This window comes from Emys orbicularis, chromosome 10 (genome assembly GCF_028017835.1).
Source record: "Emys orbicularis isolate rEmyOrb1 chromosome 10, rEmyOrb1.hap1, whole genome shotgun sequence".
Lineage (NCBI taxonomy): Eukaryota > Metazoa > Chordata > Testudines > Emydidae > Emys > Emys orbicularis.
In genome coordinates, this window is record NC_088692.1 from 30,113,785 (window position 1) to 30,185,873 (window position 72,089).

The following is a 72,089-nucleotide window of genomic DNA, read 5'->3' on the forward strand; positions in this document are numbered from 1 at the left end:
TATCCTCCCGGTTTGTTGCCTCCTTCCAAGACTGACCGGGGATAGTGATGCAAAGGTGTGGCAAAGAGATATAAAAGCAGCTCTCAGCATTCAGCGACACTCCCCTATTTGGTACAGGCAGGACACAAGATAGCTGAAGGGCAGGGACTCCTTCTACCACACAGTGGAATGAGAAATGAACGATCAGAGTCTAGCCATGAAGGGTTTTTCCTAGTTAAGGTTTACGGATGACTTAAGTTTCCTCTCCCCTTTTCCTAACAACCTAAGAATAAAGCAGCTTCACAGGACATTCTTTGCAAAGAGCAAGTTTTCTGTTTAGTAAGCTAGCCTATTCTCTGCCCTATGAATTTGTATTTATTTATTTATTTGTTTTTTACCTAATCTAAAGGATGCCTGACTATTACAACTGGTGATACTGTTTGTGCCAGTGTAGAAAAGCAGGACTGTTTACCATTGCTTCATGTGCAGAAACAGGTAACAGAGAAGAGGTCAGAGAATAAAGTCGTGTGTGTGACTGGCTAGAATCAAGAAAATGACTCAGGATCTCCAGTATGAACTCACAAAAATGACCGTGTTGGGAGGACATGAAAAAAGCACAGTGCACAGAAGCAGAGCAATAAAACTATTACAGAGCCAGCCAACAAAGCGTTTCATACACAAATATTTCAGCCAAGTGACTTTGCCCTAGTCAGTTTATTCAAGTACTCTCTGCTAAGTGGGTCTCACAGAGTTGTTAGCATCCAGACTTTGTATAAATATTCATCTAGTTGGAATAGAATTTATCGGATAGAAGCACAAAAAAGATGTAATTCTTTCTACTGCCTACCTGGATTTCAGTGTTTAAATAGTTTGAGTTTATGGATTGTCCATTTACTCCAATATCTTGCCTTCAATCTCATTATCCAAGCAATTTATATACATAATAAAATGCTGTAGTCTTGACACTGATTCCTTGCAAAGTTTTACATTTGCATTAATTTTACTTCCTAGGTTTTAATTGAACAGAGTATATTTTGTCACAAGGGAAATAAAATTTTAGTTCTTCTATCCAAGAGCCATGTGGCTTTATTAGAAATTACATTAGTTTCTCATTAAGCAACAATAATAATGTATAGGTGGGATCAATAAAATTACATTGCCCTAAGGTGTAGATTAGTTTGGTTCAATTATAGTCTTACATGGGTCAACGACGCCAAGATTCAGTACTAACAAAAAAGTGCTGGGAAATGCATAAGAAATGTCTTTTATTTTCAACTAAAAGTAATATAGATTCTGCTTATAATGAAATAAAGGCAAATGCTGTGGCACAGTACTGGAAACTGCATTTAGATCTGCTCAACTTGTTTTTAATGAAAAAATCTGCTTCCTTTACAGGAAAGTTAAATAGCTGTGGATAGGGAGATGTGCACTGATTCATCAAATATTTAGATTTCTTTAAACATTACAGTTACCCATCTACCCGTGAAATAAATAACTACAGAATAGTCAAACTATTTTAATTTCCCTAAAAGTTGCAGTATTTTCAGACCAAAATAAAAATGTTATTGAAATGCCTTTTTTTTTTTTGGTTAATTGCACATTGGTAAAAATCAGATGAGGGACTAAAACTCTCATCACTGCAAGTGTTATTACAGCAGCATATGAATGGCCCCTGCATGAGATCAGGGACCCATTGTGGTAGGTGATGTACTACACACACACACACACACACACACAAAAAGAGAGATTACCATCTAAACAGACAAAACAAACACGTGGGAAGAAGGTAGTAGTATTATTCCCACTAACTGACACACAGAGATTTTAATGACTTTCCCAAGTGCTCTCAGTCTGTATGGAATAGTCAGAAACTGAACATAGTTCTCTTGAATCCCAGTCCAGTGACTTAACCACAAACCAATATTGTCTTCTACACGTCTACCCCAATATAACACGACCCGATAGAACACGAATTCGGCTATAACACAGTAAAGCAGTGCTCGGGGGGGAGGGGGGGGGAGTCGGGGCTGCGCACTCCAGAAGATCAAACCAAGTTCGATATAACGCGGTTTCACCTATAACGCAGTAAGGTTTTTTTGCTCCCGAGGACAGCGTTATATCGAGGTAGAGGTGTACTTTAAGCATTTCCAAGTGCAAAAATAAAGACACTTATTAGTTTCCAAAGGCTTAACATTTGCCCCCCTAGTAAAGTTTTCTACTTGAGTTAATGGAGCTCTCATTTTTCTTCTTTTTATATTTATCCCTAAGCTTTAACTCTTTTTATTTCAGTGTAAGTACTATTTTCTGTGTCAGTGATCCACTCTAGATCTCTGCATCACAAAAAACTCAGTGAATGCATATACCTTCTTCACTATGGCATTTCAAGATCTACCAGGGTCTCTTAAATGAGTCACTAATCACAGAAATGTAGGGCTGGAAGGGACCTTAAGAAGTCATAGACTCTAGCAGCCCCGTATGCTCAGGCAGGACCAAGCTCATACCTGACAGGTATTTGTCCAACCTGTTCTTAAAAACCTCCAATGAGATTCCACAGCCCCCCTTGGCAACCTATCCCAGAGCTTAACTATCCTTATTGTTAGAAAGAATTTTCCTAATATCTAACCTAGATCTGACTTTCTGCAGAATAAGCCCATTACTTCTTGTCCTACTTTCAGTGGACATGGAGCACAATTGATAACCATCCTCTTTATAACAGTCCTTATATATTTGAAGACTCCGCTTATTTGTTGCTCTCCTCTAGACTGACTCTCTCTCTCTTTAGAATCTGTCATTCTAAACTGAAGGACAGAATGGACAGAGACTTGGCACCCACTATTATTGATCAGTATGATGGGTTGTTCACCAAGTATGGAGGAAGCTACTTTTGGAAGCGGTTGAACTTCCACCTTTCTCAGGGCAAGGAATTATGGCGAAAGACGACCTGAGTTTTTCCACAGCGCGGTTCAGATATGTGTTACTTTTTGTCTTCCTTTGACATTGTTTCTTTAGTCAAAAATTATCCAGATTTTTATCATCAGCTGCTTCCTGAGTTAAATGTTTGCCCCTGCTTTATCATCATATAACATGCAATATCTGACATTATATCACTCTTATAAGCCTACATTTTGTAATGAGAGTGCACAAGTACAATATTCCTATCATATTAGCCAGTTATCAATTTCATTTCAACAAAATATTCAAGCCTGATATAGTACCAAATGGGAAAGTCCATCTTTAAAGAGAAGGACTAGGCTTACCCGCATCTCCACCAATCTTTAAAGTAGGGCTGGTTGATCCTGAAGGAAAACAAACATGTGGGGAATTAATAAGAACAGAGAATTTGACCTAGTGGATCAATTCATCTGTCTAACAGTTCACCTGTCCAGTACTGCCTGCAGCTTCTGTGCAAGCTCCCAGCCAATTATGCAATGCTGCACATGGAAGAAAAGTTCCTTTCTCACTTCTACAATGCATGCTCCGAAGCATGAGATTGAACAGTAAACGCACATATAGAAATACTTTCTTTTTTAAATCAGCATAGAGTGTACATATCACCTTTACTGCCACAATAACAAACCCAGTTGATCACTATCTTTGTATTGGATGTATTCCAAACTGCATGGAGAAGCTGTTACTGTATTTGTAACACTAGTAGCATTAATACTGTACAAGTACCTGAGCATTTGCAACAGGGGAATTGTTAAAGGGGCTTGAGGTGGCGTAGTATGGATGCAGATTGACCCTGTGCTTCATATTTGAGCCTAGGTACAATCCAAATTATTTTTTTCTTTGCAAGATTTGAGATTCTACCCTCAGGCCTTATTCAGACCTCACCCCAAATTGGATGAGCTTATCCATGGTGTCAGAAGAATCAGTTCGAGCTGCAGTGCTCAGTACTTCTGAAGCAGCAGCAATAATTGATTTTTTTACTTGGGCTCCTATACATACACACACACGTTAATACATGTAAACTTCTATAAGAGACCTGTAATAGGCAGACAATGTTTGCCAGAAACCCCCACTTATTTGCAGATTATCATCTTGCTGGGGAAGAGGAAGTGGGTTTTGCTGACTCACTGAGGAACTCTGCAGAAGTTTCAGGGATAATACTGGTTTTTCCCTACTCAGTGTTAGAAGGAAGAGACTTTCTAGGATTCTTTACCACTATCACATAACAAACACCTCAACTTCCTCTCTAAGCACCTCTAGATAGTTGCCTTTTTAAAAATCCTATCCAACCATCCCCAAACACTGGGGTAGTTAGCATCTGAATCAGTAGCTGAAAGTTGGGGCTTGAGCACACCTTTATACAAAATAAGCATAAAGGCTTTCATGAGAATGACACACATGTTCACAAGGAGTTAAGGAGATGCCTGCTTGAGCACCTCAAAACAGTTTGGTTATTAGCAAAAAAGGGAGAGGAAGCTTAAGTCATCATGATCATTTAGGGTCTGTATTCTAATTCCTTTGCTCAAGTTGGGTAGTAACTTTACTATTTGAGTAGTCCCTTTGCTTTCAATGGTATATAATACTAGTGAATATGAACAAAAGCATCAGAATCTGTCTCTTAAGAAGAAAAACTAAGATTAACTTGCTTTAAATAGAGCTGCCTGGGAAAATGGAAGTTAATTTGTGCAGGATATTTTGAAGTGTTTATTAATGACAAAGAGATTCCAACTTGCCCTCATTTAAAAGAAGAATTACCTATCAATATAGAACAGTTGGCAGCTAACAAAATACACAGTTGAACTACATAGAAGTTACATCTGTGAGTGAATGAATGAATGAATGAATGAGACAGGAAAAGATTTTGTATTGTGGCTAAGGGTAGCAGCAGCAAACCCCCATACCACAGTACTTCTCCCACAAACAGAAGATACTTGTCTTGTACAGGAAGAAGCCTTCATTTAGGAAAGAGCCCAGATTATTTATTTTAAAAGAACCAGTACAAGGTCAGATCTCTTCACAAAGGTCCTCAAACCCTCAGGCTCCCTGCTCACAACACACTTCACTACACAAACAAACAAAAGTTCATACATTTGGTGAACTCCTTCAGGCACTGGAGAGCAACACTCCCCACAGCAGAACTACAGTTGTAACACTAGAAACAAGTAGAATGAAGCACCTCCCCCCTTATACAGGCAATAGCACCGGCCTTAGTTGTAAGCCATTTAGCTGCTCTCAGTTCTTTTTCCTCATTAGCAGGTTGTGTAGTTCTAATTATCCACTTAACAAGACTCACCTGCCAGACAAACCCACTTATTTCCTGCTTCTGCTGACTAAATGGGCATAGTGAAGCAAGGAAAAGTTGAGAGCCCAAGAGAAATCCTCTTCTGAAGGCCCAGTAACCCTCTCACCATGAGGGATAATCCACTAAAATGAATAGGAGTTATCTGAGCATTACAGGAGAAAATTAATCCACTAAACGCTGTCAATGCGTTGCCTGCTCTCAGAAGGGAAACATTGACAAGCAATGTTTATCTATTATATTAACTCCTTGTTGCTGTATTTTATACACTCACATCTATGCTTAGAGGCAAGGCTCAGTAATTAATTCTAAATTTGATGGGGTTTTATTTTCTCTTTGTTGCTGGGATACAGGGAAAATTTCACTTTTTTTTTTTTTTAAAGCCCCAGGTTTCATTATCAGTGCTCTATTATGCACATTAACTGAATATATTTTTGCACCTATTCCAAGAGTTTGCTTCAGTATCCCTAGGTATATTTAGAGTGCCCAGTTGGACTGTTATTTCCTCAGGAATGAAATGCCTTCCTAAATATGGATAGAGTATAAATAGAAAAGATTAAAAGCACACAGATACACACATAAACTACCAACCTAAAGACACAAAAAGGTTGCAAATTAATATAATGAAAACTAGCCACCAGAAAATTGTGAAGAAAGTGTTTCCTTAAAAAAAAAAAAAGTGGATGGTTGGTTTTCAAAAAACATAAGAGCCACCCATAGTACTTCCGCAACAGGCACGCATGCAGATTCTCACACACGATGCAAGAACTGGATTTAGTACAATATTAAGCCTAGTAAACCCAAACAATGCAGGAAAGGATGTGTGAATTTTACCTCTGCAGAGTGTGGGAATCATTCTGATGCATGCCATGCAGAGCTTTTTGTGCACCCTGATGCATAAGAAGATGTGCACGTGCAAAAGTATGTATGCCCAGGTGACTGAAAATGAAGCCCTTAAAGCAGGTGATCATATTTTGAAGAATGTCCATTGCAGGGAAAGCCTAAAATAATGCAGAGGAAAGGAAATGCGGGGACCCAGTGTGATTATGTGGGAATTCCTGGACAAGACTCTCCAGAAAGAATGCTGATCACCCAGGCTGCAAAATGGGGGGTGGATGGAGACAGTGATGTGGTGCTCTGAACTGGGTTAACAAAGTTCAAATGAGTCCTTAACAAATACCACCTAGAAAACTTTGTGTTGTTGTACTGTCTGATCTTAGACCTTCAGATCTGCTATGACAAGAGGGAACAGTCACTGAGACAGTTGGAGGGGATTTCCTAGCAAACAAAATACAATGAAAAAAGTGAAAATTCTTTTCTGTAGCATTACTGACCGAGGATTTTCAACAGCTGCAGTCATCACTTATTAGCCACTCCACAGACACTAAGAGAGACACATACTGCACGCAGATGCACACACTTGGTCTTTGAATCCTTTCAGCGTTGACACAAAGGCCTGGTCTACACTATGACTTTAATTCGGATTTAGCAGCGTTAAATCGAATTAACCCTGCACCCGTCCACACAACGGAGCCATTTATTTCGAAATAAATGGCTCTTAAAATCGATTTCTGTACTCCACCCCGACGAGCGGAGTAGCGCCAAAATCGATTTTGTCATTTCGAATTAGGGTTAGTGTGGCCGCAATTCGATGGTATTGGCCTCCGGGAGCTGTCCCAGAGTGCACCATTGTGACCGCTCTGGACAGCAATCTGAACTCGCATGCACTGGCCAGGTAGACAGGAAAAGCCCCAGGAAAATTTGAATTTCATTTCCTGTTTGCCCAGCGTGGAGAGCACAGGTGACCACAGATAGCTCAGCTCATCAGCACAGGTAACCATGCAGGCTGATAATCGAAAAAGAGCACCAGCATGGACCGTACGGGAGGTACTGGATCTGATCGATATGGGGAGAGGATTCAGTGCTAGCAGAACTTCGTTCGAAAAGACGAAATGCCAAAACTTTTGAAAAAATCTCCAAGGGCATGATGGAGAGAAGCCACAATAGGGACTCAGATCAGTGCCGCATGAAAGTCAAGGAGCTCAGACAAGCCTATCAAAAAACAAAGGAGGCAAACGGTCGCTCCGGGTCAGAGCCGCGGACATGCCGCTTCTATGCCGAGCTGCATGCAATTCTAGGGGGGGCCGCCACCACTACCCCACCTGTGACCGTGGATTCCGGGTCGGGGATAGTCTCATCAGCTACACCTGAGGATTCTGCGGATGGGGAAGAGGAGGAGGAGGACGAGCTTGCAGACAGCACACAGCACTCCGTTCTCCCCAACAGCCAGGATCTTTTTCTCAGCCTGACTGAAGTACCCTCCCAACCCTCCCAAGCCAGTATCCAAGACCATGACCCCATGGAAGGGACCTCAGGTGAGTTTACCTTTTAAAATATAAAACTTGTTTTAAAAGCAAGCGTTTTTTAATGATTACTTTGCCCTGAGGACTTGGGATGCATTCGCGGCCAGTACAGCTACTGGAAAAGTCTGTTAACGTGTCTGGGGATGGAGCGGAAATCCTCCAGGGACATCTCCATGAAGCTCTCCTGGAGGTACTCCAAAAGCCTTGCCACAAGGTTTCTGGGCAGTGCAGCCTTATTCCGTCCTCCATGGGAGGACACTTGACCATGCCATGCTTGCAGTAAGTAATCTGGTATCATTGCCTGACAAAGCCTGGCAGCGTATGGTCCCGGTGTTTGCTGGCATTCAAGCAACATCCGTTCTTTATCTTGCTGTGTAATCCTCAGGAGAGTGATATCGCTCATGGTAACCTGGTTGAAATACGGGAACTTAATTAAGGGGACAGAGGTGGCCGTTCCTACTGGGCTGTTTGCCTGTGGCTGAAAAGAAATCCTTCCCTGCAGTTAGCCAAGCACGGGGGGGGGGGGGGAATTGGCCCTGAGCTTTTCGCGTTTGGCTAGCAGGAATCTTCCCTGTTACCAGCCACGCGGTCGGGGGAGGGGTACATTGATCATCCCAGAGAATTCATGGCGGGGGGGGGCGGGGGGGTTAGTTTGGTTTCTGCAGGGATCTTCCCTGATACCTGACACGCGGTGGGGGGAGGGATAAAGCGATCATCCCAGAGAATTGGATGGGGGGGGGGGTTAGTTTGTTTTCTGCTGCTGAAGGTTAACAGGAAAACCGCAGCAGTCAACAGGCTTTGCTTGGTATGTGAGAAAGGAGGGCGCAGAAGCCGAAAGACAATGGCTTACCATGGCTGCCTGCAAGCTGAATTCTGTTGCCCGGACCTGCGTCTGTGATCTCTAACACCAAAGCCACAGGCACTCAATATTAAGATGGAAAATGCGACCTTGTACTGAAATCACATGTGCTATGTAATGTGAATAGTGTTTTTCACCATGAAAGAGTATAAGCATTGTTCTGTAAAATGTATCATTTTAAAAACTTCTCTCCTTTTTTTCAACCCTCCCTCCAGCAGCTGCAAATTTTTCAAGCCTCCCTCCTCCATCCCGAAGGCTATCTCAGATAAGGCGGCATAGAAAGAGGACGCGAGACGACATGTTCACGGAAATAATGGAATGCACCCGCAATGAAAGAGCTCATTTGAATGAGTGGAAGGACACTGTATCTAAATTTAGGAAAGATGCCAGTGAATGTGAGGTCATGAGGGACGCTCGAGATGAGAGGTGGCAGGCTGCAACGCTGGGGCTGCTGCGTGAGCAAACGGACATGCTCCGGCGTCTGGTGGAGCTTCAGGAACGGCAGCAGGATGACAGAGTGCCGCTGCAGCCGCTGTATAACCTCCCTCCCCCCTCACCATGTTCCATATCCTCCTCACCCAGACGTGTAAGAACGCGGGGGGGGAGGCTCCGTGCACTCTCCCACTCCACCCCAGTGGACAGCCCAACCAAAAGGCTGTCATTATATTGAATTTGTTCAGTGGCCTTTTACTTCCCTCCTATCCTCCTCCCAAACCTCACCCAGATTACCTTGTTGGTTCTCTCCCTATGTTTATAATCACTTAATAAAGAATACATGATTTTTAAATGATAGTGACTTTATTTCCTTTGAAAGAAAGCTGGGGGAACGGGGAGGGTGGGTTCCTTACAGAGAATGAATGAGTCAATAAAGGGGGCGGGTTTTCATGAAGGGAGAAACAAACAGAAATTTCACACTGTAGCCTGGCCAGTCATGAAACTGGTTTTCAAAACTTCTCTGATGCACAGCGCTTCCTGGTGTGCTCTTCTAATTGCCCTGGTGTCTGGCTGCGCGTAATCAGCAGCCAGGCGATTTGCCTCAGCCTCCCACCCTGCCATAAAGGTCTCCCCCTTACTTTCACAGAGATTGTGGAGCACACAGCAAGCAGAAATAACAATGGGGAGATTTCTTTGGCTGAGGTTAGAGCGAGTCAGTAGCGATCGCCAGCGACCTTTTAAACAGCCAAATGCACATTCTACCACCATTCTTCACTTGCTCAGCCTGTAGTTAAACAGCTCCTGACTCCTGTCCAGGCTGCCTGTGTATGGCTTCATGAGCCATGGCATTAAGGGGTAGGCTGGGTCTCCAAGAATAACTATTGGCATTTCAACATCCCCAACGGTTATTTTCTGGTCCGGGAAGTAAGTCCCTTGCTGCAGCCCTTTAAACAGAGTAGTGTTCCTGAAGACGCGAGCATCATGAACCCTTCCCGGCCAGCCCGCGTTGATGTTGGTGAAACGTCCCTTGTGATCCACAAGTGCTTGCAGCACCATTGAAAAGTACCCCTTGCGGTTTATGTACTGGATACCCTGGTGCTCCGGTGCCAAGATAGGGATGTGGGTTCCATCTATCGCCCCACCACAGTTAGGGAATCCCATTGCAGCAAAGCCATCCACTATGACCTGCACATCTCCCAGAGTCACTAGCTTTTGTAGCAGCACCTCAGTGATTACTTTGGCTACTTGCATCACAGCAGCCCCCACAGTAGATTTGCCCACTCCAAATTGATTCCCGACTGACCGGTAGCTGTCTGGCGTTGCAAGCTTCCACAGGGCTATTGCCACTCGCTTCTCAACTGTGAGGGCTGCTCTCATCTTGGTATTCTGGCGCTTCAGGGCAGGGGAAAGCAAGTCACAAAGTTCCAAGAAAGTGCCCTTACGCATGCGAAAGTTTCGCAGCCACTGGGAATCGTCCCACACCTGCAACACTATGCGGTCCCACCAGTCTGTGCTTGTTTCCCGGGCCCAGAATCGGCGTTCCACGGCTATAACCTGCCCCATTAACAGCATGATCTCCAAAGCACCGGGTCCCGCGGTTCGATAGAATTCCATGTCCATATCTTCATCACTCTCGTCGCCGCGCTGCTGTAGCCTGCTCCTCGCCGCCTGGTTTTCCAGGTTCTTGTTCAGCATAAACTGTACGATAAGGCGCGAGGTATTTACAATGTTCATGACTGCTGTCTTGAGCTGAGCGGGCTCCATGCTTGCCGTGGTATGGCGTCTGCACTGTTCACCCAGGAAAAAGGCGCGAAACGGTTGTCTGCCGTTGCTTCCTGGAGAGGGGGGAGGATATACCCAGAACCACCCGCGACAATGTTTTTGGCCCCATCAGGCATTGGGATCTCAACCCAGAATTCCAATGGGCGGAGGAGACTGCGGGAACTATGGGATAGCTATGGGATAGCTACCCACAGTGCAACGCTCCAGAAATCGACGCTAGCCCCGGTACATGGATGCACACCGCCGAATTAATGTGCTTAGTGTGGTTGCATACATTCGACTTTATACAATCTGTTTTACAAATTCGAATTATATAAATTCGGATTAATCCCGTAGTGTAGACATACCCAAAGTCATAATTAGGTAATCTTAAGGTAGGAGAGGGAGATGAATGAAATATAATGCCATGCTGTAGAACCGCATTAAGACTCCAATTGCCACTTCACTGCTGTTCAAAGGAAGAGGAAAAGCTAATATGAACACTCCTGCACAACAATGACATTTTTAGGGGCATCTTAATTTCTGACCCTACCTTGAAGGAAATTAAATGATTCAGTTTTAAAATTTATTAATGTTTAAAGACAGCAAGTTGATTTTTTTTCATTGTGTTTTAGCTTGACTTTAGGTTGCATTGGAATGTTTTGCCATGTCATAGTCAGGGGCAAATCAAATTAAATTTGAGATAATGCAAACCCTCAGGCATCTCAGCTGGGGGATCGTCTCAAATTCTGAGAGCTGCTGAAAAAGAAAAAATAGCTTAATGCACTGGTCTGGGACTTAAAAGTTCTGGGTTCCATTCCCAGCTAATAGTTCATCAGGGATGCTGCTGAAATAGTAATATTAGAATCTGGACCATTTAGCTCAAAACATTCTTGATGCTCAGATACTATGTTGATGAGGGCCATACAAATAAGACAAAAATCATTAAAGATTAAAACCTAGATTGTTTATTTATTTAGAACTAGCTGAGGCACCAAAAACAGGCCAAGTGTGAAAGCTTGAGAAAAAGAGTTAGTTTTCCTTGATGATCAACACCCCCACCCTAAAGTTAAACCTGGGGGATAACTGACTGAAGGGAAAAGAGGCAGTTGCAATTATGGAGATGTCAAAAAGAAAAGCCCTTACATTTCAAGTCCTGTCTTGAAGAAGTGAAATGCTCCATCCAGCCTGCAAGAGATTTTTGGGAAAGAGAGACTCACTTATACAATGTCCTCTAAGACAGTGATTCTCAACCAGGAGTATGTGTACCCCTGAGGATACACAGAAGTCTTCCAGGGGGTACATCAACTCATCTATATATTTGCCTAGTTTTAAAACAGACTACATAAAAAGCACTAGCGAAGTCAGTACAAATTAAAATTTCATACAATGATTTGTTTATACTGCTTTGTACACCATGCACTGAAATGCAAGTACAATATTTATATCTCCATTGATTTATTTTATAATTATATGGAAAAAATGAGAAAAAGCAATTTTGCAGTGATAGTGTGCTGCAACACTTTTGTATTTTTATGTCTGATTTTATAAGCATGTAGGTTTTAAGTAAGGTGTAACTTGCGGGTAGTCAAGATAAATGAGACTCCTGAAATGGGTACAGTTGTCTGGAAAGATTGAGAGCCACTTCTGTAAGGCTATGGCTACACTGGCACTTTACAGCGCTGCAACTTTCTCGCTCAGGGGTGTGAAAAAACACCCCCCTGAGCACAGCAAGTTACAGCGCTGTAAAGCGCCAGTGTAAACAGTTCCCCTGTACGCTAATCCCCTTGGGGAGGTGGAGTACCTGCAGCACGACCACACTCGCACTTCAAAGCGCTGCCGTGGGAGCGCTCCCGCAGGAGCACTTTGGAGTTTCGAGTGTAGCCATGCCCTAAGAGAAGCGGCACTAAACTGCAAGCTCAGAGACCTTGAGTTCTAGGGCCTGCTCTTCTAGTGACTGTTGTTCATATTTCTGCCCATATCGTGTCTCACAGCTAGATAAGTGAATTCAAAGCTTGCACAAAGTCACTTTGTATGGAGCTGGGAATAATTTTTTATGGTTCGAAATATGAAATAAATTATTAACAGTGATGGTAATTAATCATTAGAACATTTTACCAATGGTTGTGATGGATTTTCCATCATAACACTGGCAATTTTTAAATCAACATAGGGTGTTTTCTTCCTCAAAGATATGATCTAGTTCGAACAAGAATTATTCTGAGTAAGTTCTACAGCCTGTGCTACACAGGAAATCAGATGAGATGGTCCCTTCAGGCGTTGGAATCTGTTCATCTATATACCATAATGTACAGTAAAGATTTATATTTAATTCTGGTTACTATATAATATATTGTAGCATTTGACAAATAATTAATAGGGATATAAATGAACTCTATCATATGGCAGAAGCACATAGAGGCCCAGATAAAGCTGAGCTGTCAGTTTTATCTGATTTTTTTTAAATCAGTGAATGCTTCATTTCTCAACTTTCAGGTTGTACTAACAGTAGGGTTTTTTTGCAGGGAATATATTATGTCATTTATCATGTTTATGCAAAGTGGTGCTGTTCCTGATGAAATGAATGAGTGCAGCCAGCTATGTTTGCTAACAGTGATACCCTGAAGCTTGGGAGTAAATTCTGCCACCCCGATTCTCACTTGTTAGTGGTCTCTGCAGGTGATTCTGTATCTGATGCTCATCCATGTTTGCAAAAAAATGCAAACTAAGCATTGATTGTAAAGTTCCCACTTGCTAAAATGGAGAGAAATTTTGGCTTTAAAGGTACAGTCCTGCATTGTGGGAATCAGAATTGCAGCCGTGTTAGTCTGTATTCGCAAAAAGAACAGGAGTACTTTTGGCACCTTAGAGACTAACACATTTATTTGAGCATAAGCTTTCGTGGGCTACAGCCCACTTCATCTTCCTACTGTATTTTCCACTGCATGCATCCGATGAAGTGGGCTGTAGCCTATGAAAGCTTATGCTCAAATAAATTTGTTAGTCTCTAAGGTGCCACAAGTACTCCTGTTCTCATTGTGGGAATGTAATACGTTGCAAAAAAAGTGATCATTCTAGGATGTATTAGCAGGAGTGTTGTAAGCAAGACACAAGAAGTAATTCTTCCACTCTACTCAGCCCCAATAAAGCCGCAACTGGAGTATTGTGTACAGTTCTGGGTGCTACACTTTGTGAAAGATGTGGACAAATTGGAGAAAGTCCAGAAGAGAGCATTAAAAATTGATTAAAGGTCTGAAAAATATGACCTATGAGAAAAGATTGAAAAAAAATGGGTTTGTTTAGTCTGGAGAAGAGGCAATAGAGGGGGATCACAATAACAGTCTTCATGTATGTAAAAGGTTGCTATAAAGAGGAGGGCGATAAATTGTTCTCTGGGACTAACAGTGTCGGCAGGAAACTATGTAGCCTGGAAAAACCCCAGTAGGAAGGAGAGAAATGTGGGTCTCTGCCCAAGAGTTGTGATGGCTAAGGAGCTGAGATCCAAGAGTTGGTGCCCGTGGTGGACCCAGGAGGGGGAATATCCAGTAGGTAAAGCTGCCCTGAACTGTGACAGATGCAATACAAACCAACATTCTTTGATATTATGTTCTGGTAGAGACACTCCAAAATGGGAACTATTAAGGTTTCTGAGTTTGCTGATACCTTCTTAAACATTTCAGTACCCAACTAGATACCAAAGAAAACAGTCAATGATTCATTTCACACAGAAGCCTCACTGCCTCATTTTTTGTTCATGGTTTATCCAGTGCAGACCAGACAACAGATAGCAGTATAAATTATCCAGCCAGCAACTAGGGTTGCCAATTCTGGTTGGCTATATTCCTGGAGGTTTCATCACATAACATAACCTTTAATTAAAAGATTCATCTTTAATTCCTGGAGACTCCGGGACAATTCTGGAGGGTTGGTAAGTGCTACTGCAACATTGACTTTTGGCAGGAATCAGTTTGTGGGCTTTTCTGCCATTCTGCATACCAGTTTCCCCCTCCTCATTTACTCCTTGTGAGTCCTCCTGATGTATTATTCAGGTACACATTTAATATTTTGACTTCTCACAAGCTATTGGGCTGCAACATTTTCTTAACAGGTCCTATGCATGTTGGGTGGGGAGGGGGATGTGCTGGAACTAAGGGTGCGGGGGGTGCTGCAGCACTCCCTGGCTTGAAGTGGTTTCCATTAAATACAGGATTTACAATTTGGTTCAATGGCTCTCAGCACCCACACTATAAAAGTTGTTCCAGCGCCCCTGGGGGCAAGGCTGGGAGTGGAGCCAGTGGTGAGCTGGAGCTGGTTCGCACCAGTTCACACGAACCGGTTGTTAAATTTAGAAGCCGGTTTAGAACCAGTTGTTAAAGGGGTGAGCAAACTCCAGCCCGCGGGACCATCCTATCCGGCCCACCTGAGCTCCCGCCTGGGAAGGACCCGCCGCCGACGTGCCGCCAAAGACCTGGAGCGAGTGAAGGACTCGCCGCCGAAGTGCCGTCGAAGAATTGGTAGGGAACCGGTTCCTAAGATTTTGCCAGCTCATCACTGAGTGGAGCCACACCTGGCCATAGGCCCAACTGCTGGCCCCCACTGCAGTCCAGCTGTGGCTTTGCTCCTGCCCCTAGCAGTGGCCCCAGCCCCAGACCACCCCCAGCTGCAGCCCCAGCCTCCGCCCCCTTATCCTGTCCACATTCCCCTCCCCTTCCCCCAAGCTGCAGCCCCGCTCCTAGCCTCAGCTCAGGGGGGCGCAACCCTCAAAAGTTTGGGGACCTCTGGCTTAAACCAAGATGGCAATGGAGATTAAAGCTGTTCAAGCTTTTAGCTATCTAACCAAGTCATCTTTTGTGTATTTGAGCTTCAAAGCTCCTTACCATATCCCCAAGCAAAAATCCATTCAGCTGACCAACTCTTCAAATATTAGTGTTCATTAGAGAGAATATTTACCATAACATTTGTCTCCATAGTTTATTTCTAAGGATACCGACTGAAGAGTTGTCCCAACAGGCTTGGAAGGTTGTGTGGGATAGGGAAGAACTGAGCTTTCACAACTCTCTCTACATTCCCATCTGACTGTTCCAGAAAGTTCCCTCCAGTTTTCACTGATTGCCTCCAAGGGAAGAAAACTTTGGTTTAACATCTAACCAGAAGGATGAACCATTAAGCAATTTATTACCTGTAACCTCACAGCAAGTTGCCACTTGTAGAGACATGTGCCTGGTTGATTTTCTGTGCCCTGTGGATCTCTGGTTTTACAATAATGTGGATAACTACTAAGGAAAACTCTTTTGTGGGCCACTTCCCTTTGCAACCTCACCCTAATCTGAGTCCACAAAATCATCACTTAGAGTTACCTGAATATTTTAATCAAAATATTTGTGACAACAAATGGCTTTTCAATCTTGTGTTTCGATCAATTTTTTTCATTTCTTTTTACGAAAAATTGTGAAGATTTGGGGAGTTGGTTTTTCTTCTTTCTCTCCTCTTTCTTTTGTTCTTTCCCTTTCCCCTTCCCCTTCCTTCCTTGTGGGGAAAAAAGGGAGAGAAAGGGTGAAAAAAGGGAAGCCCCAATATTTTTTATTTATTCAAAGCAATTAAAGTCCCAGTGTTATTAATCTCTCCTCATATGGCAGCTTTTCCATACCCCTAATCATTTTTGTTGCCCTTTTCTGAACCTTTTCCAATTCCAATATATCTTTTTTGAGATGGGGCGACCACATCTGCACACAGTATTCAAGGATGTGTGTCATGCCAGACACAGATTAGTTAGTTGCTGAAATTTGGTTCAGATTCTCCACTGAATATTTAGAAAAAAGGATTTTGAAAAAAGGTGGCACCCTGAGGTACAGACCCCACAAAACAGAAGATTGCAACAGAATTTAAACTATGATCTCACTACTGCAAGGCCATAATTAGTATTCATGTCCCTGTGGAACAATTCCAATGGAAAAAAAGTAAAGTTAGCATGCAGCAGGGGGTGCATGAGCCAAAAAAGCAACCAAAAATTAAAGTTGCAGAAGTAAGATCAATAAAAAAATCCAGCACCACACAGATGGAATTACAAATGGGAAATGGATATGTTCAAGAAGTTAACCAGAAATGTGGAAGCTGTCAGTAAAGACAAGACTATGTCTGCTTATGTTTCAGGTCCCCATGTCCAATAGTGTTTTCCTCATAATACAGAGGCCAGGTTAGGCAAATTATCTTTTCAGGCCTTACTGTCTGTACATATGCCATGAATACTAGTGGAGTGCAGGATATTGTCTCTGAGTGTGAGCTGGTGGAATGACTCAGGAGACAAAAAAAACCCAGTTTTGGTCTTTTCATCAGGGATAATATTTATATCAAGGAATCAATATGTATTTGGAGAAAAGGAAACACACCTATTCCAGTTGGGGTTGAACCCAGTTCTATGATGCTGAATGTGGAGTCTGACCTTCCCAAAGCATTCTCTTCCTTTCATCTTCCATACAACCAACTTAACACTCTAAATACTCATGCTAGAGGAGGAGGAAGCTGAGCCGAGTTTAACCCCTTTTTCATCAGGACCAGGTAGTGTCCCTGTCACTCACATTAATGAATTAGTTAGTTTTATGATAGCAGCTTTTGATTACATTCAGAAACAGCCCTTAGGTAATGATCCTCTACACAGACGGCAATGTATTCCGGTGACTAAAAATGAGTCTCTCAGCTTTGCATGTGAGCATAACGATCCCCTTTGTCCCACCATGTGAGATGTGACACTGGCACCACCAGCAACTGAAAATGTGGGGACAGCAGCTATTTCAACTTAAGGTCTATCATCATCCACAAAAGCATCAAGCAGATTTAGTGAGCAGACTACTGAGGACACTAAATTACAACAGCAGAGTCAATTCCTGTACATTATGCACTGATCAAAGCAGGAGTGATAAATACCATGTGAAGTGTGTGGGCGTTTACAACTTGGATAGGCACTTTTAATAAATCTAAAGACAGAAAATTAATATTAAGGGCTAGGTTCTGCCCGACCTGTGATATATGGATGTGTAGCCACAAGACAGGGATCCAAGAGCTTCCCTACCATCCTGTCGCATGGTCTGTATAAAGGCTGAGTAGAATTGCAGTCTTGCACTTAGGGACAGGCAGAGACTGCTCTTTCATTACTCCCCCAGGGGCATATGGGACTCCAAAGGGCACAGGGATATGGTTCTGCCTTCCCTCTGTAATGGCCATTGGATGGCCCTAGCATGTAAAGAGGAACAGGATGCATTCTGTAAAGCATGCTGGGAGATCCAGGAGACATCGTGCATCCCCAAAGCAGAAGCTTTTCCGTGGCACCCTCAGTGTCAGTATGGTTCTACAGTCTCCCAACGCATGCTGTACATAAATGACCTACACAAAACCCATTTGGTCAAAACAAAGGGACTCCTTTGCCTTTATTTAATGTCTAACAGCCAAGTAGGAAGTCTGTCATGTCTTATCCACTGCAGAGGCACATTTGTGGTAAGCATATTTTGGGATGTTTAGGGGGAGAATTTAGTGGTCTTGTGGAGTGCCAAGCTTTAAATCTCAGTAAGCTCTTCATGCTCCTGAGGTTAATAAACTGAGTAAACAGTACACAGTCTACTGAAGCAGGAGGTATGGTCTTTAAGAGAACACCTGGGAAAAGGAGGTTCCCTGGTAAGGAAGTACCCACCCTCAGAAAATCACTGTAAAAGTGTCTTAAGTTGGGCTCCCAAAAATGAAGGCACCCAAAATCACTAGTCAGTTTGGAAAATCTAAACCAGAGTCTCTGTTGCTAAGGTCCTGATTCTGTGAGCTTACACCACAAGTAGTTCCATTAAAGTCAATGAGTCTCAGTGCAGGTAAGAATGGCAGAGTCAAGCCCTAAATATCCCACATGCCACTTCACATATGAAAAGTCATTGGCTACGATACCCCCATCCTTTACAGTTGTAAAGTGCTGTGTACTGGTGACAGACAGACTTGTGTGCACAGATGACAGCATTTCAATGATGCATGTATATAATTTTAGTGTGTTTTGCAATCCAAGTGGCTATATGTTTAAATTACTGGGCCAGATCTTCAGCTGGTGGAGATCAGAGTTGCTCCATTGAAGTCAATTGCACTCCACTGCCAAAGATTCAGCACCATGGTTTATAATTTTTTGGTAGCAACTCTTGTACCAATCCTGAAAAGTCAAGGAAGCATATAAAAGAATGAAGGTATGTCTGTGAAAAGCTAAAATTTGAGTAATAGCATTCCAAGATTCTCTTTTCTTCCTTTGTAATACGTTGCTCCACAGCTTATATGGCCTATTGAACAGAGTCATTGACTTGTGACTGAAATGTGAAACCCCGCCAAAAAAAGGGGAGGGAGGGAAGGACAGGATGCCCTATAAATAGTTATAACTTGGAATCCAGCTATCCAGCAGTTCTGGCTCCAGCAGTTCATCATTGTTCTTGGAACTGAGTAGCTCATCTAATATATGTATGTGTACTGGGGAGACAGAAGAAGAGGCCTAACTTGCCCTTTCATCTGCTTTTTACTTACTGACAGTACTTAATCAATTAGCTAATTCACCTTACAAGGAGAAGTCAACACTTCTTGTCACTGCTTTGTAAAATTCATGTCCTCCTGCCATTTCTCAATTTAAATCAAAAACAGGAATTTATCAATAAACTGCTCAGAGGTATGGCCGGCAACATTTTTTTAAATCAAAGGGATCAAAGTGTTTCCAAGGATGGCAGATCGATAGTGAGAAGTAGATAGGACTTTAATGGCTTTGGCTACTTGACACACAATGCATTAGGGCTTCTGATGTGACATATGATTTATGGAGCAGGTGACAAAACATGACACTGTTTCCTCTGTCAATGTGTAAACATGCTAGTAGTTGTGAAATAGGATACTATCAAGAGCTGGAAAATAATCAGCACTCCAGGAATTAAAACATAAATAGATGCACAATTCACACTGTTCCTAGCAGCCCTGTTTTAAAAGGATATATGGGACTCTATGGATTGATATTTTATAGTATAAATACACACAAAATAAACATGGTTTATAACTGCCTCTTATACAAATACACACAAAACTATGTTTTGTTGTATTGCATTCTACTATATTATAATCTACTCTATTCTACACACACACATTAAATACAATATTTTTAAGTCACAGGAGTTTCAAGACTATGCCTTAAATTTCACAATGTGATCGTATTGATTGTAATAATAAATACTCCTCTTGTTACAGACATACACATTTATATGAGGTAACGCTGCAGTGATATAGGACCAGATCCTCATCTGGTATAAGTAAGCATAGTGTGGACAACACCAGGAAAAAAAATACACTGCTCTTTTGCCCTGAAAACTTGATCAGCTATATAGAACATCAAAGTTTTTACTTCATCAAAAAATGCCCTTAACATAACCTACTCTGGCTAAGAGTAGAAAAATATGTATGGCATGAAGCACACTGGACATAGAGGCCATTGCCACAGCAGGGAACATACATGCATGAACATAAAAAATATGCCTCTGACATTTCCAAGTGACCTAGAATCCAAGAGTCTGATTTCAGTTCTATTGAAGTCAGTAGAAAGACTCCCATTGACTTCCATGAGCTTTGGATCGGGCCCCAAGTGACCAAATTCTGCCTCATGGCCTGGCTGCTCAGTGTTCGATTTCTGTCCAGTACCAATGTGCCATAGCAGTCTGTCTATGTCCCCAGACTGACTCATTTTTAATTTAAGAAATCAAAGTTAGTGTCTCTGGTCACACTTTATATTAAGGACTCATTTATAAATGATTAATAAATGAGTAGTAGATTTTATAAGCATATCACAGACATGATTAGGAAGTAGTGTTATAGATGGTTATAAGCATGTAGGAGGCATGGTTATAAGCAACCTATTGACTTGGACTGTATAACGATCTCTCAGAATTGGTTAACCAATTATTACAACATCTACTTATCATTTATTAACCTTTTATGAACTATTTATGAATGGAACCTTAATATAGCGTGTGACTATGTTACTACTTATTGCGGAAATAAGAGCCCATCTGGACTTCATGGGCCAAATTCTGATCTTGGTTACATTAACCAAGATCAGAGCTGCCAGGCAACTCTCCAACACTACATTCTACAGGCCACTATCCTCCGATCCCACTGAGGAGTACCAAAAGAAACTACACCATCTGCTCAAGAAACTCCCTACTATAGCACAGGAAAAAATCTACATGGACACACCCCTAGAGCCCCGACCAGGGGTATTCTATCTGTTACCCAAGATCCATAAACCTGGAAACCCTGGATGCCCCATCATCTCAGGCATTGGCATTCTTACAGCAGGATTATCTGGCTATTTGGACTCTCTCCCCAGACTCTATACTAGCAGCACTCCTAGTTATCTTCGAGACACTACCGGCTTCCTGAGGAAACTACAGTGCATTGGTGATCTTCCTGAAAACACCATCCTGGACACCATGGATGTAGAAGCTCTTTACACCAATATTCCACATGAGGATGGACTACAAGCTGTCAAGAACAGTATCCCTGAGGAGGCCAGAGCACACCTGGTGGCTGAGCTTTGTCCTCACCCACAACCATTTCTTATTTGGGGACAACTTATACCTTCAAGTCAACAGCACTGCTATGGGTACCCGCATGGCCCCACAGTATGCCAACATTTTTATGGCTGACTTAGAACAACGCTTCCTCAGCTCTCGTCCCCTAGCGCCCCTACTCTATTTGTGCTACATTGATGACATCTTCATCATATGGACCCACAGGAAAGAGGCCCTTGAAGAATTCCACATGGATTTCAACAATTTCCACCCCACCATCAACCTCAGCCTGGACCAGTCCATACAAGAGATCCACTTCCTGGACACTACAGTGCAAATAAGTGATGGTCACATAAATACCACCCTATATCGGAAACCTACTGACCGGTATACTTACCTACATGCCTCCAGCTTCCATCCAGGACACATCACGTGATCCATTGTCTACAGCCAACCCCTAAGATACAACCGAATTTGCTCCAATCCCTCAGACAGAGACAAACACCTACAAGATCTTTATCAAGCATTCTTAAAACTACAATACCCACCTGGGGAAGTGAAGAAACAGAATGAGAGAGTGAGACAGATACCCAGAAGACACCTACTACAGGACAGGCCCAACAAGGAAAATAACAGAACACCACTGGCCATCACGTACAGCCCCCAGCTAAAACCTCTCCAGCACATCAACAATCTACAACCTATCCTGGAAAACGATCCCTCACTCTCACAGACCTTTGGAGGCAGACCAGTCCTCACTTACAGACAGCCCCACAACCTGAAGCAGATATACACCAGCAACCACACACCACACCACAGGAACCAAGCCCTGTAACAAACCTCGTTGCCTACTCTGTCCCCATATCTACTCTAGCGACACCATCAGAGGACCCAACCACATCAGCCACACCATCAGGGACTCATTCACCTGCACATCTACTAATGTGATATATGCCATCATGTGCCAGCAATGCCCCTCTGCCATGTACATTGGCCAAACCGGACAGTCTCTACGTAAAAGAATAAATGGACACAAATCAGACATCAGGAATAGTAACCTACAAAAGCCAGTAGGAGAACACTTCAATCTCCCTGGACATTCTATAACAGATTTAAAAGTAGCCATATTTGAACAAAAAAAACTTCAAAAACAGACTTCAAAGAGAAACTGCAGAACTAAAATTCATTTGCAAATTTAACACCATTAATTTGGGCTTGAAGAGGGACTGGGAGTGGCTGGCTCATTACAAAAACAACTTTCCCTCTCCTGGCATTGACACCTCCTCATCAATTATTGGGAGCGGACTACATCCACCCTGATTGAATTGGCCCTGTCAACACTGGTTCTCCACTTGTTAGGTAACTCCCTTCTCTTCATGTGTCAGTATAATAATGCTTGCATCTGTAATTTTCACTCCATGCATCTGAAGAAGTGGGTTTTTTACTTATGAAAGCTTATGTCCAAATAAATCTCTTAGTCTTTAAGGTGCCATCGGACTCCTCGTTATTTTTGTGGTTACATTAATGTAATTCCAGGATAACTCAACTCATTTAAATGGAGGGTAACTGAGATCATGTTTGGCCCCATGTGTATAAATCAAGAAGCCTCAGAGGATAAGGTTTCACTTAATATCAACACTTTACCTTATTGACTCTTACCAAGCTACTGGACTCCACCCCTAATCTTTTTGAGCCCTATTAAATCCTGTAGAAGCTTTCAGGCTTACCAAATCACTTGCATACAGTAATAATTATATCCCTTATTACAGTAATGCATACTTTTCTATACAATGCACAGTTAACCTGGGAAACTTATGGACACAGATATAATTGAGGCCCGGGGGTAAATCCTGACCCCATTGACTTCAATGACACCTGGATTCCACCCCAACAGTTTAGAAGGATAAAAATAAAAGAAGACATATGTGCATAATGAAAACATCCATACTTGAATTCTAAGAATTTCAACAACAACAAGACACCAAGTGTTTTGCAAGGGTTATAAATACCCCCATGGACATAAACCTACTTCTAACTTTCCCAGCAGGCAGCTTATTCCATAACTGCTGAATACAAAATCAGCTGGTTTTGAGGAAGGTGCAAAAATGTGTAAAGTGTTAGAGATAGGATACTGGACCAGTTAACTTCTGGTCTGATCCAGTGTAGCAATTCCTATCTTCCATTTAGACATCAGTCTGACACAGCATCTCTCTTTTTTTAAATATGAAAATAGATCATACACTTCGGAAGAAAATTTGACCTTGATCTGTGTATAACCTTACCAAGATATCACTAAATTCAGTGGAGTGAGAAACTGGCAAGATTAACTTACAAAACACTTAAGAAGTTATAGCTGGGTGAAAAAAAGAAATGGGGTAATCAATAGGCACAAGAGTTACACAATTGCTTTTCTACAAAGTGTCTTCCTTGCACCTATATCTCACTTACATGGCATTTATGGGCACTAAGGGGGAGAGGGACGCTGTATCAGAAAAAAAGGCCTTATTATAAGTAAGAGCCCAAGTCGTGTGACTTATTCTTTGAGGAAGGATAGCTGTATGGTTAAGGTGCTGGACTGGCCTCAGGAAATAACAGTTCACTACTCAGCTTTGTCTCAGGCTGCCTCTGCAACCTTAAGCAAGGCATGAAATCTCTCTGGATAAACTTTTCATAATTCCCTGAGTCCCCTCAGCCTTCAGGGGAACAAGGTGCTTTTGAAATTGTTACCTTATGTGCCTCAGTCCTTGGCAGTGGTGTAGCTAGGCATGGAAATTTGGGTGGGCCCTGACTTTTGGGTGGACGGGCAATGACAGACTGTGCTAGCTCAGCATCTCCCCCAATGCCACGCCCTCTTCCTAGCCCTGGTGCCCCCAAACACAGGGCTTCACCTGCCGAGCTGGGCACGTGCATTCCTCACCTTGGGCGGTTGCTGCCAGCAGCTCCTTTTCCGCTGGGCTCAGCTCACCTTTCCTGGGGGTCCATAGCACTTCTTCCTCACTCCGCACACGCAGGGGCCAGACACGGCGCTGCACATTGTTGAACCCATGAGGGACTCGGCGAAGCACCCCCGGCACATGCCCGCTACTCCCTCCCCTCCGAGCAGCTGCTGGTGGGGGCCCAACCATTCCTCCTCCAGCGGCGGGGGGAAGGGAGGGAGACGCGGCAGCCACCCCTAATGGGGTTGATGTCCCAGCACAAACAGCCCTGTAGAGGAGCGGACTCACCCCTGCGGCGCCTCCTGCTGGTGACTTCCGGGAATTAGCTCGTTCCAGCTCTCAGAGCGCCCTCTGCAGGCCAGTGATCCGCCTGTCCTCTGGCCCCCGTGTCCCTCCCTGGACCCCGGTGCCCTTTTACCTGGAGTGCTGCCCCCTGGCAGTAACCCCTCAGTCTTAGGGTCTCCCTCCTCGGGGAACCCCCACCCACTATTCCCACCTTGCCTCAGTATAAGGCTACTGCCAGTCATTGACTAGCCCCTGCACCCTGGGGCAGACTGCAGTATCAGCCTACTCATCACTGGCAAGGTTGGGTTTGGACCTGCTGCCTTTGCCTACCCCTGGGCTGCCCTCTGCAACCCCTAGTACACCTTGGCCTTCTGCTAGGCCGCAGCCTGGGGCTTTCCCGGCTGGAGCTCCCCCGCTCCTCAGCCTGTCCCCAGCCCTGCTCCACTCAGGTATCCTGTCTCTAGCTCCCTGCAGCCAGGCCCTTCTCTCTCTGCATGCAAAGAGAGACGGAGTCCTTGCTCCTGGCTCCCAGCCATTATAGGGCCAGCTGGGCCTGATTGGGGCGTGGCCCAGCTGCAGCTACTTCCCCAATCAGCCTAGGTCTTTCTTTCACAGCCTGCCAGCCCTCTCCCAGGTCTGGTTCCAACCCTATCAGGGCTGGAGCGAGTCACCACCCCGCTACAAGCCCACACTACATTCTGCGTGGGGGAGGGCCCAGGCCCCTGCTCCATGCCTGGGGTGGTGGTTCCCATCACCTCCTTTCCAATCCTTCCCATCCCCCCACGCATTAGCAGCCCAATAGTATGGTCGGGCGGAGGGGGGTGGGGCAGCAGAACAGCTGGGATGCTAATATGTCTCTGCGGCACTGTCCTTTGCCACTTCATTGTGTGTGGCTCAGAAAATGGTAAGGCAGAGCTGCCGGCGCATAGCTTTCTGAAGGGCGAGCGCATAGCTCCCCTGCTACACTATTTCTGATGGCCCTAACAAAGCAACTGTGGCATAGTCACCAATGAAAAAGTCAATGTTGGTCTACGTGAATGTTTCTCAGAAGCTTTCTTCCCAAACAGGCTTTCATAGAATCCCACTATACAATATTTAAATTCTGATCAAGTAAACAGATGTGTTAATGCATGACAGACACTTTAACTGCATTGTTTCTTTAACATCTCTCTCCATTTTCTACAAATGGGATAGTAATTTACAATAACTACAACCAGAACATGAACCCTGAAGCTTTTATGCTGTATATTAAATTTTATTCTCCAAAGAACATCAAAAGTGGGTCAAGATGGTACTTCACTAATCATATTTTCCCAGAGGACTTAGCAGTGCTCCAGACAATTGCTACTGTACAAAAACATATACAAAGTAAGAGAAGACTCTGTTAATGTTTCACCCTTTCTTTTTCACATTGATCGATGAAACAATCTTAATTTTTTGAAATTCAGATTAACTCAATCCACCATTAGATCTCAAGTAAGCATCCTAGTAATGTGACCACAAGAAGTGGACATGTGCAATAAGTTGTGGGGGCAAACAATTTAATTAGTTTTAAGAGAGAGATGGACAAATGTATCAGTCTGATTGTATGACAGGGTTGCTTGTGATGGTAGAGGGCAGGGATCAGCAGTACATGTGCTCACTTACGGTTTATGTTTTATGTTCCCAAAAGCTCATGGTTCAGTGCTTCAGCCAGCCACCTGCAGAGGTCAGGAAAGGATTTTTTTATATCCCTCCCATTGTTTTCAGATTTTCTTTATCTTCTTCTTCTGAAGCATCAGCATTGGTCATGGTTAGAGATAGGACTTTGGATGGAGAGGGCCAGAGCATTGTGATGGCACAGAGCATTCTCTCGCAGGTGCTTGGCTGGCTGGTTCTTGTTCACATGCTCAGTGCCCAGATGAGATTGGCAGTGAACTTGGGGGGTTTCCACCTTCCTCTGCAGCGTGTAGGTGTGGGTCACTTGCCAGGATTATCTGGGTCTCTCTCAATTAATCATTTCATTAGTGCACCTAGGTCCCTCCTAGTCTCTTCTTCTGGCAAACAAATGTCTAGTCTCCTGTGGGCTTTGGTTCTTGGGTCTAGTGTAGCTGTGTTTGTGTCCTGTGATATACAGGAAGCCAGACTACATGATCTGGTGGTCCCTTCTAGCCTTAAACCGCATGACTCTAATAAACTACAGGAAATAATTGAGGAAAATAGCTCTTTGGGCTACAAAGTAAATAACTCTAATTTTCTCTTTTCTAACAAAAACAAATTTTGAAAAGAAATTGTTTTGAACAGAACTCACTGTTGCCAGGAGATAAGATAAATGCCTAGCAGTGGAAGTTTCATAATGCTGGTACCAAGAGTGTACTTAAATTATAGCTCTTCTTTATTTCTGAAAATTAACATCAAACCTACAAAATGCAGCATTTAGAAGTTCTTTATTGCTGCTCATAAACCTCTAGAGGAAGGGCAGTTACAAGTAAATGTCTCTAATTTCAAATGCAAATCTTTCAAAAGGGTACTGAGATAAACTCTCTTGTCAAGGATGCTCATGGTAGTAAGGTTTGCTCAGCTTTGGGGTGCTGGTAAGTTTATAATAAGTAATAATTAGGATTTTGATTTTTATGGAGGTACTGAAGTCTGACAGATTGTCAAAAGGAACATTTCTACGTCTGTGTTTAACAATTGAACTAAGGAGTTGCTGGTAGAGTTTCCCAGAAGAGCTACAGGTTACTTTGTATACATAATGAAACCTTTTGCTGGTGAAGTTATTTGTATTTCACAGAAAAAAAAACCCTCACTATGGCCCTCACTCAGGAAAGCATTCAAGCACGTTTAACTTTGAGCATCTGCTTAAGTCCCATTGACTTCAGTGGGAGTTAGATATGCAAGTGCTTTTCTAGAACAGGGATGCTTTCCTATAGATGAGGGTCACTAGAAGCAGAATTGCAATTTTCACTTTTCAGTGAATGGAAAGAATTTGAAAGACACAGTCTACTAAACTATACATGGTGTTTCACTGTATTCATTATAAGCAGGTTTCATAGTATACAGTGGGAAAAGCATATGCAAGGTCTAGGATTTGAATGACAACAGAAGAACAATCCAAGAAATTGGACAACTAATCACAGCCAAGAACTTTTGTTTCCAAGGCAATGTAACAGCCAGGATTAAGTCAGTCAAGACAAAAATGTGGTTACCAATACGAATATCATGCAGCCTGACTCCTTCCCTTGCATAAAGGAAGTGCCTCACTTCTATGCTTTTATTTGGCATTTCCAGGAAGGATCCTCACAACAGCCACTGAATTTTGAAGCACTTGTTCTGAAAACCAGATGTCATGAGCAGAGATAAGCTCCTTCACTAACCTGGGCTAGGGAAAGAGATTTTTAAATGTTTCCAGATGCCCAACTCCTGGCAGTGTCTTGTCTTTCCCTGTCTGGGAGGAACTGCTGGGGTACTGTTTAATGCAAACTCTTCAAATTTATATATAGTCTAATACTTCCCTGACAACTTTTTGAGAGACCCTTTCCCCAAGCAAAGCTTCGAAACTGAAGACACATAGGGCTAGATTCTCAGGTGGTGTAAATTAGCATAGCTCTAGGCATACAGCTATTGACTACAAAATTTACACCACCTAGGATCTGATCCACATAAACTAGTGTACAGTGGCTTGATTTTTCAAAGACAGGGACCAAAATTCTGACTTTTAGTTTATACGTAGATTATTACCTTTGGCATTAGTGGAGTTACTGCAGATTTACACCACTGTAAAAGAGAGCAGAATATGGACCTCAGTGCTTTTTTAGTACCATTTAACAGCATGCCACCACTCAACTGTAAGTCAGTTAGAAAATATGTTAGACTACATAGTTAGACTTCAGGCTGGAAAGCAATAAAAGTAAGTGGAAATTCATCCTTGTGCAGAGAACCAGCACAAGGTCTATGCACCACTAATATCCTTCCTAATATGGCTCAATATATTTTTGCTGCTCCCTGATTGATTGAAACATTTTAAACAGGAAAATAACAAATAGTGAAAATAACACATTTTCCAGTACAAATTGCTAAATAAGTGTGTAATAATAAATAATTAATATTAACCCACACATTCATTTAGCTCAGACCTTTGGGATCCTCAGATTTTTTCCACAAGTATCCAGTGGCAATTTGAATAATAAAGTAACCTGATCCCATGACTTCTAGCAAACTAAACTCAGTGCTTTCATCCACATTGGTATTGGAGCTAGTCTGTTTTATCTTTTTTTGAGAATTTGGCCAGCTTAATTTAGCATGGATCTCTATGGAATGGGAGGGAATGTCTTAGACAAGCTTCTCTCTTAAGTCCAAGAACCATCTATATTCTCTTAGCTCCTTCTCACATGCAAAGCAGAGGGGCATATGCAAAATACTGTTTTTCATTAAAAGTACATTCCCTGTAATTTATTAGAAGGTTATTCAGTGTACCCTGCACATTTTTAGATGTATTGAATACTGTGTAAAAGTGCCAGCCTGGTGATTATTGAGGTTGTTGCTTCTATGGCTATTGAAGAGTAGTACAACTGCTGATTGCTCCTGTTTATTATTACAATTATTATTATCAACTACACATAGATATCTTAGTTTTTACATCTTTTGAAAACCAATGTTTCATTTCTTCATTTTGGAGTGGGGACTCTTCACATTGATGGATCTTGATAATTTCCAATCCCCTAATCTCATTACCTGTTCTGTTAGTGGAATATCTTTTTTTTTTTTTTTTTTTTTTTGGAGATTGGATGACCAGAACTGCATGCAGTATTTAAGGTGTGGGCATTACATAGCAGTTATATCGTGGCATTATGATATTTTCTGTTTCATATCTATCCTAAGATTGTTAAGCTTTTTTGACTGCCACTGCACACTGAGCAGGTGTTTTCAAAGAACTATCCACAATGACTCTAAGAGCTTTCTAGAGTGGTGACAGCTAATTTAGATCCCATCATTTTGTATATATAGTTGGGATATTTTCCAATGTGCATTACTTTGCATTTATCAACACTGAATTTCATCTGCCATTTTGTTGCCTAGTTACCCAGTTTTGTGAGATCCTTTTGTATCTCTTCACAATCAGCTTTGGACTTAACTATCTTGAGTAATTTTGTGCTCTCTGCAAATTTTGCCACCTCATTGTCCACCCCCTTTTCCAGATCATTTATGAATATGTTGAACAGCACTGGTCGCAGTACAGATCCCTGGAGGGCCCTGCTATTTACCTCTCTCCACTGTGAAAACTGACCATTTATTCCTACCATTTTCCCTATCTTTTAACCAGCTACTGATCCATGAGAGGATCTTCCCTCTTACCCCAAGACAGCTTACTTTGCTTAAGAGACTTTGGTGAAGGATCCTGTCAAAGGCTTTCTGAAAGTCCAAGTACACTATATCAATTGGATTACCATTGTCCACATGCTGCATATAGTGTTCATCTATTTGTTTGGTAATTCTGTTCTTTACTATAGTTTCAAACAATTTGTCTAGTACTAAAGTTATGTTTACCTGCCTGTAATTGCCAGGATTGCCTCTGGAGCTTTTGTTAAAAATTGGCATTACGTTAGCTGTACTCCAATCATCTGGTACAGAGGCTGATTTAAGCAATAGGTTACATACCACAGTTAGTAGTTCTGCAATTTCATATGTGAATTCCTTCAGAACTCTTGGGTGAATACCATCTGGTGCTAGTGACTTATTATTGTTTAACTTATCTATTTGTTCCAAAACCTTTCTATTGACACTTCGATCTGGGACAGCACCTCAGATTTGTCACCTAGAAAGAATGGCTCAGGTGTGGGAATCTCCTTCCAATCCTCTGCAATGAAGACTGATGCAAAGAATTCATTTAGCTTCTCCACCGTGGCTTTGTCTTCCTTGAGTGCTCCTTTAGTACCTCAGTCATCCAGTGGCCCCACTGATTGTTTGGCAGGCTTCTGACTTCTAGTGTACTTTTTAAAATTGCTGTTCATTTTTGTGTGTTTAGCTAGTTGCTCTTCAAATTCTTTCTTGGCCTGCCTAATTATACTTTTACACTTGACTTACCTGAGTTTATGCTCCTTTATATTTTCATCAGTAGGATTTGATTTCCAATGTTTAACTGATGTCTTTTTGCTTCTAGTTGCTTCTTACTCTGTTGTTTAGCCATGATGGAATTTTTTGGTCCTCTTAATATTTTTTATTTTGGTTTTACATTTAGTTTGAGCCTGTATTATGGTGTTTAAAACTACTTTCCATGCAACTTGCATGCATTTCACTCTTGTGACTGTTCCTTTTAATTTCCATTTCACTAGCTTCCTCATTTTTGTCTAGTTCCCCTTTTTGAAGTTAAATGCTACTGGGGTGGATTTCTTTGATATCTTCCCCCCCTACAGGGATGTTAAAATTTCTAGACACCATTAATGACTGCTTCTTGGAACAGCTAGTCCAGGAACCTATAATGGGAGAGGCAATTCTTGATTTAGTCCCAAGTGGAGCACAGAATCTGGTACAAAAGGTGACTGTACCTGAACTATTCAGTAATAGCAACCATAATGTAATTAAATATATCTCTGCATCACATCCTATGGTAACATGTATGGGGATAGTTAAAATCCCCTATTATTATTGGGTTTTCTGTATTTGTAGCCTCTCTAATCATCCTAAGCATTTCAAGTCAATGGGAGTGGGGGTCCTGAATCCCTTAGTCTCCCTTAGGGATGCCAGGCTCAATGTGCACTGATTCTGTTGACTAATCTAATTTCGCAGACAAAAAAGGGGAGGAATGGGAAAAAAGATGAAATGGACAAGCACAGAAAGAACCCACAGAAAGAGTTGGAACCTGGCTGTCATTCCCAAACCTGTCCTGATAACTAAAAATCACACAAAATGTTTAAAAAATGAAATGCCTAATGAGCTATAAAAACTTCTATTTCCTCACACTGATGGTCACAAAGACCCTCTTATGCAATAACTTATGCATACGCTTAACTTTAAACATGTGGGTAGTCCCATTGACTTCACGCCTGAAAACACTTTGCCTATGAATAAATGTTTGCAGGACTGAGTCTACGAATGAAATTCATCCCTGTGCAGAGGACTGGGGCAAGGTTTATGACTTAAATCCCATTTTGAGGGGGTAAAGTGGGACTGAAGTAGTGTACCTTGTGCAAATATGCGTATCTGACCCTAAGGGCCCACTGTCTTGTTCCCACTGAAGTCAATGGGAATTTTGCGATTTCCTTCGATGAGAACAGGATTGGGCCTTAAATAAAGTTTTAATTATCACCATAAAATTAACCAAAACAATGTGATTCTTACCACAATTATTACTTCTAATGGAATATAGACTGTGGGAGAAAATTAAAGATAATATTGCATTGCAGTTCTATACACATGCAACCTGAATTTTACAAGAGTTTGGGGAACAAGTAAACTTTTAATAAAATGTAGATTTCATTATTCCAGGGAAACCAACAAGAAACCAACAAGAAAGACAAGAAAGAGGGGCACAAAGTAATTATAGAATACAGAGCTTTGTGAAATCAGAGTTGACAGAATTGGAGTTTGTTGTAGTCTGATGAATTTGTTTGCCTATATGTGGCAAGGTCTCTGTTTGAAAGACAATAGGCTTCCTCCATTTCTACATGTTATTAAAAATATATATTTTTAAGAAATGGATCAGATATCTGCTTAGATTTTTCTTTAATTGTACATACTGTTGACAATTTAACATGACTTTCAGAGAACTTACAAGGGAAGATAATGTGCTCAGCAAATCAGGGCTAGAAAGAAAAAAATGGCAATTTATTTCTCTGAATATACCAAGAACAATGAATAGCTCCAAAAATATAAAAACCTTAGTTAATTTTTGTACTTTCTGGCAGTAATCATCATGTCCAACTGATGACAATTTGAGTTTAAAAGGACTCCAATCTTCTTCAAGTTCTATGAGGAAATTAATTCTCACAGTTTTTAAAAAAAAGAATAAGTCCAATTACTTTTTGAAAGATGACTAATAACTTCAGAGGTTTCCTCTCTTCCTAGGAAACATTACCTTGACTTTTCTGACACAAGTTTGATGAGAATAGGGTTTCTTCTTACTAGTTAATCCCTTTTCTAGTTCCACAAGTGAATATTATAAATGACAGAAGACTAATATTTGCTATGATCCTGGTAACTGGTTCAATGAGTAGATAGCTTCACATGATTTATTCATGGAAGCAGCCATTAAAATCCATGATATTTTTGTTAGGATTACATTTCTGGAGGGCTTCACTTTAGTTCCAGGGTTTAAAACTGAACTGAAATCGTGAATGGCTATTGCTGAGCTTCTGTATGTAATCAGTGTTGGTGGGGCAGTGAGGGAGAAAAGAACAATTCAGCCGTAAGATTTAAAACACTGTTGGATCTTTGCAGAAGCATCCCAGCTGTCTTACTATGGAAGTGCTAAATAATCATTATTGTATTATCTCTTGTCCCAGGATCTAAAGAAGCTTTATATTCACTAATAAATTAAGGCTTAAAATGCCACTGTGAAGTAGTTACATATTGTTAGCCTCATTTTACAGATGTGCAAACTAAGGCATGGAGAGGTGTTGGATCACACCCTGATCCGGTTGTAAAATCGGCATAACTCAGCTGAAATCAGCAAGGCAGCTTAACACCAACTAAAGTTCTGGTCCAGAGACTTGCCCCAGTCACATAGCAACTCAAGGTAGAGAATTCAGATCTTCATACTAGACAGGGGCAAAAAAAATGGCCAAAACTTTTTTTTTTTTTTAGAAAAAAATACAGATTCTGCTACTGAAACATTTCACATATTTGTGTTGGTTTTCCCAAAATGTTTGTGTAAAAAACAAAACAACCAACCATGAAAAAGCCAAAACAAGATTTCCTGACATTTTCAAAAGGAAACATTTCAATTTTTCAGTTTGAAACAAATTTGTTTCAAAATTGGTTTCTATTTTATTACGAATAGTCAGTCAAAACCCTTTTCATATGGTTGAAACTGAAATGAAACAGCTCATTTTGGGTCAGACAAAAATTAATTTGACCTAAAATGATTTTTTAAAAATAAATACACTTTTTGATTTGCTGAAAATAAAAAAAATACAAAGTTTTTGGTTCCACACAAAATGAATTTTTTCTTTGATTTTTTGGAATTGCAAACAAACTGAAAAGTCTGTTATTCATACAGCTCTACTCCTTACTCTCAGTCCTATTCTTCAATCCTCAAATCACAGTTTCTCAAACTTTCAGAGCAGGTTTAAGTTACAAAGGGACAATTGCTAGTGACAATTTGTACTACTCAAAAACTGGACTTCAATACAACCTTTTGCCTACAGAACTCTGAAATCCTTATGTTTCTTTTCAGATGTGTAGCAAGGAGACATGGCCTCCCTCAGAGGTGGATGCAAAGGGAATACCGCAAGCCACCTGGTGGGCAAATCCAGGAGGACCATGCCCTGCACACTGGAAGCAAAGGGGTGGTGTGACCCTGCATGTTGAGCTGGGTCAGTCCTGTTGGTCCCATACAGGGGTGGTACACCCCATCACCCAGTCATGAGGACTCCCCGTTAAGCAGGTGATTGTGACCAAGTGGGTTCCAGTCCCCTGACAGGGTCAAGTACACAAATAATTTGTAGCCCCTGGGCAGCCAAAACAAACAAACAATCTAGAGTCCTGCAGCCACCTCTCTGGGGCACACAGTAGTACTTGGGATGTGGTAGGGGAATCCAGCCTCACTGTCTACACCAGGTTCTGACCCAGGGCCCTATGAAGTCAGAGAATTCCCCATCAGGGTTTCAGGTATCCACTTCTATTACCTCCCCTGGGTCACTTCCTACCACTAGTTGCATCCTGGGTATCTCCTCAGCTGGTGGCAGCTCAGCTTTCCCATCAGTCAGCAAGTTGTCCACAGCATAGTCTGGGTGTTCCAGCTCTGCCACCTGGGGCATCACAGGTACTTCTACAGGAACCCACAGTACACATCCTGCTGCCTCCTTTTATCTAGCTCTTCCACCTGGAGCATGTGCAACAGGGGGAGAGGGGCGTGGCCTCCTGGGTACACAGTAATTGATCTGCCCCCATTGGCCCCGTGCAGGATTGGTACACCCCGTCACAGGCGGGATAGGAAAAGGAAGTATGAAAGGCCGGCCCAGCAGCTCAGTTCAGAGGGAGCCGCTGAGGGAGACAGACATGTCTTCCCTGCTTCTGGAGTGGGATGCCAAGGAGAACTGCAGCTGCCCCAAGGGCCTGCACAAGCTTCCTGAGAGCTCTGACACTCCCGAAGCTGAGGAGTTGCTACTCCTTGGCGGAATATCCCAGGGAGACTGAGGATGACCCCTGGATGGAGGTACACCCGAGGGGGAGAGTAGGAAGCAGTCCAGGGAAACTAGACAAGGGTCTGATACAAGGTCTGAAAGCTGGCCTGATACAAGGTCAGTGTGTTGTGGGCGGATCCCTGCTGACCCAGTGGTGGACCATTCTGCCACTGTTAGGGCCCTGGGCTGGCAGTACTCCCCCTCCTTAGGCCTGCGCCTCAGGCATCCCTGTCTGAGCCCATAGATTGTGCTTGGTGCTCACCCCTGCCTGAGCCGCATAGACTGGGGCTGGTGCTACAGCTCTGCCTGATCACAGGCCAGAGCCTTGACTGTTTGCTGCCCTGCCCTGCTTAAAGGCTGAGTGAATAAAACACTATAGCTCTGCCTGGTTGCAGGCCAGAGCCCAGACTGTTTATGGCCCTGCCCTGCTTGAAGGCCAGGGCCCACTGAGAACTGCTAATTCCCCCCTTTTTTTCTTCATTTGACGAATATTCTAGCGGACCACATTGCGAGGAGGCATGGCCTCCTTCAGAAGCTGACACAGAGGGACAATGACACCAGCTTACAGATGCCTGGTCATAAATGTTCCTGTTATTATTTACCAGATACATTTCTATAGTGCCTTTTGCAGTAGCTGGCTTGTAAAGGCGTGTTAGAAATACCTCCAAAGTCTACAAAGAAAACAAAATGTATATATTTTAAAACAACCAATATGTGTGAGCCATCTGCCTTTCCTTTAATCACTTTGCATCAGTTTTCCACCATGTCTTCTGTACAGCAGTAATATGTGGCCTGGTAGAACAGGCAGCATTGGAGGTATATTTTGGCCAATGTACCAGGTTCCTGGGCAAATGTACCTCTTAGGAATAAATATGTTTTTCTACCTAAAGGCGATGACTCTGACATTTATTTCTGAAATCTTTCACTTTCTCCACATGCTTTCACATGATGTTTTCAAGTATTAAAACTGGATCTTGATATTTTGTACTTGGGAGATCACTTAAAACAAGGGATGTGTGTTCAGTGAAAAATGCTGTTAATATGACTAAGGATATAATTATGGCTGGAAATCCTCGTTTAAATGATAATGAACTGTGGTCTCATGTGTTTTTATCAAAGCTGCACTAAGCTACTCTGTCATAGCTCCAGAACAACAAAATATAATTTTCGGTACAGTGAGAAGATTCATCAACTGAAAATCTGTCACTTCAAAGGCTCCATTTTTGGCTTGGGTGTACAGTAGCTGCTCTGCAACACACTGCTAGGTTAGGATCTGGGTTTCCTGGAAATAAATCCTTTCCAATGCCACAAAACCCCAAAGACACCTGTTTTTCACTAGCTGGAGCAGCTGATATATACAGATATTTTCATTATTGATCATTCTTTGAAACTTTTGAGGTGAGAATAAAAAAAGTCTACAAAATTCTTTGATCTTTGTAGGCAGCATCAATTTCAGGAACCAGGTACTATCACACTCAATATAACTGCAACCCAAAATTATTCACCTGTGGGCAAAATTATAACACAATATGTAGTGATGAGGTATTAACTGTAAACCTCTGATAACCCTGATAATGTGCAATGCACTTCTCTATTCTTACCAAACCATGGCTCTATCTCTACAGTAAAAAGATAAAAATTCCAGTGATGAGTATGCAAAATAATTGTAACATACTATTTTTTTTTGGTCAAAACTTCCTCTCTTTGACCAGTGCATAATTCCTGTCTCCATGTACACAAGGAGTGTATAGCTCTAACATGGTTCCATATGCTTATGAACACTTCAATCGCAAAGCACTAACCTTCTGTTATGTTGCTTCTTCCCACGTGCTACTCATGAGACTAAATTCTGACTTTATGAACATCCCTTGAAAAGGAAGTAGGCCCTGGGAGCATTGTGTCTCAAACACACACTTCTCAAGCACAGGTGTTCCCATGCTTCCTGGAGGTGGTGATTTACTGCCAGCCTATAACAGAATCTAGTCCTTGACTGGGGAATGGAAATTTAGAGAAAGAAACAGATCCTTTAATCATATGTATCCAGTCAATTCAAAATCTCACCAAGTGAGAATACATTATAATCTGCACTGATTTTACTAGATTTATATTAATTTGGGAAACTGACAGCCTCAGGGGCTCAGTAATGGAAACTCTGTGTCCAGTCATCTGATTCCTTTCCCACACAAGCCACTCTTTGGATCTATTATTCATGTAAATAATGACTAGCTCTTGATTAGTGAATCAGTATTTAAACCTGCCTCCATCTCTGCAAGGCCAACCATCGGTTTTGCAATGCCTAATGGAAAGTGAGAGATACCAGTATCTATCTAGCTCCATCCACACCCATGGTTATAGGTGTGCAAAGACATCCTGCACACATACAGCATGTCTGCGATACACCACCCAGCTCACAGCAGTCCTCATTCCATACCTGCCTCAAGGTCTCAGTTTTGTGGTGACCCCCACAGAATGAACCAGGAAGCCCAGAGAGGAACCCAAACCCATTTTTCCATGTAGGAATGGTGTTACAGAATTCCGTCTTTGGCCTGAGCTGCTTGCACCAGAGTCAAACAGGGACAAGGATGAGGACAGTAATCTGGCTAAGAAGATCAGGGCCTATACAACCACACAGGTCAACAGTCACCCCTGCCTTTTAACCAGCCTCCCTCAAGGTGTAGACAACAGCCTGATATGAGAAAGAATCAGCACCATCCTCTTTCAAGTCCTCAAAAGGAAAAGAAAAAGATGCACAACAGTTCTTTTTCAAGTTTGGATTGGTTGTAATGCAGCAACAACTCTCTCAATTGCTTCGTAGTAGATTTTGAGAGTGATTAAACAACTCAGCTTCACTTTGGCATCTAATACATCTCATCAGCAGTTTATTGCTCCACATACCACAAAGCAATAGATGTCAAACCTTAATTATGTGCGATTACATTTTCCCTTTCTAGGGCTTCACTTATTTAGTATCTATATTATAGCAGCACCTAGAGGCCCCCCAATCAAAACCAGTCAAATAAATCCTCGTTGCTTTAAGCACAGCACAGACACACATGAAGGCATGATCTCTGCCCCGGAGAACTGGTGCTTGCTACAGATTAAAGCACAAGTGAGGGAAAAGATTGCTACAGGACGAGTGTGTAGCCCTTCTTGCCCAGTATCAAGAGACATTAAAGTATATCTAGACAGCAAAGAAAAACCCACGGCTGACTTAGGCAGTGTTTAATTTGTAATGAAAGAGGCGCGGGGGCTCAAGAATTTTTTCACATTCATAACGGGTGCAGCAAGCCCACAGGTGCAGGGGCTATGAACTGCCATGCCTAGAGGTGTCAGGGCTCAGCCTTGCAAGCCCTGGCACAAATTAAGCACTCGACTCAGGTTTGCGGGGCTGTTTCATTGCTGTGTAGACTTCCTGTCTTGGGCTGGAGCTTGGGCTCTAGGACTCTGCGGGGGGGAGGGAGCACATTCCTGTCAGTATTAAAAGTGAAAATCCTGGTGATTATGCCTTGACCATGGCAAAGCTGTGAGAGTTCTGAGTCCTTGGAAAAGCTATGATGAGTGTTTTTTTATCTGATGTAAATATAAGCTCTTTTGGTTCATGTTTTCTTTGCTACTTTTGCTACCTGATTCTTCACTTTCTTAGAGCCTGTGTCTCCATTTACACCACTGCAAAGTAGGTATAAAATATTAACATTCTGGTTTGGTAGCATTTTACACCACTCTTCCACTACTGGAAATGGCTACATCAAGTACAAGGCTGTGGAGAACTAGGCCCAATGGCTGTTTAATTTTTTATTTGGATCAAAACAGCAAACTACAGTACTTCTCCCATGCGTTGCTTCAGGACTTTGTGTATATGTAATTAAGGACATTTAGTTCTGATGGAATATTCTTAATTGCTAGCCTTGGAGACAGAAGTCCCCTGTTGAACAGGTACAGATCGTAACATTTTAGTCTATTTGTAGTGCTGTTATCCAGAACTTACTACCTACCTTGCTAACTCAGCACCTTCCAGAGTTAAAAAACGAACTAAATGACAGACATTTGTCAAGCAAGGTTCCTCTCCAAAGTCACGGTACAAGCTCCGCGATGCTGCTCCATGTCAATATGCCTCCTCTGTTTTCTGGAGGGCCCACTGCTAGGTGTCAGATAATATAGTTCAGTATCTGAATTCATTCTGTCCTAGGTGCCACAGCCAATTAGGTCAATAAAGTCACTGATTATGGTGGGGAAGGGAGGGGTTATGATATGGAGGCTTGCCCTCAAAGTAATTGGAGTGAAACCATTATTTCATTTCTTGCTTCTATTTTGATGTGAATAGATGAATACTTTAGTGGTCTTAAAATTAGCAGCAATCCAGCCACACTTCCTCCCTTAGGCATGCCCCCAATATGGTTCTTATGTAGGGGAGATAGAACTATGCTGGTTTTATGCAAACTGGAGATTCCCCCACAACAGGAGAAACCGGAAAGGGTTCATGTCAGGGGCCAGAAGGTGTGGGATCCATTTTCCTCTGCTTAAATACATTATTCCATTAGTCTGTGACCTCAGTCCTATTTGCTGTCCATATACAATACACTTTACTTATTCTCCCATTCCCCAAACACATTGTCACAATCTATTATCATATGCAGAAGTAGGGCTGTATTGTGCTTTCATTTACACCAGTGTAAATCTGGAGTAACTGAATTGAAGTAATTGGAGTTAATGCAGGTTAATAACAGTGTAAATGAGAACAGAATCCAGATCCTAATTTGCATTTGCTGCTGTATTTAGTTTAGCATTTTTATAGTATATATTATTATGACTATTGTGTGCAGGCAGGACCATTACAGGGTATATTTAATGCTTTAGCAAATGTAATAACATAATTAAACTCCAAGAGACATTTTATATATGAGGGAGGACCACCCCAGTTATGAAAGCTACCTGGAGTGTCATTTTTAAATTACAAAAATGAGACATATTCAAGGGTTTTCCACACTTCTAAGCAGGGGTGAAGGGGGCGGGGGAGAGGAGAAATAAGTGGAAAACTAAGCACTTACACCAAAACACCACAAAAACTGTAAAAAAAATAAAGTTTAATTTACATGGAAACCTGCTGAATTTTACATGTTTAGACTGTCTTCTTTCATGCAAGACTTTAACTGCCAAAGGATCAAAACATTCCACAGAACAATATTATGGCTTCCCTCTTGCCCTTCAGTGAAACCCGATTTTGCAAATAAATGACATTTTCATGTTGAAAAGATCAGGTCTTTTGCCAATGACCTGTGCCACTCCAACTGAACAAGCACAAACAACTTTGCTTACATTTTATAAATATAAATATTGTCTCTAACTGTATTTTTGACAGTTCCTGACAGAGTTCATGTGAGCATATATTCTAGGTACTAGAGGTACTCTCATATATATGAGAGTGCTGATAGATAGATATACACATAGACAAAGATTCACAAACATAGGTTCATTGCAAATAAAATACAAAAGGCTTCTGTCTTCATTAACATGTTTGACACATAATACAGGAAGAGGTTTTCATTTATTTTAAACAATGAGAGGCAATGGTCAATACTTTATATCTCTTCAGTACATCAAAGAATTCAGAGAAAAGGGAAGGAGAGAAAGAAAGAAAAGAAGATGACAAAATTAATTAAAAGGGAGAAAGCAGAGAAGAGGAGTAAGATTCACTATCTTCACCTTGTCATTTATGGACAGGTACTTAGCTTGTGTCAGTGTAGCTCTACAATGGAGCTACACCAATTTATACCATCAGAGGATTTGGTCCACTTTATGTATTTATTTGTTAAAGTAGTCTTTGCATGTATGAATGGAGATGCCTTATCAGAGTGATTGGGCAAATCTGTACAGCAGTACTGGCAACACTAATTCAGTGTTGCCAACTCTGAAGGTTTTATCATGAGTTTCACAATATTTATTGTTTGCTTTTCTTAAAGCCCAAGCTGCTACAGTTAGGAGGCTGCATGACAAATCTAAGCTTTAACTTATTTTTCTTTAAAAAAGTGAATTTCTAGTCCTCATGGTTGTGGAGTAAAGTTTGAAAATGTGAAGAAAATGCACCAAAAGATTCATATTTTGAGGGGCCTGACTCCTGATATTTGAACAAGGTTCCAGGTATGCTGAACTCTTTTCAAGACAGAGGGAGAGTCAGGTTTTCTCCATATCCTACTAACAATTGACCAAGCAGACAGGAATAAAAGTTTTAACAACATCTAATTGTCACTGCCATGTTCCTCAGAGTTCAAACACCCTAAAATAAAATATTCTGGAATACTCGTTACCAAGAAGCCAGTGATTTGTTTTTTTCCAAATTTGTAATTTGAACCTAACCAGATTATACAAGCAAGGTTCCCTCTTGAGTTCAGTGTCTCCAACACGTTAACTATCCAGCTTTTTTTTTTCCACCTGCATTCAGAACTGTTGTGTTACATTATGTTGCAGCTTTAGTAAATTAGTTGAAAATGAGCAAACATGCACTATCAGTCATCTTAAAGTAGGACCTATGGGTTCCGCCTGCAATCGGGTGCCACGGTGCTAGATATTGTACAAACACACAGCAAGAGAGAGTCCCTGCCTGAAGATCTTATAATCCAAATAGACAAGACAAATAAAGTGTGGGGAAATGACTTCCCTGAGGTCACACACTAGGACCAGCAGCAGACTGTGAACAGAATCCAGGTTTCCTGATTCACAGTTCAGTGCCCTATGCACCAAACCAGTGTCTCCATACATCGAAGGTACTATGGATTGAGAGGTCATAATTCCCTTCCCCATTTAATCATGATCTTTCCTTTAACAGAAAAAGCGAAATTGCTCTGTACAGTCCTCCCACCTGTTTCTGAGGGTATGTCTACATTGCATTGTAAACCAGGGGCTGTGGGACCCAGGCTTGTGAAGTCGGTATTTCCATGCATCCACACTGCATTATAAACCTGGGTTTCCAATTGCTGGACCTGGGTCTCACAGCCATGCTAACACTTCCATACTGGACTACACAGACCTTCTGACTCGGGTTTGTGGCTTGATTGCCTCCACACTGGAAAATGACAGGGCTTGGACCCAAGTCATAGCAGGACTCAGACTCTGACCCACCCCTCTAACATGGTCCTAGGATCTGGGTACTGAGAGCTTGCTGAACCAAGTCAGATTGATGTGTTTGTGAATGGAAGGAGGCTTGGGCTCAAACCTGAGTCAGAGCCTGGACTTTGCACACTAAGTAGACACACTCTGAGGCTCAATTAAAAATCGGAATTTGCCCCAGAAAGACGAGCTTTGTAGAGCTAACAACCAGATCTGCTTTGTGATCACAGACTGTGAGGCAACTCTCAGAACAAACAAAAACCTGTTAGTGCTCAGAGAGTTGAGGAGAGCTTACATTCAATGGTTTACTCAGCTGCATTTGAACAGCAGACAATATTATATTTCACAATTTGTAAAAGGCACTCCATTCCTCTCATTAAATTTTTATACTGTATGCACAAGCCCAACATAATTACTGTGTATAATTATTATTGATTACTGATGCCAGCATTTGTTTCTGTTTTTTTAATGGATCTCAGGCTTTTAAATTTCCCAGTCTAAGAGAGTATGATCTATGCCTATTATTAAACTACTTAACCTGCCCTTGAAATGTTACTATCTTGTATTTGGCCAGGTGTTAAAATGATCTCCTTACAGAAGGGGCTGGAGGAGGGAATGAAATCCATCTGACCCAACACATGACTCTTTTATTCTTCTCCCAGACTATTGGGAGACATGGTGCGACACAAGTTTCTGACTATCAGACTCCTCTTTGTCTCTTAAATGATGCAATCTGGCTTCAGGGTGGATCTTTCAACAACCTTGCCTTATTCTAAAGTCATAAATAGCTTTTACCTCACCAGGTCAGAGCCTTAGACGTAATATTTTTAATCCATCTTTCCAAAGCCTTTGAACTGGTAAACCATAGACATCTTCTCTAATGGGCATGGCCCAGATGAAAGCCCCACGTGGCCAAGGAGTGCACAGCTCATCCCAGGGGCACGTGTGTGTGCCTGTTTGTAAAAGCTGCTTTGAGACACCATTATTCTCACCTAATCCTCGCCAGTTGTGCAGTGGGCTAGTCCTCCTGGCACAAGTTAGAGCACCCTGAAATATGCTCTAACTTTTATTGGCTGCCAACAACCCAAAGGGGATGATATGGCTGATAGGCATCAGTGGGATCCAAATAACATTTCCCCTTTCTCCAAGCCATGGTCCTTAGACCAACCACAGGGAGTGGAGGTGGAACTACTTCACTGACTCCATGCCGTCAGAGGATCTCCTTATGCCAGAGATCACTTTGTACTGGGAATGTAGCCCAGGATCCATCCCTATAAAGCTAGTTTCCTTTTTCCTTTGCTTTTCAATAGTGCCTATCAAGGTCAGCCTCGCCCCTCCCATTGTGCTAGGCACCATTCAAACACATAACAAAGAGATGGCCACTACTTCAAAGAGCATAAACAAACAGGGCCGGCTCACAACATTTTGGCACCTGAGGCGGGGAGCTCAAATGATGCCCCCATGCACCCTCGCTTGGGCCAAAACTTTGAAAGGTCTCAATTCTGGGTCCTAGTGGCAACCCCCTCCCGCCCCCAGTCTGGCACCTGAGGCGGCCTCCTCAGTTCGCCTCATGGTAAGGCCAGCCCTGTAAACAAACAACACACACCTAAAAAGAAATGTGCTTATGAGTGGCTCCAGATAGGAGACTAAAATCCCCTATACAAAATCCACTGCACAGAATAGCTTCAGCATAGGGGAGCATTGAAAGTTCATACAACATTGTTCATGACAAAGCACATTCAAGGTGAAAGAATAATGCAGTCTGCCTGCCTATTTGGTCCATACTGTTTCCGGCTGCTAGCAAGGAGGGTATTCATGCTGATGGTTTTTATGCTATGGGCTAGGAATTCAACACAATTAGGCATGCAGACTGCATTATTCTTATATATTTCAATATGGTGCCACTGATTATAATCTGTACAGTAGAACCTCAGAGTTACAAACACTATAGTTACAAACTGACCAGTCAACCACAAATCTATTTGGAACCGGAAGTACACAATTAGGCAGCAGCAGAGACAAAAAAAAAAAAGGGTAAACAGAGTACAGTACTGTGTTAAACGTAAACTACTAAAAATTAAAGGGAAAGCAGCATATTTCTTCTGCATAGTAAAGTTTCAAAGCTGTATTAAGTCAATGTTCAGTTATAAACTTTTGAAAGAATAACCATAAAGTTTTGTTCAGAGTTCTACTGTAATCAGTCGATACAAAAATCAAATGTACACATAAAGCAGCGCACAAGCGACCAGGGAGGTTTTGCGAACAGGGGCTGCTAACAGGGAGTTTCGCAAGGGAGTTCTCCAGGTGAAGGAGGAGCAATACAGCACCCTTTTGGGGACCGTGTGCTGTGGCTGGCAGTTGGAAGTTGTGAGCTTCAAAGGAAGGTTTGAAACCTAGAAGCCTCTGGTAATTGGCTGAGCCTTAATCAGTGGGCGGGGCATTCATACAGGCCAGGGCTTTATAAAGCAGCGCACAAGCGACCAGGGAGGTTTTGCGACCAGGGGCTGCTAACAGGGAGTTTCGCAAGGGAGTTCTCCAGGTGAAGGAGGAGCAATACAGCACCCTTTTGGGGACCGTGTGCTGTGGCTGGCAGTTGGAAGCTGTGAGCTTCAAAGGAAGGTTTGAAACCTAGAAGCCTCTGGTAATTGGCTGAGCCTTAATCAGTGGGCGGGGCATTCATACAGGCCAGGGCTTTATAAAGCAGCGCACAAGCGACCAGGGAGCTTTTGCGACCAGGGGCTGCTAACAGGGAGTTTCGCAAGGGAGTTGGGAAGGGGCGAGGGTCCCTTGCCGGTTCTATCTGTTTTCCCTTTATTCCCCTTAAAACTTTAAACTTCTTGCTTAAACAACCCTTTCAGCGGACAGGGGGCTGCAGATGGGAGTTTGACAGAGGGAGGCTTACGATGGTTAGGAAGACCCGCAACACCTGTGCCAGCACTGCTTCTGTCTCCTCCACCTGCGCCTGTAGCCAGACAGAGCGCCTGAGCATGGATGCTTCTACCCAGATCCTGGTGTGGTTTTGCAGAGACTGTAACTTGCAATTTCCACTTACTGATATCCAGGCTGGGGGGACCATCCAATGTGAAAGGTGCCTGCTGGTGGAAACTCTCAGGCAGCAGGTGGGAAAGCTACAGGAGGAGGTGGCTAGGTTGAGAAGCATCCAAATCCACGACCAATTCCTGGACAGTGTCCATGTGGAGACAGCTGAGGTAGCTGTCACACCACTGGTGAAGGAGGAGATGGCTCAGGGTGGACACTGGCAGCTGGTTTCTTCTGGCAGCAGGCAGTGCTCCACCCCTGCTCCGAACCCTCCCGCTGTGGTAATAGGTAACCGTTATGCTCTTCTTGATACAGGAAAGAAGGCATCACCCCCTACAGTAAAGGAGGAGAAGCCTCGTACCCCTAAGGCTGGGAGGTCTGGTGCCACCACTGCGAATAGGAAACGTAGGGTAGTGGTGGTCGGAGACTCTCTGCTGAGGGGGACGGAGGCGCCCATCTGTTGCCCTGACATTTCATCTCGGGAGGTATGCTGCCTGCCGGGAGCCCATATCCGAGACGTTACGGAGGCATTGTCGAGGATTATCCAGCCCTCTGACTACTACCCCATGCTACTCATCCATGTGGGCACAAATGATACTGCGCGGTGTGACACTGAGCGGATCAAGAGTGACTACAGGGCTCTGGGAGTACGGGTGAAGGAGTTTGGAGCGCAGGTGGTATTCTCTTCGATTCTTCCTGTCAAAGGTAGGGGCCCGGGCAGAGACAGATGCATCCTGGAGGTGAATGCCTGGCTGCGAAGATGGTGTCGCCAGGAGGGCTTTGGCTTCCTAGACCACGGGATGCTATTTGAGGAAGGACTGCTAGGCAGAGATGGCGTTCACCTTTCGAGGAGGGGAAAGACCCTATTTGGACACAGACTGGCTAACCTAGTGAGGAGGGCTTTAAACTAGGTTCGACAGGGACAGGTGAGCAAAGCCCGCAGGTAAGTGGGGAACATGGAGACCTGGAAGATGGGTCGGAAACGAGAGGGAGTGTGGGCTATATTGGCAGAGAGAAAGGAGGGTCAGGACAAAACTGGGAGGAAAGATCAAACCAGTATCTTAGATGCCTATATACAAATGCGAGAAGTATGGGTAATAAGCAGGAAGAACTGGAAGTGCTAATAAATAAATACAACTATGACATTGTTGGCATCACTGAAACTTGGTGGGATAATACACATGATTGGAATGTTGGTGTGGATGGGTACAGCTTGCTCAGGAAGGATAGACAGGGGGAAAAGGGAGGAGGTGTTGCCTTATATATTAAAAATGTACACACTTGGACTGAGGTAGAGATGGACATAGGAGATGGAAGTGTTGAGAGTCTCTGGGTTAGTCTAAAAGGGGTAAAAAACAAGGGTGATGTCATGCTAGGAGTCTACTACAGGCCACCTAACCAGGTGGAAGAGGTGGATGAGGCTTTTTTTAAACAACTAACAAAATCATCCAAAGCCCAAGATTTGGTGGTGATGGGGGACTTCAACTATCCGGATATATGTTGGGAAAATAACACAGCGGGGCACAGACTATCCAACAAATTCTTGGACTGCATTGCAGACAACTTTTTATTTCAGAAGGTTGAAAAAGCTACTGGGGGGAAGCTGTTCTAGACTTGATTTTAACAAATAGGGAGGAACTCGTTGAGAATTTGAAAGTAGAAGGCAGCTTGGGTGAAAGTGATCATGAAATCATAGAGTTTGCAATTCTAAGGAAGGGTAGAAGGGAGAACAGCAAAATAGAGACAATGGATTTCAGGAAGGCGGATTTTGGTAAGCTCAGAGAGCTGATAGGTAAGGTCCCATGGGAATCAAGACTGAGGGGAAAAACAACTGAGGAGAGTTGGCAGTTTTTCAAAGGGACACTATTAAGGGCCCAAAAGCAAGCTATTCCGCTGGTTAGGAAAGATAGAAAATGTGGCAAAAGACCACCTTGGCTTAACCACGAGATCTTGCATGATCTAAAAAATAAAAAGGAGTCATATAAAAAATGGAAACTAGGACAGATTACAAAGGATGAATATAGGCAAACAACACAGGAATGCAGGGGCAAGATTAGAAAGGCAAAGGCACAAAACGAGCTCAAACTAGCTACGGGAATAAAGGGAAACAAGAAGACTTTTTATCAATACATTAGAAGCAAGAGAAAGACCAAAGACAGGGTAGGCCCACTGCTTAGTGAAGAGGGAGAAACAGTAACAGGAAACTTGGAAATGGCAGAAATGCTTAATGACTTCTTTGTTTCGGTCTTCACCGAGAAGTCTGAAGGAATGCCTAACATAGTGAATGCTAATGGGAAGGGGGTGGGTTTAGCAGATAAAATAAAAAAAGAACAAGTTAAAAATCACTTAGAAAAGTTAGATGCCTGCAAGTCACCAGGGCCTGATGAAATGCATCCTAGAATACTCAAGGAGCTAATAGAGGAGGTATCTGAGCCTCTAGCTATTATCTTTGGAAAATCATGGGAGACGGGAGAGATTCCAGAAGACTGGAAAAGGACAAATATAGTGCCCATCTATAAAAAGGGAAATAAAAACAACCCAGGAAACTACAGACCAGTTAGTTTAACTTCTGTGCCAGGGAAGATAATGGAGCAAGTAATTAAGGAAATCATCTGCAAACACTTGGAAGGTGGTAAGGTGATAGGGAACAGCCAGCATGGATTTGTAAAGAACAAATCATGTCAAACCAATCTGATAGCTTTCTTTGATAGGATAACGAGTCTTGTGGATAAGGGAGAAGCTGTGGATGTGGTATACCTAGACTTTAGTAAGGCATTTGATACGGTCTCGCATGATATTCTTATCGACAAACTAGGCAAATACAATTTAGATGGGGCTACTATAAGGTGGGTGCATAACTGGCTGGATAACCATACTCAGAGAGTTGTTATTAATGGTTCCCAATCCTGCTGGAAAGGCATAACGAGTGGGGTTCCTCAGGGGTCTGTTTTGGGACTGGCTCTGTTCAATATCTTCATTAACGACTTAGATATTGGCATAGAAAGTTCGCTTATTAAGTTTGCGGATGATACCAAACTGGGAGGGATTGCAACTGCTTTGGAGGACAGGGTCATAATTCAAAATGATCTGGACAAATTGGAGAAATGGTCTGAGTTAAACAGGATGAAGTTTAACAAAGACAAATGCAAAGTGCTCCACTTAGGAAGAAAAAATCAGTTTCACACATACAGAATGGGAAGAGACTGTCTAGGAAGGAGTACGGCAGAAAGGGATCTAGGGGTTATAGTGGACCACAAGCTAAATATGAGTCAACAGTGTGATGCTGTTGCAAAAAAAGCAAACATGATTCTGGGATGTATTAACAGGTGTGTTGTGAGCAAGACACGAGAAGTCATTCTTCCGCTCTACTCTGCTCTGGTTAGGCCTCAGCTGGAGTATTGTGTCCAGTTTTGGGCACCGCATTTCAAGAAAGATGTGGAGAAATTGGAAAGGGTCCAGAGAAGAGCAACAAGAATGATTAAAGGTCTTGAGAACATGACCTATGAAGGAAGACTGAAAGAATTGGGTTTGTTTAGTTTGGAAAAGAGAAGACTGAGAGGGGACATGATAGCAGTTTTCGGTATCTAAAAGGATGTCATAAGGAGGAGGGAGAAAACTTGTTCACCTTAGCCTCTAAGATAGAACAAGAAGCAATGGGCTTAAACTGCAGCAAGGGAGGTCTAGGTTGGACATTAGGAAAAAGTTCCTAACTGTCAGAGTGGTTAAACACTGGAATAAATTGCCTAGGGAGGTTGTGGAATCTCCATCTCTGGAGATATTTAAGAGTAGGTTAGATAGACATTTATCAGGGATGGTCTAGACAGTATTTGGTCCTGCCATGCGGGCAGGGGACTGGTCTCGATGACCTCTCGAGGTCCCTTCCAGTCCTAGAATCTATGAATCTATAAGTTTGGCACTTCTGCTCTGTTACAACAAGTTGGATTTGATAGTCTAAATTAAAAAGACTGATTAGTCACTGTGTCTTTTTTCATCCTCAGTATTAAAGACAATAAAATATACAAAAGGCCTGATTCTATTCTAGTTTTACCTCTCCGTAACTCCTCTAAACACAGCAGAGTTACTCCTGATTTAAACTGTGTAAACAAGATCAGGATCAGGCCACAAGGGTGTCAAACAACTGAAATTTAGGATAATGCCCTTATTCTAATTAAAAATCTGATTGGGTTTTTACAATAGAGAATATAGTCAGTTAGGTCCAAATCCTTAAAGATATTTGGGCTTTTAACTTCCACTGAAATCAATGGGAGTTAGGTATCCAAATATCTTTGAGGATCTGTGGGCCCCAACCCACCAAAGCATATGGTTAAACCCTAATGAATTCAATGGACTTAAACACATGCCTAAAGGACATGCCTAAGTGATTTTGCTGTACAGCGATGGACTGCTGAATCAATGCCATAGTTCCCTTAGTAGCCAAGCAGATACATGAAACACCCCTTCAATCTCCTTCAATATCATGCGAAAGGGTTTCATTAACCAATTTGTTCGATTTCTCACTTGTGTGATTTAACAGATGTAAATGTTACTCTCTGTATCAAAAAATGTTTCTTCTTGTACTCACCATTAATCTCCCATAACAATCCAGCCCATGCCTTAATGCCTTACACAGCACTGGATGTGATTTAACTTGTAGAGAGCCCTTTCACTCCATCAGCAAAATCAATGTAATTGTTAAAATGCCTTTTCCTTGTTAAAGCAATAAGGATTCCTCAAATTAAATGCCCATTTTACTATGCTCCCCATCAAAGCATGAAAACCCCTGATTGTTGTAAAAGCCGCTATAGTCAGAAAATGGCGTTCTTTGATTGTTCAAAAGCAATTTAGCACATGGACAAGAATATTTCACATTAAATATGATCTAGAGAAATCAAGCGGAAATGTTGTGAATTGACCAAATTGAGTAAGTAAACGCCTTTTCTGTGAATAATACTTCGATGTAGCTATATACTTTTAAACAGAAAGGAAGAGTGCAGCAGTTAACATGAGCACTAGAAATACCAAAGCTAGGAAAGGGAATATATTAGGGCTGTCAAGCGATTAAAAAAATTAATTGCAATTAATTGTGCGATTAAAACAATTAATCGTGATTAATTGTGCGATTAATCGTGCTATTAAACAATAATAGAATACCATTTATTTAAATATTTTTGGCTGTGCTCTACATTTTCAAATATCTTGATTTCAATTACAGCACACAATACAAAGTGTACAGTGCTTACTTTATACTTATATTTATTGCAAATATTTGCACTGTAAAAACAAAAGAAGTAATATTTTTCAATTCACCTAATACAAGTACTATAGTGCAATCTCTTTATCATGAAAGTTGAACTTACAAATGTAGAATTATGTGCAAAAATAACCTGTGTTCAAAAATAAAACAATGTAAAACTTTAGAGCCTACAAGCCCACTCAGTCCTACTTCTTATTCAGCCAATCGTTCAGACAAACGAGTTTGTTTACATTTGCAGAAGATAAAGCTGCCCACTTCTTGATTACAATGTCACCTGAAATTGAGAACAGGCATTCGCATGGCACTGTTGTAGCCGGCGTTGCAAGATATTTACGTGCCAGATGCGCTAAAGATTCATATGTCCCTTAATGCTTCAACCGCCATTCCAGAAGACATGCGTCCATGCTGAAGACAGGTTCTGCTCGATAACGATCCAAAGCAGTGCGGACCGAAGCATGTTCATTTTCATCAGCTGAATCAGATGCTATCAGAAAAAGGTTGAATTTCTTTTTTGGTGGTTCTGGTTCTGTAGTTTCTGCATCGGAGTGTTGCTCTTTTAAGACTTCTGAAAGCATGCTCCACACCTCGTCCTTCTCAGATTTTGGACAGCACTTCAGATTCTTAAACCTTGGGTCAAGTGCTGTAGCTATTTTTAGAAATCTCACATGGGTACCTTCTTTGCGTTTTGTCAACTCTGCTGTGAAAGTGTTCTTAAAATGAACATGTGCTGGGTCATCATCCAAGATATCTATAACATGAAATATATGACAGAATGCAGGTAAAACAGAACAGGAGACATACAATTCTCCCGCAAGGAGTTCAGTCACAAATTTAATTAACGCATTATTTTTTTAATGAGCATCATCAACATGGAAGCATGCCCTCTGGAGTGGTGGCCGAAGCATGGAGGGGCATACAAATGTTTAGCATATCTGGCACGTAAATACCTTGCAAATGCCGGCTACAAAAGTGCCATGTGAACGTCTGTTCTCACTTTCAGGTGACATTGTAAATAAGAAGCAGGCAGCATTATCTCCCGTAAATGTAAACAAACTTGTTTGTCTTAGCGATTGGCTGAACAAAAGAAATAGGACTGAGTGGACTTGTAGGTGCTAAAGTTTTAAGTTATTTTGTTTTTGAGTGCAGTTATGTAACAAAAAACAATTGACATTTGTAAGTTACAATTTCATGATAAAGAGATTGCACTTCAGTACTTGTATGAGGTGAATTGAAAAATACTATTTCTTTTATCATTTTTACAGTGCAAATATCTGTAATAAAAATAATAATATAAAATGAGCACTGTACACTTTGTATTCTGTGCTGTAATAGAAATCAATATATTTGAAAATGTAGAAAAACATCCAAAAATTTAATACATTTCAATTGGTATTCTATTGTTTAACAGTGCGATTAATCGCGATTACTTTTTCTAATTGTGATTAATTTTTTTGACTTAATCGTGTGAGTTAACTGCAATTAATCGACAGCCCTAGAATATATATTGAAAACAGCGTATACCCTACATTGAGCCCACTTGGTGCAGCTTCATTGACTTCAGTGGCACTATGCTGATTTACACCAGCAGTGGATCTAGTTCTTTGCGTTCAATTATATCTTTGTTTCTATTTGCATTTCCTTTTATTATAGCCAAGTTATCTAATTAGCACTTAACTACACACCTGCAATGCATTTATCCAGAGACAACTGAACTTCAGCTCTTAACTCCTTATGTGCACTTTAAACACTATTACAGATTAGGAATTATCAAATGCTATTAAAGGTTGTAGTAGGAAGAGAGCCTGAGACATAATCAGAGGCCTGGTATGAGGCAAGACCTTCTCACAGAATCTGGCAAGAACAGGGCTGATATTACAGACATACACATTCCTAAGAAGTGTCTGTCACAGAATACTCACGCAAACACATCCTGAAATCAAGGATGGTACAAAAACATTCCCAAGAATAACAGGAATACACTGAACCCTCCTAAAAGATAAGGTCAGGATGACAGTATGTAACAGAGATGTTTTGATTGAACCAACATGTACAAGGTGATAACTAGCCAAGTTGGGGGCAGTAACTATGTCAGAGGGGCAGTACTAACTTGTTTGTATCAGGGTATAAAGATGTATCTCAGAGAGAGTATCTTTGCTGAGGGGGGGAATGCAAAGTCCCGCCATTCACTGATCTGCGTCCATTGTCACATGTACACATGTCTTAGGGCTTGTCTACATTACCAAGTTTTGTTGACAAAACTTATGTAGACACCTAAAAGTTGACAAAACAAAAATCGCCAAAGAGTGTTCACACTTGCTCCCTCTGTCGACAGATCATGTCCACATTGGGGACACCATCATCGACAGGGTGAGCAATGCACTGTGGGTATGTATCCCACAGTGCAGTGATGTGGGAAGGAAGAGTTGATCACTGCGCATCTTGGGATTCTCTCCGAGTTCTCCCACAGCCCCCTCAGCTGCCGAGAGAAGCATCATGAGTAGCTCTGTGAGCTCTCCATGTTGAGGAATGGCAAAGCAGCACAGCTGTCTGTCCCTCCCCCCGGCAGCAGCAGTCTGCCCTGCTGCTGTGTTCCTAGTGCAGGGCAGAACAGGAGCATTCCAATGATTTGCTCTTTGTTTGTTCCCCAAATGGAGCAGCACAGAGATACTTCCCAGAGTTTTGAAAGAGGAGGGGCGCATGCCTGCAGGGCAGCAGAGATCAAAATACTGAGCAGAGCAATCAGGGCAGGCATTGTGGGATACTGCCGGAAGCCAGTTCTGTCAACAAAACAATCAGCAGTGTCTACACTGGCTCTTTGTCAACAATAAAGGGAGGGGAAAAGACAAAAGTCTTTCATAGGGGTTGAAGTTTTTTGTCGCCAAAACTGGGTGTTTTTCATGACAAAAGTCCCATTGTAGTGTGTATGGTCTTCCTGTTTTGTTGCCAAAAGGCAGTTTTTGGTGACAAAACTTGCCAGTGTAGACAAGCCCTAAGTATCCTCGTAGAGTCTGCCAGGTGCTATTACTGTGCTTTGCCAACAATAAACCTGGCCTGGCACCTTCATACTAAACGGATCTTGTAGTCATTGGGCGGTTCGCTCGAGGTCTGCTGTGCCAGCTGTCTGCGCAGAGCTGGGGCAGCACAAAAGAAGAACACACACACGAAGCCAAACATCTAAACATACTGGTGACCCATGACCACTGATCTGGTAAGTAAGCAAGCTGTACTCTGTAGAAATCATGATCTAACATGACAGAAAACCACGAGCTAGGGAACCCCCTTATCCCCTCCATGCAAATCCCCACAGAGTTTGATAAAATTTGGACCTGCTGGATTGCCAGCAAGCAGGGCCGCCTGTAACTTTTTGCCACCCCAAGCCAAAAAAAAGAGCGCCGCCCCACCGTAACACCCTCCCTGAGCGCCCCGCCGTGCCGCCCCACCCCGCCGAAACACCCCCCTGAGCACCCCGCCGCGCCGCCCCGCCGAAACACCGCCCCGAGCACCGCCCCGCCGTAACACCCCCCCCCAGCGCCACGCTGCCCTGCCCCACCGAACCAAAAAAAAAAAACCGAGCACCCCCCGCCACCCCAAGGTTGGCCACCCCTTACAAGGTGCCACCCCAAGCACGTGCTTGATCAGCTGGTGCCTGGAGCCGGCCCTGCCAGCAAGGGGTGGCCCATATAAATTTAAACAAGAAAGTGGGGAAACATGGACTGGAATATGTAAAGCAATGTCAGAAACTGAAGTTCTGAAAATCAATAACAAAAGTAAAAAATTTAGAATCTTGCAATTAATGGCCATGGCAGTAAGATGGCTTAAATAATATGCCACAATACTGGCCAGGCAAGTAATGGAAAAGAAAACAGGGAAATAGAAGTGGTAACCCAGGCTTTGGAAGAAGCATTCCAAGCTGTCGAGCACTGGAAAGCCCAAGCTCTTTTAGCAGGGCAGCAAGCAGTCCAGACACATGATATGCTTGAACAGATAAAGCAGGAGAATAAAAAATTGGAAACAGCTGTGGAAAACCTGCAAAAGAAAGAGGTGCCATCCCCTGTTACCCAACAACAGACTTCAAGAGCTTTTAGGGGTGTGGGTTTTTTTAGGAGCGTACACAGCCAAGGCTCTAACCGCAAAGGTAAGTAAGAATATGTCCCGCTTCCCTCCATTCAAAGGGTTTCTGGTAAACCAGTGTTTGAAATACAATGGGAGGTCAGCTAATTCCAATCAGTTTAATAATTTCTCTTTGGGTTTGCTATTTTACAACTGTCCCTGTGTACATTTTCATTGTTCAGCAGCATTTTCTATTTGTTTAATTTAATCACTCATGAACAGAAAATTTTAAGGCCTAAGCTCAGCCCATGTGTAAATGGGCACAAACTGAATTGAAGTCAGAGTTGCACGTGGGACAAATGTGGCCCTAAATATTTTACAGGCTTGAATGTAAATGCCATGACAGTCATATGAATAAGTTGTGCACTTGTTTTAAGACTGATAACAGTACCAGGGCACATACTATCCTCTTTAAATAATGACTGCCACTGCAGTAACCCATGGTCAAACATGTTAATTACATACTGTTATCAAAGGATGGTGCAATTAACCAGGGTGATCATTTCTGCTCTATGGAAAGACACGCTGGTGACCTAAAAGGACCTAATTTATTATACATTTTAACTTCTTAAATTCCCACTGTTGTGGACTACAGAAGCTGTGCCATGCACAGATGTGACTTATGGCTTTTTCTGACATATCCAAGGACTTGCAAGTCACCCAGTCCTGTAAATTACAGGACCTAAGGTTAAGTAAATGTAGCAACTCATCATGGGCCTTGCACTAATCTTGGAATCTTTTTCTCAAAATCAAAAGGTGGCATAACTTGGGGAATACATTGTATGTCACAGACTTAATGGCACTAGTGCATTTTCTTTGTACATTATGGGCTAGATCCTCAGGTGAAAATCAGTGTAACCTCTTTGACTTCATGAGATTTAGACCAGGTGACTTTCTATGCATTAAGAATGGTTGTTAAGAGTGATTATAACTATCTGACTCATTCAGGAAGTCTGCTTACATTTTGTAGGCACACACCTTGCCATTCCCTCAGCCCTTTGTCACACCCCGGACCATTAATTAACTCCTAAAAACCCCCTCACCCCTAACTGACAGAGTTATACTGGGAAACCCCCCATGTAGACAAATCTTACACCAGCAAAAGAGTACTTTTGCCAGCATGGCTTATGACGTTCAGAGAAGTGGTTTAACTACACTGACAAAAGAGTTGCCAGTATAAGCTGTGTCTTCCTTAGGAGGCATTGCAGTGTAGACTAGCCCTAAGTGTAGACCAGGCCTAAGAGAATTTTGCCATTGACTTGAATGGGGCCAGGATCTGACCCTAAGTATATTTCCCCTCAAACATCAGTACTGTTCCAGTACTGATTTTCTCCTTCCCCAATTCTATTTCTACCGGGTAATAATTTGCCTACAGCGTCCAAAGAAAATGAGTTGACATACTGTACTGTAACTTTAATTTTTTTAACATCTTCTCTTAAGGCCCGGGGAGTCCTCACTACCCTGGATGCAGACAACACATTTGTCACAATTTTCTCACTAATACACCAGCTCCGTAGGGACACATTTCAGTGGGAATGGCTACAGGGCAAAGAAGTATACAAAAAATATGGCAGTTTAAGTGACAGTTATTATAGAGCATTCTGGTAAACATTCATGCAGAGGAGCACATTTCATCCTCTATTGTCTCCTTGCTGTCCCTTTAGATGAGGTATCATGTGAAGATGTTACAGAGCCCTTTGTGCTTTCCACAGAATAAAGCTGAAAAATGATCTTCAGCGCACTGGTAGTCACTCAGAATGGCTCAATTCTCGATAATGTATTATGCACACAGCCTATAGAGCTCTGTAGCTTTCCACATGATGAGGTTTTTCTCTACTATTCAGCAATGAATTATTCCTTAACACTAGGTCTGGATGCTGCAGGCCTTATGTGTTCAAAACTCCATTGCCTTTAATAGGAATTTTCCATGTGCTAAGGATGATGGATCAGGCCTAAATGTGAAAACAGTTCCTTCACACATAGAATCATAGACTCATAAGACTGGAAGGGACCTCGAGGGGTGATCTAGTCCAGTCCCCTGCACTCAAGGCAGGACTAAGTATTATCTAGACCATCCCTGACAGGTGTTTGTCCACCCTGCTCTTAAAAATCCCCAATGATGGAGATTCCACATCCTCCCTAGGCAATTTATTCCGTGCTTAACCACTCTGACAGTTAGGAAGTTTTTCCTAATTTCCAACCTAAACCGCCCTTGCTGCAATTTAAGCCCATTGCTTCTTGTCCTATCCTCAGAGGTTAAGAAGAACAATTTTTCTCCCTCCTCCTTGTAACAACCTGAAGTTGTTACAATGAAGTTAGACTTTCTTGCTTAGAAACATAAGACTAGAAGGGGATTCCTGGGTGATCAAGTCCAGTCCACTGCTATCACAGGCAACCCCATCATATAACCCTATTGTAAGCTGCTAATTCACTGCTGTAGCTTGCCCCAGAGTCAGAGTATGACATTGCCAGGGACTCCAGCAGCTTCACTCAGGGATCTCCCTGCTTCTTACAGCCCCTATTTCAGCCCCCCAATTTGCTCCTTGTGGCTCTCTCCAGCCTGCCTTCACCAGGCCCTTCCCAGAAAGAGAGCGAACTGTTTTTGCTCCTCTCTGAGAATGATTCTCTTCTAGACCAATTTGTGTTGAACTGTCAGTTAGATCATTGCCACACACAGCTACTTTGCATATTTAATCCACATGTACTACATGTTTGAAATGTAGCAGGAGGGGACTTGTTAAATCATGCAAAGCAACTAATTAAGCCTATATATGTTAAACTGAATTATACTGCCAGTCAGAATCTAAATGCTTACATAAATAATCAAACATAATGGCCTAAAACAAATCACAATACCCTTATAAAGTAAACAATCAATACTGTAATCTGCACCCTAATTAAAAAACAGCAATTGCATCACCTACACTAATTAATGGGACATAGAATTTTTCAGCTCCTATTTAAGGGTTTGCTTTTAGGATAAATCTTCCAGCACTCAGAGGGCAGTATCAAGAATTACACTGTTTTGTTCAAATAGCAAAACTATCTGTGCTGAAAGAAAAAAGATTATAAGAATCTGTCCCTTTGATTTTTTTATGCATTAAATACAGGAATATCAAACAATAACTTTATAATTTATATAATATTTATGAAATCTTTTGTCTGGAATTTTCAACGGGACTAAGGGGAGATCAGCACCCAGTCTCTTCAAAATGAAATAGGAGTTGGTGCCCAATTCCTTTGGGATGCTTTGAAAATCTCAGCCTATGGACTTGATCCTGCACCACTGAAACTCAGGGCCTGTCTACACTACAAAATTAAGTCGACCTAAGTTAGGTTGGCATACAGCCATCACAGTAATTACATCGCTTTTGCATGTCCACACTACCCTCCTTGTGTCAGTGGTGCGCATCTGCACCAGGAGCACTTGTATCAACTGTACTGTCAGTGCAGGGCATTGTGGGACAGGTTCTGAAAGCCAGTAACAGTCAATGTAAGCAATGAAGTGTCTACACTGATGCTGTGTTGATCTAAATACATCAACATTGACTCTATACCTCTTGTGGAGGAGGTATTATTAAATTGGCAGAATGGGGCAGTTACATAGGCGGGAGCAAAATTTTAGTCTAGACACTTACATAGTTAGGTCAATGTAAGCTGCCTTGTGTTGACCTAATTCTGTGGTGTAGACCAGACCAGGCCCCAAATGTTTTTGACTGCAGTGACAGTAGCATCAGGCCCTATATGCACCAGTCTCAATTCTCAGAAGTGACTATTGACTCTGGGTCCTTCAATTTTGGGAACTCAAATTGAGACACCTTCAAGAATGGGTGCTCAGCATTTTGTGGAAACATAGTCTTTTTAAGATGTCTCAAGCTGAGCAATCAAAACTAAAGCACCTAAAATCACTAGTCACTTCTGAAAATCTTGGCCAAAGTAACTGCTTCATCAAATCATATGGTAACCTGCTATCATGACATTGCGCATTCTGTTCTTGAAGTACAGTTGCCATAGAATCAGAGGACTGGAAGGGACCTCAAGAAGTCGTCTAGTCCAGTGCCCTGCACTCAAGGCAGGACTAAATATTATCTAGACCATCCCTGACAGGTATTTGCCTAAGCTGCTCTTAAAAATCTCCAATGACAGAGATTCCACAACCTTTATTCCAGGGCTTAACCACCCTGACAGTTAGGAAGTTTTTCCTAATGTCCAACCGAAACCATCATTGCTGCATTTTAAGCCCATTGCTTCATGTCCTATCCTCAGAGGTTAAGGAGAACATTTTTTTCTCCCTCCTCCTTGTAGCAACCTTTTATGTACTCTCTATTGTTTCTATGAATGTCCTAATGTGGACATAACCAGCACTTGTGGGCATTTCCTAAATACCTAACGTTCCTATGGTATCACTAAACCAGCAGAGAAAAGAATTTTTAATATTTTCAGGAGAAGATCTTCCTCAGGAAAGTTGTACATCTGGAATGTCACAGCCAAGCATTATAAGCTTGATTCAAAGCTCTCTGAGGTCCAGGGGAGTCTTTCCATTTATTCTGATGGGCTGTAGATCAGGTTCCATGTGGCCAGGAATTGTGCAAGCTTTCCTCAAGAGCTTGCCTACATGGAGTCATTCTGTCCTGCAATAATTTGGCAACTGGAGTCTCAGGCCTCTCTTGAGCAGAGGCCACTATCTATGTCAGATTTCATAGCATTTTGTTCTTGTTTTTAGATGACTAGAATGAGACTACCAAAATTCTTCCAACTGAATTAAAATCTCTTGACATGAAAAGCTATTGCAGTGATCAGTGAGGGTCTTTGTCCAGCAGCATTCACTAAACTTTTCTCACTTTTCCTTGGGAAAGTCTAAAACTATGCAAACAAGTCTACAAAACTCATTTAATAAGAAGGTGGATCATAAAAACTGTCCAGGGACTATGAATGCATCTTTTACATTTTATTGGTTTCCTAATTATGAGAACCTGCATTAACTGGCCATTGTTTGATGGTATGCTGTGTGACGTGTTGGATCACAGAAACCCCCGTGGGGCTGCCAACTGATGTGCCAAGACTACTTCTGCCCCTGCTTTCCCTGCCCTCCCAGCTTGGGACTTCAGTGCCCTGCCTGGTTTGAGCCAGACCCGCTAGCCTGCTGCAAACCTAGATCCAGGTCAGAACCATGTCCCCTAACAGCTGTAGGGTTAATTGAAAGCAGGTTAAGAAGTGTTCCTGTCTTTAACACTCAGATGCTCAACTCCCAATGGGTCCAAACCCCAAATAAATCTGTTTTACCCTGTATAAAGCTTATACAGGGTAAACTCATAAATTGTTTGCCCTCTATAACACTGATAGAGAGATATGCACAGATGTTTGCCCCCCCCCCCAGATATTAATACATACTCTGGGTTAATTAATAAGTAAAAAGTGATTTTTATTAAATACAAAAAGTAGGATTTAAGTGGTTCCAAGTAATAGCACACAGAACAAAGTGAATTACCAAGCAAAATAAAATAGAACACGCAAGTCTATGTCTAATACAGTAAGAAAACTGAATACAGATAAAAACCTCACCCTCAGAGGAATTCCAGTAAGCTTCCTTTTACAGACTAGTCTCCTTCTAGTCTGGGTCCAGCAATCACTCACACCCCCTGTAGTTACTGTTCTTTGTTCCAGCTTCTTTCAGGTATCCTTGGGGGTGGAGAGGCTATCTCTTTAGCCAGCTGAAGACAAAATGGAGGAGTCTCCCAGGGGTTTAAATAGACTTTCTCTTGTGGGAGGAGACCCCCTCTTCTCTCCTATGCAAATTCCAGCTCCAAGATGGAGTTTTGGAGTCACATGGGCAAGTCACATGTCCATGCATGACTCAGTTTTTACAGGCAGCAGCCATTATTTACATGCTACCCTGAATGTCCTCAGGTAGACTTCTTATGTGGATTGGAGCCTTCCAAGATTCATTGTCCTTTAAGTGTTTCTTGATTGGGCACTTAATTTGCACATTCCTTTCTCAAGAAGCTGACCAAATGCTTTACTAAGGCTACTTAGAAATCAAGCAAGTACACAGCCAATATTCATAACTTCGAATACAACAATTACACATGCATACAAATAGGATGAATATATTCAGTAGATCATAACCTTTACATAGATATGTTACTTGACCTATGTAGCATAACACATATTCCAGTTATATCATATATACATTCATAAGCATATTTCCATGAAGCCTTATGGAGTGCAACGTCACACACAACGTCACATGCTGGATGGCAAATTGCCTGGATTTTTGCCTATTAAATGGCGTGGCACAATTTGTTAACTAGACCTAGCCGGTAAAAATCCAGGCCATTTACCAAACAGGTAAAGAGGCCAATGTGGAAACCTACACTTGTTAGGAAACTGACTGGAGCGGAAGGGGGGGGGGGGTCTGGAGTGTGTGTATGTATATGTAACAGTAACTGGAAAGAGAGACTAGTTGCGGGCTTAAAAGGGGTGAATGATTTTATTAGGCAGGAGATCCACACGCTACCCTATGCTGCTAGCTTAGCATCTTGGTCAGTGACTACAAGACAGTAAGTCACTTGAATCCTCTCAGTAGTTCCCAAGCTTTGGAAATGTTGCAAACAGAAGAGTATATTCCCTACAGCTTTATTAGGAGATTAGCAATAGTAACTATAACAGTCACTGAGGGATTTCATCATGTGCCTCATATGCAACAATGGGAGGGTCAAACTCTGAGTAGCCAATCCCACTATACATTATAAATGGCCTTTAAAATAGGAACAAATGGTCTGGAACATTGGTGCAAACAGAAGTGTAATGGGCCCCTCCCAAGTTCAGCCCAGGGTCTGAAAAGATTTGGCTCCTGAGCTGAAGGGAGTTTCAGTTACTACTTTAACTGCAATTGCTGCTCCTACTGCCATTCCATGTGTTCTGCTGCTAAGCTGCACTACATCAGCAATGCCTGATCCCACATCTCTGATCCCTCCATGAGGCCCTGATTCAGCAAAGAACTTAAGCATGTGAATAGCCTCATTTAATTCAAAGAGCTTAAAGTGAGGCAAGTGCTTAAGTATTTTGGCAGATCAGTGCATGAGATAAGTGAGGTGATTTGGCAGGACACACTAGTGATAGCAGGGTACCAGTTATTACAGATATTAACTTGCACCTGATATTACAATGGTTCATTTATATAGTTCAATTAACCCTCACTCACTGTTCCAGAAATGTGGACATCATGAGGGTGCTGCCCGCCAGCACATCCCCTTGAGGATCTGTAGGTGCATTGCATTCAGGACCCCTTCGGGTACTTTCAATCAATTACCAAAATATGTACCGCTTCGTGGGGGCTGATTTATTAAGTTTTCTACCAAGAATAACTCACTTTGGCTTGTTGCTCCAGGTCACCCCCTTTGGGTGATCAGCAATCTCAAAAAAGGAGTCCCCAGCTCTCCTCCTTGGTGCTGGGCTGTACAGCCTCAGCCAGCTTCTCCCTCAGCTATTCCCTTCCCCCCACCCCCCATTAGTCCTCAAGCTCGGTAGGCCAACCCTCTCCTGCTGCTGTCTGCTCTGCTATGAGGGAGGAGGCAGCATTTATGCTGATCTCCTTCCCCTGGCTCATCCCCATTTGGTTGTGTGAGAGGGAAAGTTTGTCCTGCCCTCTCTGCAAGGCTCCTGGCCCAAGGCTCTTAAAGACACAGTGATGGGATTTTCTCCCAGGCACTACTTTTTCCTCTATCAGTGTGCGTGTGTACGCACGTGTGTCCCCTCACCCACTAAGTATCCTTACCCTTAAGGGGAAGACTACCCCATCACAGGGAGCCATTCAGCTCCTATAGTTTCTCTCATTTAGAGAGATCCAAAAACCATTAAAATGGATGGGAATCTTTCTGCTGATCCCAGTGAGCTATGGCTCAGATTCTAAAACAACTCAGTGATCAAGAAAACTTCCTCTAAAGAAGTTGAAACAAAAACTGTTATAGGAAACTGAGGCTGTTTGGTATGGAGTTACTGAGACACACTGAAGATTGAGCCCTGCAGTGTCATTTTTCCCTCCTAGAATCATCTTTTAAGAGTAGAACTGAACATCAGAAGAGCTGGGAGGCATTGTGATAATTAATGGCCTGATCCTGAGAGTTGCTGAGCATCTGCAGCTTCTAAGCTAATGACCTCATTGACTTCAGTGGGAGTTATAGGTGTTGGACATCTCTTTGGGGAGCAGGAGTAAAATGTTTGTTAGCACCTTGGACAGTGCATACATGCAGAGTAGGAAAAACTGATGATTTACACATAACAGGGCACAAATTCATCCCAGGAGTAACTGTTGAAATCAATGGCGCTATGCCAGGGATACATTTAACTCTGTTCATTCAGTGCAAACCTGATTACTTAATCCCATCAATCACACTAGCTATTAGACCACAACCTCAGCTGGTGTATTCTGGCATAGCTCCAGTGAAATCAATGTAGGTGTGCTGATTTACACCCGCTGATAATCTAGCCCATTATCTTCTAAGCCAAGGTTGTCTTGCTCAGAAGGGTAACTTGGATCTGTCAGCCTCGGTTTTTGTTCTCCTGACTTTAGAAGTAGAAATCTTGAGTTTGACTAAATGTAGGCAAAGGAAGGTTTCAGATAATCAGCAAGTCAGGTAACAAAAATAGATGCAGAGCTGGATCTCCACAGTTTTCAGCAGGAAATACAGACCCATTGACCTAGCCCGTTTCTTTTTGTTTTGTTGCACACTATGAGGGAGACCTTTTATGATGAGAATAGCTGTAGGCAATCTCTATTCTTTTTATTTTTAGTCACTAGAAAAAACAATCAAGCTAAGAGAGCCTAAAACATCACCATAGGGCTCAGTTCATTGAATAAACTGAGCAAAAACATTACACACACAAACAAACAGAGCTTCAGGCACGATGCAAGAAGACGATAAACAAAAATTGGTAGGTTAATTCAAAATATAACCTCTGGAATCATAGTGAGCATGTACTTTCTGTACAGTTCTTGCATGCTGTAGTTCTTGTATCAGCTCCATTAGGGCTTAGTTCAAAGCCCAGGAGGTCAATGGGACTTTCCATTGACTTTCCTGAGCTTTGCATTAGACCCTTTAATTTTACAGCAAGGTTCCCTTTCAAAAAGTGGGTAATATTATTTTAAAATATTGGTTTGGAAAAGCAACAGAAAATAATTTTCAGAAGTAATCCCTGATAATAGTGCAGTCCAACTTGCATGGTTTCTATCTCAACCCATAAAGATACTACACTCTGCCTCTTTATAGAAAGTGGCCTTCTAGGAAAGGGGGAATAGAGCTGGAATTTGACTTGAATTCTGAGTAGAGAGGATCTGGTGGCAGAAAGTTAGTTGGGAGTGTGATTATTGCAACTCTAGGTGCCTGATACTAATTAGTGTGGCATCTTGTACAGGTTTCATCATAGCTTGTGAAGATGGGTTTTTCAAAAGCACTAAGCACTGGCCTTTCATTGCTGTCATTGATGTCCATAGTTTTCTCAATGACGGCAACAGGGGCAGAGTTTGACCAATGCTGAGCATTTTTGAAAAATCCCACTTTCCATCTATTTTCTGAATTATCAGGAGGGAAAACTGATTGGTCCTTTGTAAAGGGAATTTTCCTATCCCACCATCAATGATCCAAGTACATGGCATTGCCTACAGATGAAATGTTCTCGTTTTAATCCCACTGTATTTTTATCTGGCCAGACACATAACTATCACAAAAGGGAGAAAGAATCAACAGAAATTAAATTAGTCAAAATAATACACCTGTGACGTTCTTGTCTTTAGGGGATTTTTTATTAATAGAAATCACTGTCCCCAATCATCTTGAAAGGCACATCACTTCTGCTCTGTGTCATATTGCTGAGCATTACCAGATCATTTCTAAAATTGTTTATATTTATAGATGTATGGAAAAGTGAATGAATGCCATAAGTCAGCTGGTGTGTGTGTGTAGGGGGGGGGGAGAGTGGGACTAGCCCTCATAGAATGTCTTAATTTAAAGGTGAATCAGAGCACTGAGGTCCAATATGCTTACCTAAAATACAAAGGAATATATCAGCCAATAGTGTAAAGGCAGTGATATAAAGTAGGACACTGGGAGCGCTCAGTTCCATTCTTGCCATTACCACTTGTCTGTCCTAGGTACCTATGTGGTCCACATCGCTGTTGTGCCTGAGCACCTCATGACCTTAAATGTATTTATTCTCACAACCCCCCTGTGCTGTACTCTTATCCCCATTTTACAGGTGGCACTGAGAGACCAGATGAGTTGCCTCTGGTCACACAGGAAGTAAGGTGGAGTAGAGAACTGATCCTGGGTCTCTGAAATCCCAGGCTGGCACCCTAATCACTGCACCATCCTTCCTCTCTTGCTGCCATGCTCACGAGTCACTTCATCTTTTTGTGCTTATGTTTACCCATCAACAAGTGGGAGGAGAATGCCACTTATGTAACTCCCTGAGATACTGTGAGGGTTGGTATTCGTGCAGTTCTTTCAAAAACAGAAGTGTTAAATATAGTCATTATTTACATAGCACCTAGAGCGTGCCAAGGGACATTATAGACAAATATGCAGAAACAATCCCTGCTGCAAACAGCATACCCTCAAAACAGGCAACAGGCAGAGTGAGGACAGGGAGAATGAATGTGGTTCAACAACAAGCATGTATCTGCATAATAAAGTCAACACAAGTCATGTTAAGTCCACCATTTTCATTGCAAAGTTCTGCAATTGGGGCCTCATTGTGCTTGATCTCATGCAGATACATGGTAAGAGAGAGTCCCTGCCCATAAGAGTTTACAATCTAAATGGACAAGACAGGGAATGGAGGGATGTGTTATCCCCCTTTCACAGGCAAGGAGCTAGGGCACAGAGAACTAAAGAGACTTCTCCAAGATCCTACAAGTCTGTGGCCACACAGAGGATTGAACTCTGATCTTCTGAGTCTTAGGCCCCCACCTTAAACCAACCATCCTTCGTCTTTATATTTGTACAGGGATTAATTTGTTAATGCTGCTCTAAGGAGAGGACGGGGTATTATACAGCTTTCACACAGTTTCTAATAACTCACCACTCCTCATTGACAGGGTAAAAGGACAGGCATTTTCATGGACTAGCATTTACATGCATCTAGACTAAAAGGAGCAATGGCCAGAGAAAGGACGGGACTTGGAAGAAGGAAGGAATCCTGGAGGATTAGATCCTCTTACAGTGACATGTGCTGCTGATTTACTAGTACTTCAGACCCTATCAAACCATCACCCAAGAAAGCAAAATGTTTGCGATTACAAAAGACTACAAGAACTGAGATAAAAAGGCTGGTGGCCCAGGAGAACATATAAGTAAATAGCAAGACACTATGTCTACACTACAAAATTACATCAACCTAAATTACATCGATGTACAGCCACTGCACTAATGACATTGTTTTTGCATGTCCACGCTACGCTCCTTGCATTAGTGATGCGTGTCTTCACCAAAGCGTTTGCATCAATTTAACTGTTAGTATGGGGCATTGTGGGATAGCTTCTGAAAGCCCGCAACAGTCGATGTAAGCCAGGGGTCTCAAACACGCGGCCCGCGGGGCTCTTGCGTGTGGCCTGCCAAGCTCCCCCCGCTGCCTACCTGCGGGATTGCCCCGTGTCGTTGTAAGCCCTGCGCTGCTCTCTGAAGCAGCTGCCAGCACGCCCCTTTGGGCCGAGGGGGAGGGGAAGGAGGCAGAGAGCTCCTGCATTGCCTCCTTCCAGGCACCACCCCCCACAGCTCCCATTGGCCGGGAACAGGGAACTGCGGCCAATGGGAGCTTTGTGGGAGGTACCTAGAGGAGCGGCAAGAGCAGCACACACACACGGAACCCTGAGCCCCTCCCCCTCCCCCAGGGGCTGCAGGGACACGGTTCCATCTGCTTCCTGGAGCAGAGCGGCGTGGGACCGGGGGCCAGGGCAGGCAGGCAGGGAGCCTGCCCTGGCCCCGGTGCGGGCCGCTGCCACCCCGGAACCGCTCTAGGTAAGCGGCGCCGGGCTGGAGCTCGCACCCTGAACCCCTCCTGCACCCCAACTCCCTGCCCTGAGCCCCCTGCCACATCCCGCACCCCCTCCTGCACTCCCTGCCCTGAGCCACCTGCCGCACCCCTCAACCTCTTGCACCCCACACACCAACTCCCTGCCCTGAGCCCCCTGCCACACCCTGTACACCTCCTGCACCTCAACTCCCTGCCCTGAGCCCCTGCCGCACCCTGAACCCTTTCTGCACCCCCTGGGGGCAGCGTTAGGGTGGGGACTTCGGGGAGGGGTTTGAATGGGGCAGGGGAGGGGCCTAATGGAAGGGGTGGAGTGGGGGCGGGGCCAAAGGCAGCGAGGGGGGGGTGTCAGTGATGCGGCCCTCGGGTCAATGCACTAGTCCTCATGTGGCCCTCTTGGTCATTTGAGTTTGAGACCCCTGATGTAAGCAATATCGTGTCTACACTGATACTGCATCAACCTATCTATGTCGACCTAAGCGCTATGCCTCTCATGGAGGCGGAGTTATTAAGTTGGCATAGCGGGCAACTTACATCAGCAGGAATGACATTTTAGTGTAGACACTTACACAGTTAGGTCAACATAAGCTGCCTTGCGTCAGTCTAATGCTGTAGTATAGACCACGGCTAAGCTTATGTCAACCTAACTCTGTAAGTGTCTACACTAAAATGTCACGCCAGCCGATGTAACTCGCCTGCTATACCAAATTAACTCCATCACTGCAAGAGCCGTAACGCTTAGGTCAACGTAGTTAGGTTGACACCCTGTCAGTGTAGACACTGCATTGTTTACATCGACTGTTGCTGGCTTTCAGAGCCATCCCACAATGCCTCACACTGACAGTTAAATTGGTGCAAGCGCTCCAGGTGAGGATATGCACTGCCAACACAAGGAGCAAAGTGTAGACATGCACTCACAATGTAATTATGTCCTCCTACAGCTGCTACAATAAGCTAGATTGACAATTTTGTAGTGTAGACATGCCTTAACTGGTGAGAGGGGGAGCAAAATGTTTGCTACAATCCTAAAAGAATGTGGTGATAGTAGCATTGAATAGTTAAGCATCTATCATAGATGCAGAGCATAGCTACTATTTAAAATTGCATTGGGTGGTAGTTTGTCCCAGGCTCTCTATCTCAGCATTGTGATGTGCTATGCATCTTGTTAAATAGGAGTTTGAACCTGTAACTTCTGTTAATGCCTATAGGAACCTTATGGCACTAGTTATGCACCGTGAGTTAAGAAGTCAGAGGGGCTAGTTGCAGAACAAAGTGCCATTGTTATTATTTAATGTCAGTACAGGGGGCAAAATCAGATTTAAACTGGTGTTCTGTGGCCAAATGCAAAAGCCAAAAATAGCTCTAAAATGACAATAGTTAGTTTTGTGGCAATTTCTCTTTCACAAGGCTGAATTGATTTACAAGATCTAAACCAAAAAAACTTTCTAGCAGAACAGACTTATTAAAAAATCCTAAGCATGTGTAGTCACTAGTATATGTCCTGCCCCATCAAAATACTTAGAGTAGAATTTGTAAAAGTGCTTAAACAAGTTAGGAGCATAAGTCCCATTGATTGTTTTATTATTAAATTATTGTTATCATTAATTTATTATTTGTATTACTATAGCATCTAGGAATCCCAGTCATGGATCAGGACCCCATTGTGCTAGACCCTGTACAAATACATTCATTTCAATGAGACCACTCACATGCTTGAAGTGAAGAACATGCAGCAGTACTTTGCTGGATTGGGCCCTTACATTTTCCTGTGGAACAATAAAATAGCAACCTGAATATCTGTGCCTAGTTTTCATGATTTCAAATATCAGCCTTGGAGAAATATCAGCCCAAAAGCATGTTTTTTTTCTTTTGCCTAAATTGGTTGCAAGTCTTTCTGGGGTTGATAGGAATAGATAAGGACAATTTAGCTGTTTAATAATCTTCATTGAAATAGTAGTGGTGCCTCCTGGGAGGAGTTTAGGTCCCTAGGTCGCGATCTTACTTGTCTGAGTAGGGCCAGTGGAGCTATGGACTGTGATTCCTTGTCAGAGCAAGAGCTACAGGGTCAGAATCTAACAATGGGTGAAGCACAAAAGATTCATAGGGGTGGTTTGAGTTTGGATACTAACCTAAAACTCTTGAATTAACAAAATTAATCTGGAAATCAAGTCAAGTCAGACATATTGCAATAAAATATCTCCCCCAGCACTTTGTTGCTTTTTCACTTCTGGATGGAATTAAGAATGAAAGAGACCATTAAAAAATGTAATGTCTTTTAAAAGAAAGCGATCCAAACCCTTTTGCCATAAAATAAGTTGTGTTGCCCATTATGGCTGAAGGTTTGGGATGGCTTTAATTTATCAAAACTCTTTTGGTCTTCCCTAGTGTAAACCTGAGTCATATTTGGAAAATCCTTCCATTTTTATAAATAAAGCTCATTATCAACATCTCTTAATTTTCAAGAGAAGACAGTGCCTGTGTTAGGCTCAGAGGTAACTTCCTCTTGCGTCCGCACCAATGTTTGGAAAGCTGAGCAGATATCACACCAGTCAGCTACTCCTGTCTAAAGGTCACTTGCAAAGACGTTTGAGGTTTTTTAATAGTGTTTCTTCTGCTCTGGACTATTTTTTTCTTTCAGTTTCATAATTTAATAGGCATCAATGTTCTCTTTTGCTTTATTTCTTTAGTAACTGACATGGATTGGAATTGGAATGTTCTTGGGGGAGGGGGGAAATCGATATAATGTTATAAAGCAGCACAAATGTAATAATATGGGCTGAACAATGAGCCTTATCCTACCTAAAACTGCTGCACAACTTTTTTAATATTCCCTCCTCCCATCCCAACAATGTTTTTTCAAGCTCAATAATGGCTTCTCTACAGAACAAAAGTGCAGCCCTGGAGCAGTAATTGAGCCATTAGCTGACTACCCCATAAAAAGTACCTAAACTGATATCTTAGCTCATACAATGGGGGGGGAAATCAATTTTCTAATGTGATCTTTTACAGTAAATTATCACTAAAAATTTCTTATTCAATGCTCACATCTAATGCATATCAGCGCCTGCATTTTAAAGAATAACACACAGTAGTTACACTGTCCACTGCAGTCACTTCCATAATTATTACTATCATTTATATTAAGGTAGCAGCTACTAGCCCCAGCTGGTAAGAGACAGTCTCTGACCCAGAAATCTTACTATGTAAATGGACAATACAGACAAAGGGTGGGAGGGGAAACTGAGGCACTGAGAGAGAAATAAGCTCAGAAACAGTCACACAATTTGTCACTGATAGAGCCAAGAACAGAAGCCAGGTCTACTGATTCCCAGACCCATGCTCTTTTACACCACACTGTCTCCCGTAAAGCTGTCCATCACTTTACATTCCCAAGTTTCAGTATTATGGGCCTGATTCTGCACTGCCTTACGCCTTGCGTAGCTATTTACATTTGCGCAAATCAATGATAGCAGGCCTCAAATCTCAAACAATTATTTATGCACTTTATAAGGATTCAAATACAACGGGGATGCAGTCTTCTCCTATGTACGCAAACACTGCAAATCCATTCCACTGTGGTGCTGCTTTAGAATAATGATGAAATATAAAACACTGGGCCAGAGCTGCATTCGGTCTCCAATATGATATAAATAGGAATTATTTGAACTACTTAGCCTGTAAGCTCTTTCGGGCAGAGACCAACTTTTTAATTGTGCGTTTGTGCAGTGCCGAACACAATGGACGCCTGCGAAATCCTGGCTCCATAGCAATCAATTGCAAATATCCCATGGACTTCAGTGAGACCAGCATTTCACTCCTGCTCTGTGACTGATTCCTAGGTGCTAACATAATTTTATTATTAATTATTATTATTATTATTATTATTATAAAGCCTGGGGAAAGCAGAAGTGTTCTGTAAGGAAACTGAAGACCGGGATATATGGCTGGGAGGAGGAGGATAAAACCAAAGAAGATGTAACACACACAGAGAAAGAGGAGTAGGGCTTAAAGGAGAAGAGAGAAATCCCATTCTCAATATTAGACCTGATTGGAAGATTTTTCTAAAAAAAAGGGGGAAATTGTTTGCTGAAAGTTTTCACAAACATTTTCCCTCTGCCCTGATCCTCCATGCAAACTTTTCAACCAAATGTGCCATTGCTTGGGATAACCTTCAGGAGCTGAGGCTGGGAACCAAGGGAGTCACCTGCCCAACCTTCAGTGAAATTCAACTCTCACACAGAATCCCAGCCTTAGTGCTGCTGGGAATTTGCCATCTTGTTGTTCTCTCATATGAGGAAGGATTTGTTGGGGCCTGGCTAGAATAAATAATCAAAGATGGCTGCTGAGAGAGAGATTCCCAGTTATGATTTTGAAACTCTAAGGAACTTTGTATCAATTTCTAAATGATAATTTAGTTATGTGATGTTAAGGTATCCAGAGACCACTGGAAACCTACACATTTATATGGATTAATATTAATAAAATAAAGTTACTTCAGAACTTCCTTTAGAGATGCTTCTGAAATCACTAAATTCCATTTTTCTGTACCCTTATCACCAACACCCAGATTTCTTTTCAGACATAGTATTGAAAAAGTGAGGGGGGAAAAACTGGTCCTTCACCCAGAACATATATTTAAGCCTCAGTCCAAAGTTATTTTAATGTTCAAGATATATACCCATCTCTGAAAAACAGTTATTTTAATGAAATATTGGACATACCCTTAACTACAGTACAGTGAAGAGCACTCCTTTTAGGGTTACAAGATTTTTTTAATTGCTTGGTTTAATATTTTTTATTTGTTTTAAATATAAAACAAAACCCAGGACATAGTTTCAATCCTTCATTGTATGTTACAGGTGGGACTTAAAGATTAATTGATTCAATTGATTTTAATGGGCTCTGGATCAGGTCGTTTCATTCTTCATAAAAGCCACCTAGGGATTTGGACACCCCGTATTCATCAATTTATATGAGGACTGAGCATCCAAATCCTTTAAACAGCTTTGAAAATCTCAGGTGATGGGCATAGACCACCTCTCTCTAGCTTCCCTTTCCCCTCCCCCCAAAAAGTGTTGACAGTATTGTGAACCTATTGTCTTCAAGTATTAAAATTCACTATAGGTGCAATGAGGTTGATTTTGAGTAAAAGCACATTACTTCCACTTTTAACAGTGTGCTCTGTACAATCCCAATCTATTGATAATTTGCTTGACAACTATGAGAGTTCCTTTTTTTCAACCTGAAGACTGACAATTATAGGGTGTGTGTGTGTGTGTTGGGGGGAGCACACTTAAGAAAGCATTGACTAAGTGTTTTTGTGCTTAACCAGCAGAAGAATGGGGGGAAAACACAGTAAAGAAAAAAGCAAGAGAAGGACAAAGTGCTTCCATATCTGCAAAATGGTTATCTATTTGATAACAGTCTTAAGGGACCTGCTTGAAGAATAGAAACCTTGACTTTGTATGTGTTGTAAATCACATAATTGGCAAAACATTCCATTAAGTGGCGTGAATTATGCCATAACGGCTTGGTAAGCAGGCATTCATTCCCTCTATAGCTGGAGCACATGGACTGGCACAGCATCTTCGGTGCTTTTGTGTGAGTGACTGTAATTATATATTTGTCCTTGACTCTGCTGTAGAAGTGAATTTGCAACTACATAATTCTCAAACAATTACAATGATGTCATGGGCCAAATTCTCCTCCCAGTTACACCACTGTAATTCTGGAATAACTCCAGTGAAGACAATAAAGTTTCTCTGGATGTACAGTTATATAGCAGAGAACAGAATTTGACCCACATCT